We start from the raw sequence: 72,089 nt of genomic DNA, 5'->3' as shown, positions 1-72,089 counted from the left end.
TTTTAGGCTTTCTACTTTGGTACCTACTTAATTGAAAACATAAAAAAACATCGAATAAAATGCTTTTCAAATGAAGCGAATAAAAATCAATCTTCGGACACTACATCAAATTTCGGACAGATTGAATTCAAATTTCGGACGCTTTTGTTTTGTAATTTTTTGGACGAAAATTACATTACTTGATTATATTTTATAGTCAACTGCGAAACACTTGCCAAGCAATCACAGTAAACTGTTAACGATGATGAGAACTGATGAAATACGGGAGAAATTTAAATATTGATGAACGGGTAAATTCTACGTGCTCACGCAAAGTAAACGTCAAACACAAACGATAGTGAGAAGTGATGATAGATTTTTGCCGATTATGTTATAATTCAAATGTAGTTCTCATATGAAATGATAGTGAAACTAAGGGATTACTCTAAAGAAGCAATTGTGATATTAATTTTATAGTTATATCATCAGTGCATTAAGCATTTCAAGATATTAGAACAAAGTGTCCGAAATATGATTCAGAACGGTAATTTCTCTTCACTTTTTTTTAACATGTTCGTCGCTCCGTCACCCAGATATGAGTGACACTTTTCTCGTCCAATTTGAATAGGATTTTTGAAAGGAATTTGATGGAATAGGCTCTCAAATTTAGATATGTAGAAAAATAATAAAATTATAACCATACTAGCTGACCCGGCAAACGTTGTTCTGCCATATGAATTATTTCTAGTGAATATTTTGATTGTTGAATAAAAAAAATAATTAATGTATCAAAAGTGTGTTTGAATGTTTGAATAATGATTTATACAATTTATCGAATAGGATCGATAAAATAGAATGAATGTAACCATTTTAACGAAAGCGTGTTTGATGTTTATGCTGCCGAAAATAACGGTGCACATTGTCATTCCATTAACAAACGTGAAACGCTCGTTACTTTTGTATTTTATTAAGAAGAAAAATGTCGCACCGCTTTATCGTTGCGAAGCAATTCAGAATTATCTGTGCAATTAAGCATTTCATGTCGTACCTTTCCGAACTCGAGTATGGTGACGGCCTATTCTTTGATCGAGATCAAACGAATATTTGGGGATGGGATTTGTGACATACAGATAAATGGAGTGCTATATTCTTAATTCAATGTACCTAAAAAATGTAGAAATGTCAGATGTAAAAAAAAGAAAATTCTTACCCGAACGGATCGCAATTTTGCATTCGGAAATCCTTTTGACTCAAGTCCAATCACTCAGGTTTGTGCAAATATATTTCAAAGTATTCAAGTACAGTAAGTTATATTTAATTCGACATGTCGGTGCATTGGGGGTGATTTTCACCTGTAATTGGATATTCGCGATGACAGTGGTACAGTGTCGACGTCTGGTGACGACTTTCAATGTGGGGCAATAATTTGAGTTCCGAACTCTGTGTTTACAAAAATGTCCAATTAGCTAGATGTCGAATTAGATATAACTTACTGTACTTAGAAGACATAGTCCTGACCCTGACTCTACTATTTTTCTATAAATTTCCTTGCATTTCAGTCAAAACTTTATCCATAATTTAAAATCATTATCAGATACAATTTTCGTTCAAATTTTTTCCCATTGGACACATACGGGAGAGCTGATTTTCATTTATGATTTTTGTTATAAAAGCATGGCAGGGTTGCCATATTCGGGTAATTATCATATATCAGAATAGGGTGAGTAGTTGATCTGTAGTAGGATCAGGAGTCGAAAATATTACATTATCGATTTCTCATTAAAGCTCATTAAATACTTCATTTTTAGGATCAGGATCAGGAGTCGAAAATATTACATTATCGATTTCTCATTAAAGCTCATTAAATACTTCATTTTCCGTTTGAACATCGTGTTGTAATGTCATGTGTATTTCGTTTTGATCTGGCGATAGCAACGGCTGTGTCGGCATTGCTCATGATAGTGTCTCGCAAAGTAAATGTATTCTTCATCACGCCGTTCCTGTTTATTGTGTCGTAGGAATCACATTCGTTTACTCTCTATCTTTCCGTACATGTCGACCGTGAATTGTTGGCACTGCTCACGACAGTGTCCTGGCGCGTCGAATCATCATACGATACACATAAAAATGAATCAAGCTTGATTGTTTCGTCTCCTCTAACCGCATGTTCATTAATATGAATTCAAAATACGAAATAATGTTCATAATGAATGAAGTAAGAACGGCTGCGGAATTTTTCGTCAAGAAAACATATATTCTAAAGTCTGTCACTTAGAATATTTTCAAGGCGTGTTGTTAGGCATAATTTTTTTTTTTTCCAAAATATATATTTTTATAAAGGCTCATATGGCGTTAGCCTCACGGGGCCGGGAGTTCAATACAATTTTTCTTATTATCTATGTTAGTAATATGTAACCGATTACTCGCGGTTGGCTCGAGGTTAGTATTACAAGTGTTTTCGTAATTGGGATGTTGCTGTCTCCAATGCTCTGTACGTGTGCCCGACACGGGATACTTCCTATTGGGATGCAGCTGACCATTAATCAGCAACGCCCCCCTAGTCTGTACCTCATATCTAGCGTGGTGCGTCTTTCTCGACTCGAGGAATCCAGGATAGAATGGTCACTAGCCGGCGCAATCATCAGTTCGTGTAGAGTTGTCATGATCGGTACAACCTTTGGCTCTTGTTGAATGATCAGTGGACTGCACAACCTTTGGCCCGTGTGTCTGTAAAGAGTGTGTGTATGTATTGCCGCGACTAAGTAAAAGTTTATCGATCGGATAGGAGGGATATGAAACGGGGACACAACGAAGGAAACATCATTAAACGTTGACATCGGCGTTTCTGAGGAACAGGTATAGATGAAGCAGAAGATCAGGATCACGGCTACCTAAGATATCCCGGACGGGGATATCCGATTGTCTGCCTTGTGCTCTTAGTGCTCTAGAGAGCTGAGAGCGAGCAGCATGGAACCGGATACACGACCAGACAACATGCTCGATGTCGTGGTAGCCATCGCCACAATCACAAAGATTGTTTGCTGCGAGCCCAATGCGATAGAGATGCGCGTTTAGGTTGTAGTGATTGGACATAAGTCGAGATAACACGCGAATTAAATCACGACCTACATTCAATCCCTTGAACCATGCCCTCGTCGAGACCTTAGGGATAATCGTGTGTAACCAACGACCGAACTCATCTCCACTCCACATGCGCTGCCAACTTACGAGCGTATACTGACGAGGAATGTGGAAAAATTCATTATAAGCAATTTGCCTTTCAAAAAGAGTGCCTTCTAAAGCGCCCACCTTAGCTAGCGAGTCCGCTTACTCATTCCCCGGAATCGAGCAATGAGAGGGAACCCATGCTAAGGTAATCTTAAATAATTTTTCGACCAAAACACTCAATAGTTGTCTTATTCTTGTTAGGAAATAAGATGAGCGTTTATCAACCTTCATTGAGCGGATTGCCTCTAATGAGCTGAGACTGTCTGAAAAAATAAAATAGTGGTCGATGGGCAATGTTTCAATGATCCCCAGTGCGTAGTATATCGCACCCAGTTCAGCAACATACACGGAACAAGGATCTTTGAGTTTGAAAGAGGCACTGGAATTTTCATTGAAGATGCCAAAGCCAGTGGACCCGTTTATGAATAAACCGTCAGTAAAGAACATTTTATCAGATCTAACTATGCCCCCATATTCTGCCGAAAATATCGGCGGAATAGAATCTGAGCGTAGATGATCTGAATAAAAATCTCAAGTACTATTTAAAATGATGCGAGTAATACTACGTTGAGAAGGTGAACGTTTGTGCCATTGAAGAAGACGGTGAAGTGTTTCATATGAACGGTGTTTGTCGCCGATTAACTCCATATTATTGTTTATTCTTTGAACCACATTTTCTCGCGTCGCTGGGCAGTCGCCTACTATGATTCCAGTGTCTTCAAAAACATGTGCATTGGATCTGCACACATACTCTCCAGCTGATGTTTTATCAGGATTTGAACAATAGAGCGATTGTTATTTTGCAATTCGAGCATATGCGATTTAAAGAATTCGATAATTCATTGTGCGCATTCAATAAGATTCCCAGCTTGCCGGCAATACGCTTGGCTATAGGCATATTGATGTTACTTACGCATGCTCGGATGGAAGTTCGATGTTGCGAACAAAGCGCCATTTGTCATTGAACAACGTGAATAAATACGATCAATTTGAAAAACGAACTAAATTATTTGGATATTGTTTAAACAAAAATACTAAAATCACGATTGGGAATGGTGGTAAAAAAGGGAAAATTCGGGTTTTGATGTATATATTGAAGCCAAACTTTCAAAAAAAAAAAAAAAAAAAAAATTAAAAAAAAATTATTCAGAAAAATTGTTTTTTTTTCTTCATAGGGCCACGCTAATCGGTATTAAATATACAGTAAACGGTATCCTAGCCTAGGATACCTAGGTATCCTAGGTATCATATATAGTCTACGACCTATTCTCATGCCTACCAAGTTTTTTGAGTATAATTTCATTGAAATTGGTCGAGCCGTTTTGGAGGAGTTCGGCCACGAACATCGTGACACGAGTTTTTATATATATAGATTATTATAATGATTATTCTGTTTTTTTTATTAATTTATGGTACGGTTTGTACTGCAGTTTTTTGCGATTTTCATACATATAATATGACTTTGGCATGTGTTATTGTTTCCAATTCGTATTCAAATTAAAAAAAAAGATAGATCATGTAAAAGTTATCTAAAAACTAAGTTTGATCATCATTTAATAATTTATAAACTAAGAAACGTCGCGTTGGGCGACGAAGGTGTTAAATGGTATCTCTCAATGGTTTCAAGCCTGTCATATTGCAAATTTAATAAAATTCGTGTAGGCTTTGACTTGAAAATCAAATCAAAGAGATGAATTTTTTTCGGTACCAATCTCACTAGACTTGATTGAGGCCCAAGCTCTCATGCAAAATGGAGCGAATGCTGGAGACATAAAATATGCCTCCTGTGAGAATTGAACTCACGACCGCTGGTTTACAAGACCAGCGCTCTGCCAACTGAGCTAAAGAGGCGCGATAATTCAGGCATCGAACCGATACCGAGTCCGCGAATTCCGTGATCATAAATTATCCCGCATCCATGTGAGACAAATATGAAATACGACCTACCGCCAGCCAGGCCACGTTCCAATCGCATTTTCGGCGATCGCTTCGCGCGTCATCTCCGCCCGCATCCGACCAAAGGAACCGTGTCAGAATCCTCCGATGAAGGATAGCGCAGTGCGCAGATGAGCCGTGCGTTCGCTCACCTATGTAACCCCTCTCCAGGCGGAAGAAGGTATGTCGTGTGTGTCATCACCTTTCGCCCTCGCGTTCGAGTGTACACATTTCCCCTTGGTCCTGCCCCCTCGTCGTCCAGCATCCATGGAGGAAACATCATTAAAATGAATCGCATGACTAGAGCGCATCTCATTTACACCTTTATGACTCGGAGTCGTCGTCGTCGTTGTCGTCTTGGTTTTTGCCTGAATGGCGCGCGCGGAAGGCAACACTAAATTTAGCAAATGCGCGATCTTTCGTCATTAGTGTCACCTTTCTGGAGAGAGAGTGAGAGGAGGTCGCTTGGGCTGCCCCAAACGATCTTCATCGCCGCACTCGCAAATGCATTTAATAGCACCGGGAGCAGGAAGAAGGTGTGTCGAGGTGGTAGAGCAACTCATTTTGGACCATTAAAGATTTACAAGCGTGTGAAGTGATTTTTCGTTTCGCGTTTCGTTTTTGTGAATACGTCTCTTTTATTCTTGCGGAGGAGCTATTTCTGTTGTTCCTGTTCCCCGGAGGTAGGGGATGGGTGGGAATACAGAAACACTTAGGTAGGAACGATCCGTGGGCCCACTTTTGTGACCTAAGACTGTATACGATGCTTTCACATTAATGACGGAATGAGTACATGCAAGTGGGATGTTTAGCAGAACGTCCTATTGCTAAGATTAAGCTGTGTTATGTTCACATTCAATCAATCGATGATTGAATCTCGTTCAATGATGATTCCAGTTAAATACAGAAGTCGCGTTCAAATACAAAGTTCAAATTGTGAAATTTCAGGAAGAATGCGAACAATGCGAATGCGAATGTATACAACAAATCTATTTATACAAACGCTACGGCATAAGAACTCAGGAAGATCTACGTAGACATCCCCGAGATTTTTGGAAATTCGTGAATTCAAAACGGAAGTATAACAATGGATTACTCGCGGAGATGTTTCTGGGCAGTGAAGTAGCCAATTCCACCGCAACAAAATGTAACCTTTTCGCAACTCCCTTCAGAAGTGCGTTCAATGATTCGACTTTGTCGGGATGCCACATTTTAGACGCTTGTAGAGATACACCTAGAGATGTGTGTCATCTGAGAAACCTTGAGGTCTCACCGGACCAAGTGAAATTCGCCATAAACAAATTGAAGTGTTCAATGTCTAGTCCCGATGGCATTCCCTCCTTCATCCTTAAAAAATGTGGCGAGGAGTTGATTCGTCCACTCAGTGCACTCTTCAATCTCTCATTAAGACAACGTTGCTTTCCCACATGTTGGAAGACGTCCATCATGTTTCCTGTGTTCAAAAAAGGTGATCGACAGAACATCGAAAACTGCAGAGGCATAACTTCGCTTTGTGCATGTTCCAAGGTTTTCGAAATTTTATTGAATGTCTTGCTTTTTGACTCTTGCAAGAACTACATTGCCACCGATCAACATGGATTCTACTCCAAAAGATCGACTACCACGAACCTGGCTCAGTTTGCCTTGTTTTACATAAGCAACATTGATGCTGGTACTCAAGTTGACACCGTCTACACAGACTTGAAATCAACATTTGATAGAGTTGACCACGGAATACTACTGGATCGATTAGGACGAATCGGTGTCTCCGCGGATCTTGTCAGCTGGTTCGAATCATACCTTACGAATCGTATGCTCACCGTTAACATGCCACAAGGGAGTAATCTGGGCCCCTTGCTATTCTCAATTTTCATTAACGAGCTTTCTATCGTACTACCACCTGGCTGCCGATTGTTCTACGATGATGACGTCAAAATTTGCATGGTCATCCGAAGCTTTGAGGACTGCCACACTCTACAACAGCTGCTGGATCATTTCACCGAATGATGTACACGGAACATGCTAACGCTAAGCATTCACAAATGTAATGTCATTACGTATCACCGCAAGCTCAATCCGATATAATTTGATTATTCAATTGACGGACAGTCTCTCGATCATGTTCCTAAAGTTCGTGACCTTGGCGTCATCCTAGACTCATCATTCACCTTCAGATTGCACTACAACGACATGATCTCTAGAGCCAACCGGCAGCTGGGATTTATGTTTAAAATATCCCGAGAATTTAATTACCCGCTTTGCCTCCGATCTCTATACTGCACTTTGGTGAGATCGATTTCGGAACCGAACTCTCAAGTATGGTGCCCATATCAATCAACGTGGACTGCTAGGATCGAGTCAATACAACGAAAATTTGTAAGATATGCCCTTCGTCGTCTTCCGTGGCGGGATCCTACGAACCTTCCCCGATACGAAGATCGATGCAGATTCCTGGGATTGCAGACATTACAGCAGAGAAGGAGTATTGCTCAAGTTGTGTTTTTCGCAAAAATTTTAAACGGTGAAGTTGACGCACCTGAATTGCTAGGGCAACTAAACGCCCCTGAACGGTTGCTTCGCCAACGGAATTTCCTGCTGCTTAAGCCTCGGAACACTCAATACGGACTACATGACCCAGTGCGCTTCATGTTCGCTAGCTTCAATGAATTATTCGTCTATTTTGATTTTGCCTCTACTACGTCTGCATTTAACCACCGACTCCAGGAACTGAATAGGTACCACTGAAATCGAGGACTGCCATGGACAAGGGCCCAGTTCCCACTCAGTTAATTTGTTGTTTTATGACTTGACTTCAGTTGATGCTCACTGTTATTTCTTTTACTTTTAGTGGCTTTTATGTTGTGTTCAAAATGTACTGTTTGTTTATATATATATATATATATATATATATATATATATATATATATATATATATATATATATATATTCAATTTCCCAAAACATCCGCACCGGTGACCACCGAAGAATTCATCAACACAATTACTAATATGCAAACATAGGCGCATTCCGACAACACCACGGGTGACCAACGAGCCGACAGAGAACAACGCAACCGGACATTGGAATTGCCGACGACGCATCATCGACCGATCACAACGTGGACTTCGCACCTGACGATATATAATAAAAAAAATATTAAAAAAAATATTAATATATATATCTATATATATATATATATATATATATATATATATATATATATATATATATATATATATATATATATATATATAAATATATATATATATTTTAGGCTGTCAAAAAAGTCCTGCGGTATTTTTTTTTGAATTTTCATTTGTTTATAAAATTAGTTACAATCATCTGTTTTAAGTCAAATATGCGCCGTTTTGTTCGATGACTTGTTCCCAACGAGATGCCAACTTCATAATACCCCTGTTAAAGAAGCTCGCTTTCTTATTGGCAAAAAACTCGGATAGCCAATTTTCACAGGCCTCTTTTGTGGCTAACTTCTGACTACCTAGCTCGTTCGCCATGGACAAAAACAGGTGGTGGTAGTCACTTGGTGCAAGGTCCGGACTATACGGCGGATGCCAAAGAACCTCCCATCCGAGCTCCCGGATCTTCTGGCGCGTCACCAAAGAAGTGTGTGGCCTGGCGTTATCCTGATGGAAGACAATGCGGCCTTTGTTTATCAAAGATGGCCTCTTCTTCATGTGTGCTACCTTCAAGCGGTCCAGTTGTTGGCAGTACAGGTCCGAATTGAGCGTTTGGCCATAGGGAAGCAGCTCATAATAGATTATTCTTTGACAATCCCACCAAACACACAGCAGAACCTTCCTGGCCGTTAATGAGGGCTTGGCCACCGTCGATTTTGTTGCGATTCACATGCGTCGATACGGTCAAAGATGTTTTTTTACGTCAACATGTGTGGCACCCATACATCGAGCTTCTTTGTGAATCCAAGCTTCTTCAAATGGTTAATAACGGTTTGATGACTTATCCCCAGCTCTTGGCCGATGCTACGGCTGCTACAATGCCGGTTTTTCTCGGCTAATTCAGCGATTTTGTCTCAATTTTAGACGACAGGCCTTCCGGATCGTGGCGCATCTTCGACGACCTCTACACCAGAACGAAAACGTTGAAACCATCGTTGTGCGGTGGAAATGGAAACTGTATCGGGTCCATAAACTGCACAAATTTTATTGGCAGCTTGAGATGCATTTTTACCTTTGTCATAGTAGTACTGTAAAATATGTCGGATTTTCTCTTTATTTTGCTCCATATTTGCGACACTATAACTCACGAACGACTTAACCAAACAAAACACTGTCAAGGACTATATTATAGCGCGCAATACCTTTCCAACAAGCTATAGTATGACTCGATACAATGAATACAACTAGAACTACGCGCTTACAACGACACCTCGCGGAAATACCGCAGGACTTTTTTGACAGCCTAATATAAAAATGGATTTCTGTCTGTCTGTCTGATTCTTATAGGCTCCGAAACTACTGAACCGAACAACATGAAAATAGGTATGTAGGGGTTTTTGGGCCCGAGGAAGGTTTTCGTGATAGTTTGAAACCCCTCTCCCCTCTCTTAGGGGCGACTGCCATACAAATGAAACACAAATTTCTGCATTACTCGAGAATTAATCAAGCAAACGAAATCAAAGTTGGCATGTGAAGGTTTTAGGGTGCAATAAATGTTTTACGGTGGTTAGATACTCCTCCCCCCCTCTCTTAGAGGGGACTGCCATACAAATGAACACAAATTTCTGCGCTACTCGAGAATTATTCAAGCAAATAAAACCAAATAAGGCATATTGAGGTTTTAGGGTACAATAAATGTGTCTATGGTAGTTAGACTCTCCACCCCTTTCTCTAAGGGGGAGCTGCCATACAAATGAACATAAATTTCTGCATTACTCGAGAATTGTTCAAGCAAATGGAACCACATAAGGCATATGGAAGTTTTAGGATGCAATAAATGTTTTTACGGTAGTTAGATACTCCTCCCCTTCTCTTAGGGGGGGGGGGTCTGCCATACAAATGAAACACAAATTTCTGCATAACTCGAGAACTAATCAAGCAAACGAAACCAAATTTTGCATGTGGAGGTTTTAGGATGCAATAAATGTTTCTATGGTGGTTCGACACTCCTCCTCCTCTCTTAAGATAGGCTGTCATACAAATGACAAACACATTTTTGCATAACTCGAAAACTAATCAAGCTAATGGAGCCAAATTTTACATGTGAAGATTTTAGGGGGCACGTTTCTATGGTGAATATACACTCCTTCCCCCTCTCTAAGGGGAGAAGAGGGAGGGGTCTGTCTTTATTCTATCATATTTTCTGTATCAAACATTTATTCCATGTAACGGAGAAATATGTTATTTGCAAGTGATTAACAAATCTTGAACGGGAATCGTGTCTGAAAATAATCTGATATTATAATGATGAGTTTTGGTAGGAGTACTAGGAATTTTTTTAGTAAAAGGTAGATTCAACGGGGTCGATTAGAAGATCAATCAATGAACAGTTCTGAGATTGGACTCATGAACTTGGGCTTAGTAAGAAAAGGTGAATGTTTGGAGGTATTGATAACAAAAAACAAATTTTTGGCGGGACGAAGTTTGCCGGGTCAGCTATGTGATAAAAATGTAAGGGTCTGTGCCTAAGGGCACGGAAGGAAGCTTGACGTAGGACTGCGATCTAAACATTGTTTTAATTTATAAACGACCGGACAGATGATAGGCACTTCGAGAAAATCAAAAATCTGTATCTTCGAAAGAAGAACTTTTTGAACACATTTTTCAGCTTTGTTTTTCACCTTAATTGAATTGAAAAAATCAAACACCATATGTATGAGTTTTTAATAAAAAAAAAAGATACAATGAGGACATTATGTCTTGTTTTAATTATGAGAAGCATTCCTCACATTCGGCATTGAAAAAGTCTTCAGGAGAACCCCAAATTGGTTTTCATGTAGAATCTGGACTTCAAAAAACAAAAGCTTTCAGGTTCAAACCAAAAATGGACTTCTTTTTTCTACAGTTTGAAACGACGAAAGACATCGCCTAAAAATCGTCGATAAATGTCGCTTAGTAACACCCACTTAATTCTAGCAATAATACTAAAATATAATTGCAGACAACGTCTCAATTGCTTGACAGATCACAAATAGCGCGGAAAAAGTCCAGGTAGTCATCCACAAACGAACATATCGGAAAGTGGCAGGAAGAAACCAGCACCGAACAAATAGCTATAAATCACCCTAATTGCACTATTAACTTGATATTTTCCTACCAAGTGGTTGTATTTTCCATCACATCGAGAAGACTCAGGACTTCGAGTCCTTTCACTTATTTCCCATCGGCCACCGGTCTCCCGCACCGCTGTGGCCCACCCGCCTGCCTGCCAAGGTGGGGTAAATCCCCGAGAGCTGGGCCATGAAATGAGTCAACAAAGTGAAATTGCTGCCACTGCCGGAGTCGAGCGAAAAGCTAAGAAGTTGAGTAAATGTTTGAGCAAGGTAAATCTATCAAGGAATTGGAGGAATTTCTTTCTCTTGTCAGATCGGATCAAGTTGCTCGGACCGTTGCTGCAGCTGTAGGATAAAGCGAGAACGGAAATTCCTTCCACTTGTCAACGTTCCTGCCATCGACCAGAAGCTTCTCGGTTTGAAAAATGACTCCGCGTGCGCCAGGGAAAAAAAAAGTCCCCTTCGTCTTATTCAGTCTGTTCAGGTCCATCGGTCTCGGACTCGTCTATTCCGGGTGATGTTTTCCACCTTTTGCGAGATTTCAGCACGAGTTCCAATCTGCTGCTCTTTTTCCTCCCCCCTTTCTGTAGCAAGGCTCCGAAATCGTTGGTAAATGTAAACATTTATCATTTTCTCCCATTTCTTCCGCAATCCGCCTCCACGTAAGAAATATCTTCCTCACGTAAGAATATTTGCGGAGTTCATTTATTTCCCGTCCACAATTTGGGCTATTTCCCGAAAACAGTTTATTCGCCCTGTGCGCCTTTGCCTTCGGCAGTACCATCTCAGGACTTGTTTGCGGAACGGTATTTTTCCGCCAAATTAACCCCAAGACTGAAGTCGACTGTGTTCAATCGATTTTATCTGTTTTTTCTAGCAAAAACAATATTTGCTAAAATGCAACCGCAGAATTTCCCCTTCTGAAAACAGATACCCAATTCATTCTGAAGGGGTTTAATGATGTCGCTCCAACGCGACGCAGCGCCATTTCTGAGTTCTCATTTCACCCACAATTTAATTTGACAGTTATAGTCCGCAATGCGTATTTTCCTACGATCGAACTAATTCGTCACTCAGCCCGAACGCATGTCGTAACGTTGATGGAAAGGTAAACCAGCCGCCACGCGGTGTGACGATCAACTGAGCTCAACATGTTATTATTCCAATTTCCATATGCAATCTAACCTAAAAATAAACAAACATCTCAACGCCGTATTTCGCGTTGTGTGTTTTTTGGCGAAGCCGTCTGCTCCTCAACCTGTCGTGTGGGGGCCACCGGTCGCTGATGTGGACGGTCCACACCTTCCCTCCACCGACTGCTGATTGGAGGAGCGTAGGTAGGTGCCCGGCGTGAGTTATGGCCAACAGGTGCCCACCATCACCGGTTGGTTTCGATAAAGCATCACGTAAATAAGAGGAAAGACAAGCGCTCCCCTGTTGACAAACGCACGCACCTTCTGTCACCGCACCAGACTGGCAACCTCCGACAGGGAACGTGTGCCTGTGTCTCGTAGGTGCACGGATGATCGATACCGAATTAGGGAAGTGATTGCATTACATTACATTGCATGAGGTGAACGTTGTAATGATCTAAGTTAGACAACTTATGTAAGGTGATTATTGAGGAATGGGACACCGAACGTATGACACCAAACGATGTTCTTGAAGCATTGTTCACTTATAATCCGTACGAAATAACTCACTTGTATCTCGGACCTTTTTTTATCATTATTTCCCTGTTTGGTTACTACAATTATTTCTCATCACCAGTCTTCTTAAGTTTGAGATATAATATATTTGCCCAATATTGTTTTCTATTGGGCGGAGTTGGCCGTAATTGGAGTGATTAAGGCTCTCGTCAAAGAAAATCTGCCCGTTGTCACAATACCACTATGGCTTTCCGAAATCCTTTCTCACATAAGTTTCATCGTTAATGAAGAGTAGAAATGGCGATTGTCAATGGAAATGGTCATCGCAAATTTTCAAACGAGACTTCCTCCAAAATGTTGATTTTCACAAAACAATGGGTAGATAAGGTGGGTTATAATATAACCGCAAGGTTAGTATTCATTTGTTTGTATTGGTTTAACGAAATAATTTTCGAATTCAATTGAATTCAACATATTTGCTTTGTAAGTAAATAATTTGAACATATGCGATGTAACACCAAGTCATGCATAGTAATAGATCTGAAATGCCGATTTCCCCAGGCTTCTTGGTTTTGAAGTCAATGTTAGGGTGCACTTTTCGGTGTGAACAAAAGCTCCCTCTATTTTCATTTATTGCAAAGCCGATTTCCCCTAGGCAATTGATTTTAAAGCTAAAGGTTTTCTTAAAAACGTAACATGTTTCGTGATTTTGCACCTTAACTGAAATATGTTTTTTTTCCCCAAAATATATATTTTATTAAGGCACATGTGGCGTTAGCCTGACGGGGCCGTAACTTAAGTAAAAATAAAAACTGAAATATGTTGTCCTACGTCAAAACTGTGTGAGATACTAGTAATTTTTCAAATTTTCTAGAAATCTATACATTTATCGAATATTTTTGAGCACTGAATTATTTGACGCGTTACATATCCTTGATAGTATAGTGGTCAGTATCCCCGCCTGTCACGCGGGAGACCGAGGTTCAATTCCCCGTCGGGGAATCACCCCTCGCCCGAAAATCAATAATTTTGCGAAACAGTGTGAAGAAAATGATCGTTTTCGCACACTTCCCATCAAGCAATATCAACCAAACTCTAATCGATTACTCACAAGATATTAAATTTTCATCTGCTGTCGCACTGTATAGTGAAAAACGTCGGAAAACTCGAGCTAGTGCTCTGATAGTTAAATTCTCATTTTTCAATTTTCGGCAATGGTTTTGTGTTAGGGGGTCTTCGTAGCCACTTGGTTACGCGTTCGCTTACTAAGCGATCGATCGTGAGTTCAAACTCAGGGCCCTCAATTGACCATCTTTGTGTTGTTATAGAATAATTACGTCCACGCAACCATCATCAGCTATGGAGATCGATCCACGGTGGAACAAAGATCGATTCATCCATACAACTGCTCTGCTCTGCATGAAACATCGGGCTGCTGTTCTATAAATAACCCAACAATGATCAATATCAACTGTCTCCGCTGTCCGGTCTGCTGAACAATGGAAGAACAGATAGAATACCCTTACGCCGAAATGGCTACTAGAGTGTAATTTACCATAATGTAATGGAACAGAAAACCTAACGCCTAAATGGCTACTACTTCTACTGTGTAATTTACAATTTATAGAAACATAAACATATGTACATGTACACGATAAAAACCCGGCTCTGTTACAGATAAAATGCTAATGAGCCTGATAAATAAATAAATGCGATAAAAAAAATGGTTTTGTTTGTATTGGTGAAAGCATCGTTATTTTTTGAACACTGATACCAGACAACATCATCGAAACAGCTATCATAACCACTCAATAAAATGTTATTCCTGAGTCATAGCGATTCATGTCATGAATATCAATAGAATAAAATTGTGTTGATATCAATACAATCATTATTTTTACGTTTAATGGGTCTATAATGTAAGTTTTAGCATCTTTAACATTGGGTAAGAAAATTGTATTGCAGAGCTCGGAACACTGTCACGACTGCCTATGCTTTCAAAAACAATAAACGGAAAAGTATTACATTCAATCAAAATGTCTCCGCCAACGAAGAGAAGGGGGTCTCCGTAACCACATTGGTTGCGCGTTCGCTTAGTAAGCGATCGATCGTGAGTTCGAAACTCAGGGCCCTCATTGACCATCTTTGTGTTGTTACAGAATAGCTACGTCCACGCAACAATTATCAGCGATGGAGATCGATCCACGGTCGAAATAAGATCGATTCATCCATACAACTGCTCTGCTCTGCAAGACACATCGGGCTGCTGTTCTATAAATAACTCAACAATGATCAATCAACTGTCTCCGCTGTCCGGTGGTCCAACTGGATAATGGAAGAACAGAAAGAATACTCTTACGCCTAAATGGCTACTGTGTGAATGTACCATATGTAATGGTATAGAAGGAATACTGGCGAATGACAACTGTGTGCTAATTATATAGATATGATAACCATGTGACATGTACACGATTAAAATTCGGCTCTGTTACATCTAAAAATGCTAATGAGCCTTAAATAAATAAATGGGATAAAAAAAAACGAAGAGAAGGGTTAAGGCTCTCAAACGTGAATATGTGAAAACAATATGACCAACCAAGGAAACTATTAAGGAATTATCAGCATCGAGTTACTATGCGGAAGAACTTATTAATATCAAAAGAGCCCCAATTCGCATGTGTTATAAATTTGCTCATAAGCTCGCGTATAATCAGAATTTTAATTCCTATGCAAATGCACCTTCTATATATATCATATTTATGTTCGCAATTGTTCATCGGAATATATCGTTCATACATTTCACTTCAATATTGAATTGTTATTGTCTTCAAATGTATTCAAAGACTCGTGTCAATGAAGCGTCACACAGTCTGATAAGTGAATTGATCTATTTACATGTGCTTGCTCTTCTCTCACAAACACCACCCCCTCTCTAAGGGGGTGCTGCCATACAAATGAAGCAAATGAAATGGTATGACACTCCTCCCTCCTCTGGAATGGAGAGGGAGTCCCATAAAAATATTACACATATTTCAACCAAAAATATTCCAACCAAACATGACAATTGAAAATTTTCGAAAAACTCTGAAGGAAAAAGGGAAAATTTGGAAAATTGAATTTCCATATGTTCTACAATTAGGTAGTGACAATTGCTGTTAGTCCATTTGATGTTTCCGCTAGCGATATTGATCTTTGTTCGAAACTGGAAATGGATTTTAATGTGATGAAACGCACTCCTATATCTTCTTCTATCTATACCAAAAAAAAAAAGGATCGCAGGATGTGTAGATAAGAGCAGAACTCGAGGAAGGAATTTAACGATTTAGGCCTGTCTTTATTCTGTATAAAACTGTTATTCCATGTAACGGAGAAACATGTTATTTGCAAGTGGTTGAAAATCTTGAACGAGAATTATGTCTGAAAATAATCTGATATTATAATGATGAGTTTTGTTAGAAATTCTAGAAATTTTATAGTAATAGGTAAATTCAACGGGGTTGATTAGAAGATCAATCAATAAACAGTTCTGCGTTTGCATCCATAAACTTGCTCATAGTAAGAAAACACAAATTTTGGGCGGGACGAAGTTTGGCGGGTCAGCTAGTATGAATATATAAAGAATGTGTATTTTCATATGAAGTAGAATTCTGATCATACGCGAGCGTAACATGAGCAAATTTATAACACATGCGAATTGGGGCTCTCTTGGTATTAACAAGCTCCTTCGCACAGTGCACAGCACTCGATGTTGATAATTCTTTAATGTTTTTCTTCGTTGGTCGTATTTTTTCACATATTCACGTTGGAGAGCTTCAACCCTTCTCTTCGTTGGCTGAGGCATTTTGATTGGATGTAATACTTTTCCGTTTACTATTACTGATAACAGAGGCAGCCATGGCATAGATTTTCGATTTTCGCGATATTTTTTCAATGAGAAAATAAATTACTATGATTATTTTGATAACGAAGTTTTATTAGGTATATATTATTTAATAAACAAAAAATAAATTAGTGCCAATTGGACTGTCCCCTGAATAATTGCAACCGGTTTGTTGAACCCTTGCAGCCAAAACTTTGTAAACTGCAAGTTTTTGTAGTGAACCGATTTCAGCCAATTGTTTTTTTACGCGATCTTGTATATATTTGTCATCGTACGTAGTATTTTTTTAAATATTGATTTTTAACGAAATGAAAAACGAAAAAAAAAATTTTTAAACATAAAAAAATCCTACATACGATGACAGGAAATTTAGTGAAGAATCCGGGAAAAACTATATCATAAAAATCGGACGAACGATTCCGGAGGAAGAACTCCCACCAGTTTGCAAAACATGGTTTCAAGAAAAACGCGTTTTAAATTTTAGATACATTTATTTCGTTTATTTTACATCGTATCCTCAGTCTGCAATCCCTGGACCATAAAACTATCCTTCAACGTTTAAAAGGTGATCTTCCTGTCACATTTTTGTTGACAAATTAGACTTACGGGCTTCTTTAGCTGCTTCTGACATCAGCACATCTACTCGTTCGTTTTGTTCCTCATTCGATTTTCCGCAGAAATTGTTGCACTCCGGTCCAATTTCAAGCTTAATTTCTTCCATTATCTCCAAAACGGCTGTGTCCCATTCACCCGAATTTCATTCACCCGAAACACGTTTACCCGAAGCACATTTACCCGAATGTAACGCATACTCGAATGACATTCACCCGAATGTAACAAATACCCGAATGCAACATATACCCGAATGGACATTTACCCGAACGAACATTTACCCGAATGCAACGTTTATCCGAATGCGACATTTACCCGAATGGGATGTTTACCCGAATGAAGAAGGAAAAATTCCGACAAATCAGTTTATGAGTTTTGTCGAATCAGCTGTTTGGAAGTTACGAAGTAAACTGAGAAATTGTAATGAGGAAATTCGAAAAAGATGTTGAAGACTTCGCTGTGTCATTTTTAGAAATTAGTGTAGGCACAATTGACATGCTGTCTTCTTTCCTTTCCGTATTGCTCTTTAAGACCAAGAGATCAATCAGAAATGAGCATGGGTTATGAAATATTCCGAAAACTAAACAGGTAACTTTAACATAATTTTTTTTAATGAAAATGTGAAAAGAATAGATAAGAAAAAATGGTACTTAAGTATTGGCCGCCGCAGCGCAATTTTTATCATGAGTTTATTATTTCGTGATGAAATTTATTTTGATATCAAAGTAATGGGGGCGAAGTCCCCATTTAACGAAGGCGGCACCAAGCCGCCGAGGTTACGCAATCCGAGTAGACCGCCGACCTGCCGTCGGAAGCGACGGCCTCTCACAAGCAAACCTGTGTTCCACCGATTGCCCGGTTTGTTTGGATAGGAGATAGGAGACGATCCTTTAGTCAGGTCTGCATACGTTTACCTGGTGCATTACGTTTGCCCGGTTAATTATGCATGTCATGCATTTTGATTGCCTGGTTGCAAACGTGATGCACCAGATAAACGTATGGCGTCCGACGGTCGTAAACGGGCTGCGTGATCCATAAGAATGGATGGACTTAATAATACGTTATAAAACTGCATTCTTTCACTTTTCATTATTTTGAAAAGGATTTTATTCAGTGCCAGTATTTCTCGAATTGTACTTCCCACGACAAAAAACTTTTTGAATGGAAATGAAAGTATGAGACAAATATGATCTTTATATAACACTGATCAGAATTAAATATACAAATACAAATACAAATATAGTAAAATTTGTGTATTATTTGAATATATCCTTCTTTTGGGTAATTGTTACATTAGGGTAACTTTCGCATTCGGGTAAATGTTACATTCGGGTAAATGTTACATTCGGGTAATTGTTGCATTCGGGTAAATGTAGCATTCGGGTAAGTGTCAATTCGGGTAGCTGTTGCTTTCGGGTATTTGTTACATTCGGGTGAGTGGAATTCGGGTGAATGTCTTTCGGGTAACTGTCATTCGGGTGAGTGGGTTTCGGGTAAATGTGACACAATCCTCCAAAACGCCTTGTGTACCATCCTGGAATTTACAGGTTGCTATATTTACTGCAATTTCCAGAACTTTTGACTTTTGATTTCTTGCATCAATATTGCAAATCCGGTCTGGTCGTGGTAGAAAGCGAATCAAGTTGTTCGAATCTTTGATCGACAAATGCACATAAGACCAATTCGAAAATCAATCAAGATATATCCAATCATTATATTGTTTGATAGTATTGGTAGCCGAGAGGATATCCATTCCCGTAAGCAACTGATGTTCGCGTTGTATGCTGTCACGCGGGAGAGCGGGGTTCAATTCCCCGTCGAGGTGAAGTTGTATTTCTAGCTATCTCTAATGAATTGGACAGTTAAAAGGCCTGCAACCAGTCTTCAGAATGTAACGCGGTGATGATGTGCAACACGGTTTCTGCACTCAAATGAATCGTTACTCTTTATGTTCACATATGCGCTCTGGCGAATGAACACGCATCGAATTGTTTTGTTGTCAACTGCACCGTGAGGGGGTCTTCGTAGCCACTTGGTTACGCGTTCGCTTACCAAGCGATCGATCGTGAGTTCAAACTCAGGGCCCTCAATTGACCATCTTTGTGTTTTTATAGAATAACTACGTCCACGCAACCATCATCAGCGATGGAAATCGATCCACGGTGGAACAAAGATCGATTCATCCATACAACTGCTCTGCTCTGCAAGAAACATCGGGCTGCTGTTCTATAAATAACCCAACAATGATCAATATCAACTGTCTCCGCTGTCCGGTCTGCTGAACAATGGATGAACAGAAAGAATACCCTTACGCCTAAATGGCTACTACTGTGTAGTTTACCATAATGTAATGGAACAGAAAACTTAACGCCTAAATGGCTACTACTAACTACTGTGTAATTCACAATTCATAGAAACATAAACATATGTACATGTACACGATTAAACCCGGCTCTGTTACAGCTAAATGCTAATGAGCCTAATAAATAAATGGGATAAAAAAAACTGCACCGTGTTCATAAAAACCATGTTTATACACCTCGTTTTTAAACCACGCTCGAATCTACGGGGTAGCGCATAAGTCACGCAACCGATTTGCACAAAAAAAAATGCCTCACGATACAAAATCTTTATTCTCAAATAAAAAACGATACAAAGTCGACAATTGAACCGCTTAGGAACCAAGACGCTCGATAGTTGCAGCGCGATCGTTATTTTGCATTGTGTGACTTATGCCCCACCCTGTAGTTGTCTCGTTTGCTTTCTCTGTTGATTTATTTTTCTTCGCCCAAACGCATACGGTTGGTATTACGGGCGCTAGAATTCGATGTGTGTGTGCAAAATGAGACACACATGAGTCATGCAGGGAACAGGGGTTCAATGCCCCGTTGGAAAGTTACATTTATCAGCTATCTCAGTTTATGAACTGAACGATTTAGAATTAATGAAAACCTCTTGATACGGGAGAAAATCGACGACTGATGGATAGGAACTGGGTTTGAATACTTCCCGACAGTTTTGGTACTTCGACCGTCCAAACACTTCACTTCACTATGTTAATTTCAGAACACTAGGTAGTTTCACAATTTCACTATTTTAATTCGATAGTTTATTTGCTACAGAACATTTGATGGATTATTTACTACTGAACAATTTCACTACGATGGTCGATTTGAAACTGAACGATGTACTGAACATTTCGTGCCCTATTTATACGGTAAACGCTACAGTAAATTCTATTGTTGCATTATTGCTCGGGTATTGTAGAATATTCGCTATAAACAATGGGGCTTTGTTTCATAGCAGGTTCGCTTCCATACGTTCCTATCCTATGACAATTAGATTGTTATTGTTTTGATTATACAATGTTATTGTTGTGCTGAGTGTTTGTGTTTTCTGTGAATGCTCGTTGTGAGCATTATGTGCAATATCGAATGTTCCCGACGGAACGAGTAAGTACCTATTGTTGCTCGCTTCCTTATTGGCAAAAAACTCGGATAGCCAATTTTCACAGGCCTCTTTTGTGGCTAACTTCTGACTACCTAGCTCGTTCGTCATGGACAAAAACAGGTGGTAGTCACTTGGTGCAAGGTCCGGACTATACGGCGGATGCAAAAGAACCTCCCATCCGAGCTCCCGGAGCTTCTGGCGCGTCACCAAAGAAGTGTGTGGCCTGGCGTTGTCCTGATGGAAGACAATGCGGCCTCTGTTTATCAAAGATGGCCTCTTCTTCATGAGTGATACCTTCAAGCAGTCCAGTTGTTGGCAGTACATGTCCGAATTGAGCGTTTGGCCATAGGGAAGCAGCTCAGAATAGATTATTCCTTGACAATCTCACCAAACACACAACAGAACCTTCCTGGCCGTTAATGAGGTCTGAGCCGCTTCAGCGGGCTTCGACCACGACCGTTTGCGCTTCACGTTGTCGTAAGTGACCCACTTTTCATCGCCAGTCACCATCCGCTTCAGACCGGGTCGATTTTGTTGCGATTCAGCAGCAATTCACATGCGTCGATACGGTCAAAGATGTTTTTTTTTGCGTCAACGTGTGTGCGCCCATACATCGAGCTTCTTTGTGAATCCAAGCTTCTTCAAATGGTTAATAACGGTTTGATGACTTATCCCCAGCTCTTGGCCGATGCTACGGCTGCTACTATGCCGGTCTTTCTCGGCTAATTCAGCGATTTTGTCGCAATTTTCGACGACAGGCCTTCCGGAGCGTGGCGCATCTTCAACGACCTCTACACCAGAACGAAAACGTAGAAACCATCGTTGTGCGGTGGAAATGAAAACTGTATCGGGTCCATAAACTGCAGCTTGAGACGCATTTTTGCCTTTGTCATAGTAGTACTGTAAAATATGTCGGATTTTCTCTTTATTTTGCTCCACATTTGCGACTCTATAACTCACGAACGACTTAACCAAACAAAACACTGTCAAGGAGCGCGCAAAAATACCTTTCCAACAAGCTATAGTATGACTCGATACAATGAATACAACTAGAACTACGCGCTTACAACGACACCTCGCGGAAATACCGCAGGACTTTTTTGACAGCCTAATATAATTATGTTTGTATTCTTGCAGGTAAATATTCCTGGTGAAAAGCGATGAATATTATTGTGTATATAATGTACGTTTCAATCCTATTTCTTCCAGGTGCGGATGCAGGATTTTCGTTGCGCAGTTTTTATGTGTTTCAATGAATGTTTTTGGTATGAGAAATAAAGTGTTAAAAATGCATTGTGTGACCCTTTCCTTTTGCTGAGAAACACACCGTCCAATTTTCTATCACATGCGGAATTTGGAAACGATAAAGTAAAAATATGTTCGCTATTTGGGTTTCAAAAATCATTTTTTTATATACAACACAATATTTATTAAATTTTTATTTTTGAGAGTCGGGAATTTCGTGAAATCCGGCCTCGAAAAAAGCCAATTTGGAAAATTGAATTAAACACTCGTCTTTGGGGAAGGTGGCATCAAATTGCAGCCCATTTCAAACCGGATGTAAAGAACGTATTTTTTAGTGCTGAGAGCTATGTTCTTCGCTGGAAAACAATGTGATATTTATTCCGCAGCGGTTGTTGTCGCCATTACCACCACTACACAACCGACTCGGTTCGGATTTTCCGTTACCGTTTTCGGTGTTCTTGGGGGCGTTGTTTTTGGAAGCGTTGAAAATGTAATTTTGCTAAAATATACTAAGAAACTACTTGGATGTTCAATAAGTTCAGTGTTTCAATGCCGCTCTAGACAGCGAGCTATCAGTAGTTCATGTTAATGTTGTATGACAGTAGTATTATCTGCTAAAATTTGCGTTTTATTGCTTCGTGAAGCGTTCGCGACCCCCACTCAGTCGAAGCATTCATTCATCGGTCCTTACCAAATGTTTGTAATAACGAACTTCGTTGTTAAATTTCTATGTTTGTTCTCGCCGAAAATAATTTCGTAGTCCAACGTTAACAATGCCGTCGTATCTTGGACACCATCCTTCTTCATTTAATTTTTTTTGCGGCCCGCGACACCATGATTAACGTGTGAATGCAAACATAACATATCCAAAAATCAGCTTCTTTGATTTTTGCCTACGTTACGTAAAAAAAACTCAGCTTTCAAGAAAAAATGTTTAAAAAAAATAGCACTCGGACTTTATTTATTATTTTTCGGACCACCCGAAAATGGAAACGGGCACCCTAATGAAAAAAATAAAAAATACGGGTCTAATATTTTGTAATGTGGAACAATACTACCACTTTTCACGAGAATCCGAAAACCACTATATCGGTATGGCATGAAATGGCAGAATTTTTATATTAATGTCAAAAGTATTTATTATGTTTAAACTTTCCAGAAAAATCAACATGTTTGCTGTGAAAACTATGTGAAAATATGATAAAAACTTTAGGAAATTTCAAGAAACAAAATATTTCAAAAAAGTTTCATTTGTGGGCTGCTTCCTCTGCATACATCTGGTATTCTGCCAACGTTCGTCCGAATCAGGGAAAACATCTGAATGAATCACACGCGAGGTACACAAAAAACCAAGTGCGCCAAGTCCAGTTTAATTATTACCTTTTCGATATTTTCATTTTTTTAAGCATGGAACAGAACAGCTGATGTGGGAGGAGAGATATTCATCTTCGTGCTTGTTCACATTTTTTTGCTCACCGCCACTCTCGAGGGCTGATCTTTTGGCCGGATGCTGGTTTGTTTGTCCCTCGTACGTGTGTTCGCCAGAAGAGGTTTTAGTTTCAGCGGCCAAATGCCAGGTTAAAAAAGTGCGGAACTGAAGGGAGTATATTTGTGTGAAGGAATGATGAATGAAACGGCTTTTGCCGCCGGTTTGGCATTCATCTCATCAGCTTCAGCAGGATCGGGACTGGGGCTGAGTCGAAAGGTATTAATAACGTTTCGTACATCGACGTCGTTATTACTGTTTGCCCAAGGCTAATGTACGGTCAGTGATTTCCAGTGGCCAAATGGTCGCATGATTTTGATTAAGGTTTTTTTTCCTGTGAAACCATGAAAATAGGAATCAGTGAAACCCTGGAAAAAGTACAGCTATGATTGAACTTGTTTTTCGCTTTTCGAAAACAAATTTCCATCACACCTTGATGGGAAAGAGAAACGCCTCATTCCGAAAATCGTTTCCTTCATTCATAACATCGACCCTCATCGGAACAAGTTTATGCCTCCAATCTCATCTTCGGTCCTTCGGTGTTTTCCCCCGAAAGGCCTCGGGGGCTTACCCGTGCCACGACCAACAATGGCTTTCATAAAAATATTAAAACACGCTCACCTCCTCCCGGTTGATGGAGAATCACCTTACCATCCGACATGAGATGAAGGTATAAAAATGTAATAATAAAGATTATGACAGGCAAAATGTCGGCACTTGAAGCGAACGGTTGAAGCTTTGGGAGCCAAATCAGAATTCAGAATCTGGAAGCGGGGGAGCAAAGACAGGGCAAAAAGATTGTTATAACTTTTACTCATTTGCTTTCGGCTAGTGTAAACAACGTTGCGTCTACTTCCAGAAAAAAAAACCAGGAAGATGCCCTTCGGCTGCATGTTTAATATGCGGAGTTCTGCTCGATTTTACTTTATCGGATTTGGATTACTTTATGGTTGCTCATCGGGTATGGTAGATCAATTTTCAGACTTTTATGTGTGATTGAATTTGTTCTTTCTCATATCTTGTACTTTGGATCGATTCTTTTGTAGACACAGTGGAAGATGAAGTGAAATATGAAAGTCAGTGTTGTGCATTATTTATTACAAGATTATGAATTATGAAAAATACATGGAAAATGGAAATACATAACTAACGACAGAATATTCATCGAATCACCATCATGTGTCAAACATATTTGACAAGTGCATCAATTTTTCCTATCCTTTTAACAGTAGATTAAGTGAAATGTGAACATGCAATAGAATTTAGAATAGAATCCAGAATTTTGCTCTTTTAAGCCTAACCCTTCACCCTCCTATACTCGCGTGCAAAATCAAAACTCGTATACTTGTGCACGGTTTCACAGATCGAAAGTTGAACTTTTCTGTAATATTGTTATTTTTTATTTTTTTCTTTATTGGTATTGATATTGAGAAGAGGGTATACCTGAATGAAAAAACTTCAGAAAATATGTTTTCTCCGTCTTCATTCAGTTTTAATAGTCATCTAATTCAGCCTCCTCAAAACAGAGTAATTTTTGATACTTGAACACTAATAACGACACAAATTTCCTGTTATTAATTGAAAATAAGCAACTGAATCAAATTCATGAAAGTATAAAGAGGTAAAAAAAAATGGGTGGGTTATATCTATGATATAACCGCAAGGTTCACGTGGGACTACCTTATCATACCAATCATTTGTTTGTATTGATTGAATTTTTGATTGAATGAAACAATTATCGAATTCAATTGAATTCAATATATTTGCTTTATGAGTAAAAAAATTGTATAATTCCATCTAAAGTCAATTCATCCATTGAGATAGATTATGTTCTTCGTTACAAGTTGACAGTCCTTTAGCAGTAATGACAGTCCTTTTACGTTTGGTATGATGCCTAGGACAAAATCTGTGAACGGAAGAATTATCAAACGATTACTTCATTTTACGTTTTCTTCTGAAGTTTGCATCTCTCAAGTGTACGTACTTCTCGAACCGCGAATTTGCTTGATTTGATGAACTTCAGGCACTCAGTTTCGATTTTGACATATACATCGAACGCATATTGTTTAATCAATAGGCGCATCGCAGCAATTGGTTATCAACATCTTGCCTAATCATCAAATGGTATGCGTAGGAATTCAGTGAGCAGAAGATATGAAGGCATATCCTTCAATGCAATCTTGAATAACCGAGCCAAAGCGTGGTGTTCGTACCCGCTTTTGTAATCCATGTTAGGAGAACACTTTTCGGAGTGCAAAAAAAAACATGCGAGTGCAGAAGTACCTCCGGAAGACCGTGTTAAGGAAACATATTCTAATTTGCACAAAGGCAAGCGAGTATGAAAGTACTCGCAGTTTGCATTTATTTGCAGAGCCGATTTCCCCAGACATCTTGGTTTTGAAGTCTGTGTTAGGAAAACACATTTCAGTCGGAACAAAAATGCCCCCAACTTGCATGAATTTGCGATGTCAATTTCCTCAGACACCTTAGTTCTAACGTCTGTGTTGGGGAAACACATTTCGGTCGGAACAAAAATACCTCCGACTTTCATGTATTTGCAATACCGATTTCCTCAAGGCTGCTTGGTTTTGATGGCTGTGTTAGGGAAACCGTAGATCGGGCCAATCAAAATGAGGCAGTTAAGGCGTTTAGAAAACGCTTAACATTTTACAGTTATTCAATGCTCAATGCTTTAAGCGTTTCCATTTTCCCATACATTTGTTCTGTCCATTTGTATGCTTCCCCGAACAGAGTTGTCAATAAGGAGCAACTCATCGACGACCAACGGAGGGGAAATCGTAGGATCTAAAGTCTCCGTGAACAAAGGAAAAGTAAAAGAATGAAGGGGAATACTTGCCTAGAGTATATACAGTGGATCTCGCTGAGGCAAGCTTTCATTCGGCATCGGACTGTTGAGCAATCCAGTTCACTTTGCTTTCGCTGCGCTTCGATCTAAGATTGGACCCCACCAGTGGTAATCCAACTTGGATATCGTCGTTTGGTTTTTCGCGTTATTCGTATCGTGTGTTTTTCTTTCCGCGTCATAAATTGGACGCTTCGCGTAGTGTGGCATGAGCAAGAAGAAGAGGAAGGCAGGCTCGAGCCCTGCAAAAACGAACGCATTGCCAGTGGCAATAAAATTTCGAGGAAAGCGTCATCTAATGATGCACGCGATGTTGGTGCAGTGAAAAGCGCTCGCACTGAACCGAACCTTCGCAGGTGTGACACTGAACCGAGCCTTCGTGAGTGTAACATCGCATCGAACAACAGCGAAGTAGGCGATTTCGGCGAGTCGGTCGAAAATGTAAACGCCGTTACGCTGGCAGTTACGCAATCAAGCTCCCCCCGCTGGTGGTGAAGGCGGTGACTCTTGACAAACTCATCAGCGAATTCGCATCGATGGGAGTTGCAGCAGAGTACAAGCTGTGTGGCATAATTCAGTCTTTTTCCAAGCAGTTAAGATTGTTTGTTTTCCGTCATCATAAGGGCATCGTTGGTGCCTTTGAGAATGCATAAATGCATTAAACTGACGTTATAGCGAAGCAGACGTTAAGGTTGTGCGCAAAAAAATATTTTGTGAATACCAAGCATCTTGAATGTCTTACTGGAATGTTATAAGTAATTTGGGTTCGCGTGCCAGTCGTAAAACTGCCTCCAACTAGGATTGCATTTACTTTAATATGGATCATAATGAAGCATTGATACTGTTTTCGAGGTTGTTATTAACAAGAAGTGTTTATTTTGCTTGTATAGTCACGAAGAAAGTAATTGTTCTGGAATTTTGTATGTGATTAGGTTTCGCTTGCCAGTAGCAAAACTTCCTCCACTAAGGGTGACAGCTGCGCTTCTCTCGAGCATGAGAAACTTATGCAACTCTTTTCGAGGCCAGTAATATTAACAGAAGCGTTTCTTTTGAGAATAGCGCAAAATGCTAGAAATGTTTATATTCCTAGTAGTTTGGGCCTCCAATGTAAACCAAGAAATAAATTGCGACATACGATCAGCTAGTGTATTGTTTTGCGAGGGCAAGAATGAATCATAAATCATTTATCGTCAACTGATTCTACAATGAAAAAACCATTTCAGAGATTATTCCACTAAGCAGTTGTTTCTAAAGTTTCACAGCATTATAGAATAATATCCGAAGGTATGAACAAGCGACTTATATAAAATAACAGCGTAGTTCTACGTCAACAATGCGGTCGTATCTTGGACACACCCTCCTATAATTTTTTCGAGAAGAAGAATGTATAACGACCTTCTAGATAATTACCAGATGATAAAGGTTCTGCAATATAAAGTTTGCATATTTCTAACATCCTTTGTCTCTATTTTCTTGGTAAACTAAGAAATGATGTCTTTTTTTTGGATGGGGCATAAAAAGATGATATAAAAGGATTTATAAGAACTTCCTGCGACTTGTTTTCTTGTCATTATTGTTGAGCCCATATACAAAAAAAAAAGAATATTCCCGAAACTGTAACTTTGAAACATAATCATAAGTCACCAATTAGTTTAAAGGTTGCAGTTTACAATTCTTTTACAAGTGTGTATATGTGTGGCCATTGTATTTAGCGAATAACTATACGAATGTCGAACATTTGTATTTTTCTTTTGCATTTATGAATCTAACGACGAATAATATATGAATACGGTAAATCCGTTGACAAAAAATTGTAATGGGTTGTATCTAGGACACAACCGCTGTTTTTGACGTAGAACTACGGAATTATATCATTCAATCCACTTGTTTATCACTTCGGATATTATTTTGGAATGCATCGAATTTTTTGTAATATCGTTTTAGCTATTTATTTTTTATTACTTCAGCAGACTCGAAAGAGGCGAGTAGAGTTGGAAGCTATCAGCACTTTGGCTCAACTCGCATCAGACTTTCTCCTTCCCAGATATCAGATATCGATCACAAGCTATGAACCCTTTTGCTCCTATTTTCGGCTTGAGATGTGATCGAACCCCACAACATGCAACAGTAAGGTTACACTGCTGGAATTTGAAAGCATACATTCATGAAATATATGTTTATCTAAATAAATGCAGTGTATATCTATATTCCAAAATTCGGGATACTCTTCCATATCCGCACTAGCACAAAAAAAAAATCTCGTATGCTGCTCTTTTTTGTCGTAGCACACCTCGATACAGAGGGCTTCTTCTCCTTGTATCGAGCTGTGTGTGCATAGGGGAACTTTGGGTAAGACGCACCGTGTCGGTAAAACGCACCACCATGAAAAATCATGGAAAACGCAGTAATTGGCAGGATTTTCCTGTGCTTATAACTTCTTTTTTTCATTATAAATGCAATTAAATATATTGTAACACCAAAAACCACGTCTATCTTCATAAAATAATAATATATTAAAAACTGCATGATTTCATGTAACTTTGAACGCTTCTGTCATGACTTTTGAAGCAATAAAAAACTTATTTCAATTTTCCAAACTCCAATACATTCTCAAATGTTACCAGAGCTATCAATTGAATTTGAATAAAAAAATGCAATTTTATAATCCATCTCATAATGGGGCACATCGCTCCAGTGTGGAAATTAATAAAGAGAGTTAGTCAGTTCCAGTGTTACCAATTCACTCAGATGTTTTCTGCAATCGTTTTATACCCACATGGTTTCTGAAAAGCATGAAACCATTTTAAATATCTTTTCGTGTATTATGCGATAAGAATCAGAACGAACAGAATCATTTCAATGTTTCTGACTACTAAAATCCATCCATGGTTGAGAATAATGCAAACTTTAAAAACAAAATAAAAACTCATAAATACAAAGGCCAAAATTCTGGCAGCACATTTGTGAACAGCGGCACGTAGAAATATATTTATAACCAGCGGCACATATTGATACGCTTGTAAACAAAAATATTGGATTAAAAATTCTTTAGCGTTTTCGGCGTTTCATAACAAAAATGCCTCGAAAATTCCAGATCATATGATGATTCTAACTGGTAGAAACGTAACGGAAGCGGAGGGTATAAGCAGCGAATCAAGAGTTATTTTTGGACATTTTGGACACAGCATTAGGCATGAATGATATCCGCTCGTTGTGTTATGCTAGCTCACTCGCATATGTGTTTTTTTTCTTCATTCTATTCAATTTTTGGTTTTCGCCTCTAGCCCTGAGAAAGGGCCTTTGTGGGAAGAAACTCTATTCCATACTCCTCCTTCACCCGACAAGAAAACAATCCTCTCCTGCTCGACGCTCTGCGGCAAACATGTTGCTTCGATGACCACCAAACGAGATGTGGTGTGGCTTCAGGTTAGGTTAGGTTTTGTATCATAGAGACTTTAAACTTTTTCATTTCATTCGTCTCTGGAGAAAGGCCCTTGGAAAACTTTACTCTACTCCTGCACTACAGCTCCACCCTCATTGCCTTAAGAAAGGCACTCGATCCCTCGATCCAGCTCGTCCAGCAACGATGTTGTCCATTCGATGTCCACGCAAATGTGACTTAAAATCGCGGATGGCTTATTTAAACCAACTATGTTGAAAACGGGCAGAAAAGCATGTATCAGTTGCTCGTTATTGACAGCTCTGTTCGGGAATGCACACAAATCGGCAGAACAAATGTATGGGAAAATGAGAATGCTTCCAGTTTTCATTAATTTAAACTGCTTAGGCATTAGTGGATTGTACTGTATAGTATATCAAACGAATCTTAGAGAATTTCCGATTCCATTGGTGTGCAAAGTATCAGAATATGTTCGCTGTGAAAATAGTTATTAACGTTAACTTTAGTTCACAAAAACGTGACCTGTTTTCTGATTTGGCACCCTTCCTGAAAAACGTAGATCTTCGCCAAAAGGACTAAAATCAAATGAGAATAGTCCGGTAATGAACTTATGCATCATATTCAATAAATATTCCACGCCACTGACATTAATTTATAGATTTCATTGAACAATAATCTAAAATAGGAAAAAAGCTACTTGTCCAAAAAAGTTTCTCCTATACTCGCGTCGGTGTCTCAGACCGAAAGTGTTAAAAAAAAGTGACACAAGTCCCCTTCGTACCAACAAAGTAGTTGTTCAATACTTACATAAAAAACCTGGAATGAAATTAAATGAAATATGTAAATATGAAAATACTCACCTACACGATGCACTCACCATACACATAGAAAATAAGAACACATAATTAATACTTACCATTTTTACACACCGTACCCACTGTGCGAGACCATAGACAGGAGATGAAACACGCCTTGTTGACAATACACAGACACAACAAAACACATTGTAAATAGAACACAAGAGAAAACAGTATACAAATAGAGACGAAATAAACAAGTTGGATTGATTTACGAGCGGAAAGTGCTGAGTATTTGTTAAATCGCAAAAGAAAGATTTTTGGAGATTTTGTGAAGTATTTCAAGTCGTTTTGAATAATCTACAAGTGGTGATGAAAGTTATCCATTATTCTCTTGATAGCTGGCTCGACACAATTCCAAGAAAATGTTTGGGATGATTTAAAGGATGCATTATATAGTCCAGACCTGGAACCAAACGATTACCACCTTTTTCTCGCATTGCAAAATTTCCAGAGTGATTCGAAATTGGGATCAAGAGAATTATGTAAAAATCTTTGCCTTTGAGTTTTTTGCCAATAAAAAACAAAACCTCTATGATAGAGACATATTTTTGGAATGACAACAAATTCTACAGCAAAACGGTGCATATTTCACCAAAATCGGACAATCTGAAGTATATTAAAAATAGTTTTGAATTTCACCCAAAAATAATGGATTCCTTTTTCCCCAACCTGATATTTTTTGTGTAAGTAAAGAATTTGAACAAACGCCGTGTTATGTAATGCACCTTGGTTTTGATGGCTGTGTTGGGTAAATCCGTAATCCGTAAATTTGGCCAATCAAAACGAGACAGTTAGGGTGTTTAGATAACCCTTGACATATTACAGTTATTCAATTGCTTATCTCAGGAAAAACAACATTTTATTAATTGTGATAGATGCGTAGAAATATTTCCTGTCAATTGATGCAAACCACTTTTCGATCTATTGAGAAATGTTTGAGTTGAGCATTCGAAATATTTCATTTTTTCCTGCATTTTCTGTGTTTAGGTTTTCATTTTATCCTGCGGTCGTTACTCGTATTATTATTTCATTTTTTCACATCTTTCCCTCAAGTAAACTTTTATTGAGTTTCCACTTTCTTTTCTTTTTTGCTCTGTTGTTCTCTTCTTTATAATTGTGTTGACCTCTTACGATATAACAATCCAACAAATTTATTATATCTGATAGCCGTGATAATGTGGTTCCTATTGATGTCTTGTACCGTTTCATTGTTTACTAATAGTTTGAATAGTGTCGATCGTTTCGATGAGGCACGAGGACTGAGGGGGTCGTGACTCTCCCGTTAGTTGCCTTCTTTCGCCTTCTGTTTCCACCTGTCCGGAAAAGTTCTACCTTCTGTCTGAAAGTTTCCTGATATCACCTATCTATCTTATCATTGGCTTACACTGATTATCCTTCGTTTAAGTCGGGGCAACTCCGGATCGAGTGTTCAATCGTAATTATTGACTGCAATAGATTCGAATGTGTTGTGAATCATTTGGATCTTCCCGTGAGGCCCGGATGTCTATGAGTTTGGAAAGCGGAAGCTTTCATTGATGATTGAAACTGCTTGAATGGGTTATATTCATTGTCATCGTCAAAATATTTTATTTTGCATGAAAAATGACACTCGCAGACATTGAACTAGAAGTTCTATCCGTTTCATTTCATCAGACTGGATTGTTTTGGGCCGTCTCCAAAAAAATAAAATGTATTAAAAGAGACATAGAGGAGAATAGCAGTCACGCTTACCACTTGTAAGTTTCGGCTAGCTCAGTGTCGGACAAAACATTAAGACCACTGCTCAAGCAAAAAAAAAGAAAATGACAAAACTTCGATGCAAAAATAATACAATCCTGTGCTAATTTATTTGCATTGTCCGAACAAATTTATAACATCTGTTGTTAAAACAATAGTCATTCATTAAAAATAGCGTTTTAAGCATACTTAACAACTGAAATGACGGTCTTTGGCGGTGTGCAACAACTGACTTTTTGACGGTCTTGGCGGTGTGCTTCGGATCGTTATCCTTCATGAACTGCCATTTCAGAGGCATGTCCCACTCGGCGTGTGGCATAACATCCCTTAGGATTTGGGCGTAGAGGTACTGATCCATGATCTTATCCACCCAGTACAGGGGGCCAACTCCGTACCAGAACCCCCACACTCTTTTCCTCTTCCATGCTTTCGTTTCCTCTTCCATGCTTGAATGTCTTCGTGACGTGTTATTGTGGCATTGTGGTTGAATGTTACTGTGGCATGTAAGCGCAGCCTATTGGGCGATGGACCCAAGTTTTGTCGTCCGAGCTGATGATGTTTACCTTCGTCTCTTCTGACCACAGTACATTTCGAATCAGCTTTTCCTTTTCCGGACCGATCCAATCGAAGTGGTCTTTCGCGAACTTCAGCTGTACCTTCAGATGCTGCGGCGTCAGAATCTGGGCCTTTTATCGCTCAGCCCTGATCTACCAGGCGCCGCTGAATTGTCGAGGAACTCACGGACAAGTTCAGTTCCGGATTTTCTTTCGAGGCCTTGAACGGATCTTTCTTAAAGGCTTGCTTTATGACAGAGTCATACTTTTCGGTCGTTTTCCTTAGGCGCCCATTCGTTTCGGATTTTTTTTTTGCGGTCGTGGAGGGCATTAAACACGAAAGTTTTGGATCGTCTCAAGTACTCTGCGATTTCGCGTTAGCTGCTGCCTGCCTTGGACATTTTGCGGATAAACATCAGTTTTGCGGATGAATGTGCAATTCTGCGCGCGACCCGTTTTTCGTTGAATTAAAATTCGAGAATTGAAACTTTGCATACATCTTGTTTTCATGACATATACTTACCAGGATCCGAAAAACACAAAATACCACCGAAAAACAATCAATTTCTTCAAAAACCGGTCGAAACAACACTCGAAACAGCCGAAACGAGGAGCTGGTTCTAAATTTTGTCGTGTCATTTTAGTTGTAAAATATGCTTAAAATGCCTTTTTCAATGAATGACTACTTAAACTACAGATGTTTTACATTCCTTCGAACAATGCAAATAAATTATTATAAATGGATTGAAGCACTGGATTGGATTATTTTGACATAGGACTATATCTTTGATTTCTATATAGGGGGGTAACTCTACGAAAAATGTAACGATTCATTAAGAGTTTTCAAACGCATATTACTCAAATCTCCAGCTTTTTTTTTTTGCTTAAGACATGAACAGTGAATATAGTAAAAAAGTTAACAATTTGACGATTGAAATGGGAATGTTTTTTCGATTTTTTGATTTCGATTCGCATTCTTTTTGCCTACAATTCGGCGTTAGCTCACAATGTGATTAGATGCGTATCAATGAGGTACACATGAGGTGAAGCAGTAGGCAGAGTATATTTGGATTGGTAAACAAAATATGGTGTCGTCATTATTTGCATTCAATATGGAATAAATAATAAAATGTTTAAATAACTCACAATTTGATGATGTCATGAGCCAAAATGCTCATGAAATCTTGTAAGGGGCTGTCGACATACCACGTGGACAGAAAAAAGTACGATTTCAGACACCCTCCTCCCCCTCCGTGGACAAGCATGGACATTTTGTATACCGCTCCCACTGCTGCAATTTTTCCCATTTCTTTAACCCTCCTGTACTCGCGTACAAAATCATAACACGTATACTCGCGCACGGTGTCACAGACCGAAAATTGAACTTCTCTGTAATGTTGCCATTGTGTATATTTCAGGCTTTATTGGCATTTATTTTAAGAAGAGGGTATGATTAAATAAAAAAAACTCCAAAAAATATGTTCTCTTCGTCTTTATTGTGTTTTAATAGTCATCTAATTCAGCCTCCTCAAAACAGAGTAATTTTTGATACTCCAACACAAATAACGGAATTTGAATTTTTCACTGTCATTAATTGAAAGTAAGCAACTGAATATAATTCATGGAAGTATAAAGAGCTACAAAATAATATAAAAATGTATTAATCGATTGTGCTTTCATTGGAGTAAGAATCAGAACATAGCATAACTGCATGCTCGAAACAAGCATTTTTTTGCATGTCATGCAGTTGTTGCGTGTTTTTCGGGTCTTTTATCGAAGAGAAGAATGTATACCGACCTTCTAGATAATCACCAGATGATAAAGGTTCTCGAATAAAAAGTTCCCATATTTCTAATATTCTTTGTCTCTGTATTCTTGGTAGACTAAGAATTAATGCCTTTTTATAGATAGGGCATAAAAAGATGATATAAAAGGATTTCTAGGAACTTCCTTTTCTTTATCTTGTTTTTTTTTTTGTTGATATTGCTCATTATAAAAAAATATCCCAGAAACTGTAACTGTTAAAAATTACCATAAGCCACCGATTAGTTATAGTTTACTGTTTACAATTCTTCCACGAGTGTAATTTTTTCACAAGTGTGTATATGTATGACCATTATATTTAGCGAATAACTATACGAAAGTCAAACATTAGTATTTTGCTTTTTAACGTATGAATCTAACGACGAATATATCGACGAATAGTTAATATATGGATCCGTTTAATGCAGTTACAAAAAGGGGCTGAAATCAAATAAAAATAGTCCGGTAATGATCTTATGCATTATATTCAATAAAAATTCCACGCCACTAACATTAATTTGTACATTTCATTCAACAATATTCTAGAATATGAAAAAAGGCACTTGTCCAAAAAAAATTACTCCTATACTCGCGTCGGTGTGTCAGACCGAAAGTGTTTAAAAAGTGGCACACATCCCCTTTGTACCAACACATGCGATGACGAACGACGAATAACGAAGCTAGAGAGGAGCGTAAAGTCGTAGTGTTGATATTTTCTGAGAAATGAACGTATTATTGATTTCTCGGTCTGACAGACCAATGCGCGAGTATAGGAATGTTAATAGATGATCATTGTATTGCGACTTACTTCCATCATTTAAGGAGCATAAACGTCCAGAGAACAGTCGTATTCTTAGTCATCGGAAATAGCCGAATTTTCAATGAAATGTTACTTAATTGTAAACTATTTTTCTCAAATCACATGCACCGGTACTGGGAGCCTTCAAATTATCATATCATCGCGAAAATAGCGAAAATTTGTTTGTTTCTATGGAGTCATCTTTTCTGACACTATTTCACGAATATCTACTGCACACTGTCACATTATACGCATATTCAAGAAAAGATCTGTTTTTAAGGTGAAGGTGGAAGCTAGCCAAAAATGGCTGCCATAATGGCGCTCATTTCTTTCATCTCTCTCCCTTACCCCTCGCCCGAAAATCAATAATTTTGCAATCAAAATCAATAAAATAAAATTGTGTTGATATCAATACAACTATTATTTTTTAATGGGTTTATAATGTAAGTTTTAGCAAAACAAATATTGACCTCACAATGTGAGAAGTAGCTATGGCAGCGCATGCTATCACGCACACTACGCTCACAAATTCTGCCATCTTTTTTTGTTCTTTTTCTTTCTTTATTAAAGAGATTTTCAGCCAAAATTCTGCCATCTGCTCCACCTAATAATCCTGGTCATGGGATGCGTATTATGAATTATTCTCGATTTGCCGATAATAGGCATTTATCAGCTGTTAGATTCAATGGAGGAATGATCTAGGAATGATCTTGAAGATAATATTGGATGATTTCACTCTATAGTCCCCAAAGATTTGACGAGAGTCTGGCTCAAAATGTTAAACGTTGATAGAGATTTTATTAGATTGTTGTTATCCAATCAATTCGTGCTCAATTCACGTTTCATCGTGTAGGTCTTGCTACTAACAATTTATGTAATTGTGGCCCAGGATGTCTTTATATCGAGCATGTTGTTTGTGTTACGATCGAGGTTTTACTAAGTTACTTCGGATCACTACACGAAACGCAACTTGCTGGTTACGTTAGTAACTTTACACTAAGCTTTATTTCAGCTTTCAGCTTTATTTCATGTACGTACAAGCCTTGAGTGAGCTGAGAGGTATCTCACATGCTCCTCTCAGTTTGGTTATGTAAAAAATGTAATTAATAAACTTAACTGGCTGCTTATTTAGAAGTTCGAAAGAATATACTCAGGCATATTTTTCAGGGCTTCAAATTGATGCATAAAAAAAATTAAATACAGATTATGAACAATGAAAAAACGCGATTCAAATGCAATTATCACAGTCCTATGTCAAGATCCCGTCTGTGCCCCTAGGCCCAGACATATCAACTTTTTTCTGAAAGTTTTGTCACTTTCTTTTTTTGCTTGGGCAGCGGTCTTAATGTTTTGTCCGACACTGTATGGGTGACTGGACTCCAAGAAAGGACACTCGTCACTCGTATTTAACGATGTAATCAGTGCTAAAGGGCGAACACGAAATTATTGCGACACATTGAACAGGGCATAACTTTTTCACCATTGGATAAAAATCAACCAAATTTTGCACACTTTCTCATTGATGTGTATTGTCTACATGCTGTCAAACTCGAAGTCGTGTTTTTCGATTCAACGAAAATGGAGGTGAACCAACGCGAGTCGAGAGAACAAATTCTTTCCAAACACCTGGAATTTCCTGACCTGTCGCAACGGAAGTTGGGAAAAATGTTGAACATTCACCATTCAACCGTCTCCAGGGTGTTGAAGCGGTTCCAGGAGCGGTTGACGTTGGACCACGGCAAAGGAGCTGGAAGAAAACCGGGACCAGAGAACAAAAAGACGGAGGGAAAGGTGAAGCGGATGATTAAAGCAAATCCCAACGTCTCAAGCCGTGATTTGGCTAAAAACATCGGCATGTCGCAGAGCTACGTCCAGAATGCAAAGAAGAGAGCTTGTACATACAAGGTATAGAAATTCCCAAACCGCGATGAGCGGCAACAATCGACGGCTAAAACTCGGGCACGGAAGCTCTACGAGAAGATGCTGACAAAATATGGCTGCTGTGTGATGGACGACGAAACGTATATAAAAGCCGATTTTAAGCAAATTCCGTGGAGTTTTTCACCGGCAAGAGCAAGTTCGATGTGGACGACAAATTTAAGAAAAAGAAAATGTTGAAGTTCGCCTCCAAATATTTCGTTTGGCAGGCCATCCGCTCTTGCGGACTGAGGAGTAAGCCTTTCGTGACAAAGGGCACAGTAAATGGCGAGATCTACAAATATGAGTGCCTCGAGAAGCGCCTTTTGCCGTTCTCGCAGCAGCACGACGAAGCTCCGCTATTTTGGCCAGATTTGGCATCATGCCACTATTCTAAAAGTGTCCAGGAGTGGTATGAGTGGTAAAGACATGAACCCGCCAAACTGTCCGGAGCTGCGCCCGGTAGAGCAGTACTGGGCAATAATGAAGCGGGAACTTCGGAAGAGCAAGAAGACAGTCAAAGACGAGAAGGACATGTTAAGAAAATGAAAAAAAAAACTGAGAAACTGGTACCGGATGACACTGTAGAGACTTTGATGGAGGGCATCAAGCGAAAATGCGTTCAATTTTACACTCAAGGCTCCATCGATACACTTTTCTTTTGATTTTTGAAGTAAATATATGTATAAAACCACCCTAAAATTTTGGTTTGATTCTAAACATTATAAGGGAATTGGCATGACATTTTCGGTGTTGCAATAATTTCGTGTTCGCCCTTTAGGAAACTTGTATGTGTGTGTAACGATAAATTCATGTGAACAGTTGCAAACATAATAAAAAAAATAAATCGTATTGAAGGAAGAAGGGTTTTCTGGACCGATAAAATCACTGATAGAACTAAAAAAAAAAGAAATTGTATCAAATTTAACAATCGACGATGAAAATGACAGTGCGATTTAAAATAAAAAACTTACAAGTCCACAAGTATCGAATTCTGCGTAACATTTGTGCTTTCTATCAGAATTAAGAACACACAACACGAATTCACCCATATTAGATGCGTAGAGATAGACTCGGAAGAAAAATCATTCAACACCGGTAATCCCCACTCGGACAGATAATAATTTAATCCCCTCGAGGCGACACCTCGTCGTTCATCATTTTCTTCCGGTTCCCGTGGTGGCGTTGGCTGGTTGTCACACGTAAACTGTGTGGGTGGACACCTTTGCACACTGGCTGTGGATCTGATGCCGAATTCCCCCCAAAGCCATATGTTCCGCAAGCCGTCACGTGTGTGTCAAGAAGCATATGTGTGTGACCAAAGCCGGGCGATAAAGGTAATAAATTTCCCTGCTAAAGTACGCTGTCCTTCGAAGAGTGGATTTTTTTTTCGCTGTGTGTTACTGCTACCACCGGAACTCCTTCCCATCCAGACTGCCAGACTGGCAGCGATGACTTTCATCTTGAACTGACTTCACTCGAAAAATGGGACTGCGCAGTGCCTTTTTTCTCGCTTGCTTGCCACAAAATGCACTTTTCATCTCATTGAATGCACTTTTTAACTCAAACCCCGGGCAGCAGAAGTAAAAAGATTAAAACCCTTCCCCACTTCGAGCTGTCAGCACCAGGCAGCAATGCATTCTTCGTTCGGTTGCCCCTTAAAAAAGTCACCAGAAGATTTATGCATGCTATGCAACCTTACCCGTGTCATCGTAATACAGCGGTAAGTCTTTGTAGTCAGTTGCAGTTTGCAATCGGAAATGCAATGGTAATGAAAGTACGTCTACCTTGAGATGATGCCATTTGCTGTCAGTTGCAATTATTTGCATTTTTTCTAAAGTACAATAAATAATAAATTGTGGTACAACTTCAAACAGTCTCGTTAACCTAACCGTCTCCAAGCAAACATTCAACCTGCCTAACTTAGCTGATTCTGCAACCTGGTGGCACATTTTGTACCACAACGCAATGTGTTTCCCACCCGAAAAACCCAAGCATCCATAGCCTCCGTGAGCTGCTGGGATTGGGCACCGATACGGGGGAGAGGAATTTGATCTATCATGTACCGTATCTAATCAAACTGACAGGAACAGTTGTGCTGACATAAATCAAATTTCAGGATTATCTCCTGAGAAGAGTTGCTGCCTCTGCCTAGATGCTGCCAATTTTGCTACTCTGTTTCAGTCTCATGCACCGGTGATATCGAATCCGCCCCCTCCCTTTCCGTTCCCGTTCGGAGTTTGTCGAAGGGAGCGCGGCGGGTCCCTGACAGCAGGATTAACCGTACGCGCCTAGCAAACGAAGGTACAGGAATGCAGAGCAGAAACACACGTGGCAGGCGATAGACAAGTCTGTTTTGTCTGTCACGGATTTTGGAATTAGAGGTGTGTCATTGTCGTTAGCAGCATATATACATTTGAGTAGATGGCGGTGGAATGACCGGATGGAATTGTGCAAATGCCGGACCAAGCGGTGTAATCGGTTGGAAATGTCATTTTGTCATGCGGAATTTGGACGATTGCATTTTGATCGACCCTCACTGAAATTGAATATCAAAATACAAATGAGAATGGATGTTTTTGGATAAAGAAACATTTGAAGCTACTACTATAAATTCATTGTAGTAGGAACATTCCCGAAAATGAAGCATGAAAACGAGCAATGATTGGAAAAAGTTATATGGAAAAAGTAAAGGAAATCAGGGTGAAATCGACACCCTGATGATTTCCCCGTATTTCCAAAACCTCCCATGTTCCTTCGACTTCAAACCGTTACAAAACTTCTCCTACACTCTACATGAACCATTCTACAGTGTCTGTCGATCATTTTGACGTGGGACTACGTCTAACCGGAATATATGGGTGGTAAAATGGAAACCTAAACACAGAACATGCAGGAAAAAGACGGGTGGGTAATGTCGGGGACATAACCGGGATGACGTAGGACTATACAAAGGGGACAGCTTTTGCTAAATATATATTTCAAATATATTGTTTTATTTTCTTCTCCTTCGTGAATACCTACCTATCTACCTGAAAAATGGATTAGTTTACTGTTTACTCTTTATGAACATGTTGGGGGTTCTGAAAAGAAACTTTGGTGTTGTGTTTTTGCGTTTTTTTATTACAAACTTGATTCTTGATTTTTTTCTGAAGGCTTTGTACTTATTAAATGTTCAACGCCGGGCATCTTTCGGCGTATGCACATATCGTACAATCAAAATGATGGCTGTGATAGAGAATACATTGGTGGTCATCAGCTCATTCACTATCATATATTTCACTATTGAGCATATTATCGTACCTTAAACTGTGGTTTCGGAGACGAATGAATTGTAAGATTTGTAGTCTCCGCAAACAAAATAAATAAAAATGAAACAGAACTGAGGTTTTGGAGACGAACTCTACGATCTGTCGAGAAATAAACGAGCTATAAGCGTTCTGAAAAACCAACAGTAAATACAGGGACGGATGACCTTCGGATTAAAGTCCTTTAAAATAAGAACAGAGTAGCAGGAAATACATAGCTCATCATGTTGCTCCTTAGTTATTTTTCTATACAATGCAGATGTAACGTCCGTCAATTTTCAACATCAGTTATCAACCAAAGAAAGCAGTTCTTGCTACCGAGAAATTTCGTTAATGCCATCCTGCATACAATGTGTTGTAATTTGAAGCCACTTTTAATTCGGAAACCATGTATGGGTTTGTGAAAACTGAATGATCAATTTAAAAGACCTCAGCCTCCAATAAGCTCTAGAACGAGCATAAACAAAATAAATCGGTTTATATTATATGTCATATTATGTCACTTTAGAATGCATTGTGAAATGTATTATGAAAAACTTTTAATAACTCTTCTTTGAAAGGTTTAATGGCCCTGAAAAGCACCGTGTTTTACGGTGGCTGGTTTTGCCACCAAAGCAGTTTGTATAAACAAACTTTTTCCTTCTTCTACCTGCTGCGATTGCGTTTGCCACTCGCTGAAACTAGTTGTTGCCACCGAACCGAATGTGCTCTGTTCTGTAGGCGGGTTTTCTTATTGTCGTGAGCAGCTTTGCAAGCCAACTCGAGCACTCCGGCGGCCGCAATTCTATAACCGCTATTAGGTATACTGGTGCTCCGGCACCAATCCGTTGATGCGATGTGATGTGCGTTAAAAGGCAGCGATGGCAAAAAATACATTCATTACGATTTGTTCGCTCGTTGGATTCACATGCAGTTGTTTCTAACAAACACGAATGTACCGAAGACTAGTGGAATAATGGAAAAGCCGCCAAAAAGTTCGGCACGGCGAAGAAGAATATCTCGGAAACCGACAATAGGGAGGAGAATGAATCATATGCTATCTACATTATAAGGTGCTGAATCAGGATCATTCCGACACCGGTATCGTAGCGGAAGCCCCGGGTCTGACCCACTACAATAAGCGGTCAACCATTACGGCGTAGGAAATTCAGATCACAATCAGTCTGTTGCTGCCTGGTGAACTTGCATGCGGTTTCCGAAGGTACCAAAGCGGTGAAGAAGTATACCAGCTCCAAATAAATAGCGTTTTCCGACTGCTGATTCGGAAGCAAACACTAAAAAGAGTCCTTTTCAGGACCACAAAATCATCTTTAATCTAAAGAGTTTATTGTTTTGTTATCACTCGATATACCCATCTTGTTCGGCTAAACCTTCCTGTTTAGCGATTGCGTTTGTCTCTCGCCACAGGATTCACAGTTGGAAAATTTCTTCCCATCCAGCTTGGGACATGTTGTACTGTAAATTACATTTAATGCGATATGCCGAAGCACCACTCAGTATCGCATTGGATGCGATTTCAACCTGTAATTAAACATTTGCGATGACAGTGGTACAGCTTTCACAGTTGAAAAATTTCTTCCCATCCAGCTTGGGACATGTTGGGTCATAACTTGGACCCCGAACTCCATGTTTACAAAAATGTCCAACTAAATATGTCGCATTACAGGTCCGTCCAATTAGCTAAATGTCGAACTAAATGTAAATTAATGTAGTTTCAATCTAGAAGCAATTTAAGAATTGGTGAAAATTGAATAATCGAGAAAGTCTCCAACCATCAATAAGCTCAGCACAACTGCCAAATTCTCAAACTCATCATATTCTGGCAAACAAATTATGAAAAAATCAATTTGTGTCTAATTATTATTTTGGATAATATTTTAGAATGCATTGAACTATATTTCGGAAACTCTTTTTTGAAAGGTTTAATGGCCCTGATAAGCACCGTGTTTTATGGAATGGTTCCAATTTAGAAAACTTAGTACTCGTGGTTTTGAATAAAAAACCATTTCGAACGCCCTCGATGCCGCCTTGTTCTGGATTTGCCACCAAAGCAGTTTGCATAAAGAACAAACTTTTTTCTTCCGCTACCTGCTGTCGTTATGCGATTGCGTTTGCCACTCGCCACTCGCTGCAACTGCCTGTTTTCTTGATGTCCACCGAACCGAATGTGGTCTGTTCCTAATGCGGGTTTTCTTATCGTCGCGAGCAGCTTTGCCAGCCAACTCGATCACTTCGGCGGCCGAAACTATATAACGCCGGCTAGGTGGACTGGTGCACTGGTACTAACGCGCTCGGCCTAGCTACCCTTGCGGAGCAATTGGCGGATACATATACGGGAAACTGGAGACCAACACTGTTCGAGCGGGATTTTGCCTTTCCCTTCACTTTTCCTCCTTTGCCATGTCCAGACATGGCTGCTTGTGTTGGTTTGTTGATGTGATGTGATGCGAAACGATGTGGTGTAGGGTTTGGATGAGAACGATCGTTACGGAAGGTAGGAAGGTATTGTATTATAGAGACTTTAAACTTTTTCAGTTCATTCGTCTCTAGCCTTGAGAAAGGCCCTTTGAAAACTCTACTCTACTCTACTCCAGCGCTACCACCTCCACCCTCTTGCCTTGAAAAAGGCACTCGATCCCTCGCCGTCCAGCTCGTCCAGCAACGATGTTGTCCAGTCGGTGTCCACACAAAGAATGATCGTTACGGCAGCGGAGCGGGGATTTTTAAGCTGACTGGCTGGCTCGAGAATTACGCATGTGTGAGACTGCGACCAATGTTTCGTTCATTTTTTTTTTCTTTTTCCTTTCCAATCGCGCTTCGTTCTATTTCGCTGCTGCTCTGGTTGCCCGTTTTGGTCGGTACGATTTGAGGACCAAATGGACCAATCAAAAATGGGCACATAGTGCATTTGGACAATGCTTGTTATTTCACAATTATTCATTTATTTATCTCAAGAAAAATGAAATGTTATTCGTTATGATAGATGCGTAGATATATTTCCTATCAATTGATGCAAAACCCTTTGCGATCTATTGAGAAATGCTCGAGTTATAAGCGTTCCAAATCTTGCATTTTTTCCTACTTGTTCAGTGCCTAGATTTTCATTTCACACCCTATATCTTCCGGTTAGACGTAGTCCTACGTCAAAAAATGAAAGATTTCGAATGCTTATAACTCGACCATTTCTGACTGGATCGGAAAGTTGTTTGCATCAATTGATAGGGAATATTACTACGCGTTTTTTGCAATTAATAAAATGTTATTTTTCATTAGATAAACAATTGAATAACTGTAAAATGTTATGCGTTATCTAAACGTCTTAACTGCCTCGTTTCGATACAGCCATCAAAACTAAGCAGTCTTGGAAAAATCGACATTGCAAATACATGAAAGTAGGGGGACTTTTGTTTTAACCGAAATGTGTTCCTTAACACGGATTTCAAAACCAAGCAGCGTTGGAGAAATCGGCATCGCAAACACATGAAAGTAGGGGGAGTTTTTGGTTCCACCGAAATGTGTTCCCTAACAGAGATTTCTAAACCAAGGTGCCTGAAGGAAATTGGCACTGCAAATTCATGCAAGTCGGCAGCATTTTTGTTTCGACTGAAATGTGTTTGCCTAACACAGATTTCAAATCCAAGGTTTCGGTGGAAATCGGCTTTGCAAATAAATGCAAACTGCAAGTACTTTTGTACTCGCTTGCCTATGTGCAGACTACAATATGTTTCCCTAACACGGTCGTCTAAACTTAGGAACCTGTAAAAATCGTGCAGACACTAGAAGCGAATGAACTTTCAGGTTTGAAGCAAATTCGCGGTTTGATAGATGCAAACTTCAGAGGGAAAATTAAAATAAAATAATCGTTTGATTATTCTTCCGTTCACATATTTCGTCCTAGGCATCATACCAAACGTAAAAGGACTGTCATTTAATTTACTTGTAACGAATAACGTAATCTATCAAAATGCATGAATTGACCTTACATGTTCAATCTTTTTACTTACAAAGCAAATAAATTGAATTCAATTGAATCAATACAAACAAGTGATTGCTAAGCTAAGGTAGTCCCACGTCAACCTTGCGGTTATATCATAGATATAACCCACCCATTTTTTAGAGTAGGACTCGAATTTTGATAGAATACAAAAATTGAGGTTTTTATGCGAAATGCCTTTATGGAATCGAATGAAAACTTGGTACAAGAATTCCAAAGTACCAAGAGGCTATCCGTATACTCTTAAAGAGGGAAGGGGGAATAGTTGCAAATGATACGTAATAGGAGTGCAAAGATTTTGAATGATAAAAATCCGAAACAAATTCATGCGTTTCGAATGTAACCAAAAGCTGGTCACTGTTGGCTTATTGAACCCCATAACTCTCGGACCCGTTCAGACCGGGAGATTTTTCGTCAAAGAAAGTTCTTCCAATCTGCAGAGATACACGCATATTCTAGAACTTGCCAATCAGAATACATTCAAGGCGTGTTATTAGACATAGAAATCTCAACTAAGCACTAATTAAAATGACGCAAGTAATACTTCGTTGAGACGGTGAAGTTCGTCTAGGAACGTTAGTGCCATTGAAGAAGAAGAAGCTGTCGCTGCTGATATAGTCCCAGGTTTGTGGAACGATTCCGGATTCCGGTCTAGAAATATCAGCTCGCAATTATATTATGCTTATTGAAAAGCTTGTTTAGCTCTGCCGTTTTGTCTTCTAAACATAAACACGAGGCATCTACTAAAAATAAGGACGCAATTGCCTGCCAGTGAAACACAAACCAGGTGCCTGTTTTATCTACACCTAAAGTATTGGTTTTACCCGTCTATCGCTCTCGCATAACCTGTGTCTGCTTCTGTGTCTCGCTGTGTCTCAAATGAAACACAAATTTCTGCATTACTCGAGAATCAATCAAGCAAATGGAACCAAATTTGGCAAGTGGAGGTTTTAGGGCGCAATAAATGTTTTTATGACGGTTTGACACCAGTAGTGAGGAATTAGGGATATTCCTGCCGTGAAGCACGTGACCGACTGTTGCTTATCGGTCCTCCCCCACGAGCTCCCGCAGGTGAGTGTGGACACGATTCGGCCGACAGTGGCCTGACTGACACAATGTAGTTATGAAGAAATCAAATTATCTAAAATCTGTCAGTGTCCATGTGCTATATGAAGAGTCACAGAAGAAAAAACGAAGCAGTCGACCAAAATAGAAAGAATAAATATGAAAAAAAAACTAACATTTAGTTCAGCGAATATGCTTAAAGTGCGTAATAAGATAATGAAAAATATCTATCAGTGTTTTAAAAAAACATGACAACTGAAAATTTTCGGAAAACTCTGAAGAAAAATGGGAAATTCGGAAAATTAAATTCCCATATGTTCTACAATTACATACACCCATACCTCGCTATACGGCCGCTCTATATACAGCATTTCGTTATAACGGCCCTCTTCAATTGAGGCACGTTTTCGATTTACGGCCTAAATTGTTTCGCTATAGCGGCAAAAAATTTTTTTTTCGATGTCGATACATGCAAACTCTTTTATATTTCTTCTTGTTTACAAGTTTAATTCAGTGTGTGGTTTAGACTTGTCTGTAAGTGGAAAAATTGGAAACAATCAGAGACATTTTAGGTTTGTAAGTACATTTGTATGTATGTACAAATTTAAATTTAAGTACTTGTTATGTAGGTATTTTTTATTTAAAGGAAAATATTTTTTAAAAATGCAATTTGAATGATAAACCATGTTACATATTTAACAAATTTGGAACCGATTCAATTGAATTTGTATGAATTTTTATTATAATAATTGATTCCTTCTACGGCTTTTCGCTTTGCGGCCAAGTTTCGTGGAACCTATCTAGGCCGTAAAGCGAGGTATGGGTGTATATAAATTGTGTATGTAAATCCATTTAGGAAGATAGGGACAGTACAGAGGAGACAAATTTCAATGAACATTACACCTATGGCTGAGAGATAGTGAGGCCGGAAAAGCACTCGCCGTACTTCCTTGAGAGAATACGAGAAATTTTGAGTGCTTTATCCAGACGCTGCTATGTCATTACCTTTGTCTGGGTCCCTTCACATTGCTCAATTCCGGGTAATGAGAGGGCTGACTCATTAGCAAAGGTAGGTGCAATTGAAGTCGATATTTATCAGCGTCAAATCGCCTTCAATGAATTTTATTCTTTAGTCCGTAAAGATACCATCGCTAACTGGTAACGCAAATGGAACGAAGATGAATTGGGTCGGTAGCTCCACTATATTATACCTAAGGTTAGCCTCAAACCATAGTCCAAAAGTCTGGACTTGAGTCGGGACTTTATTCGCACCTTCTCCCGAATCATGTCCAATCACTGTTCGTTAGACGCGCTACTCTTTCGTATGATTCTTGCCGACAACAATCATTGTGTGTTGTGACCAAGGTTACCACGAGATCGAGCACGTTGTTTGGTCGTGCGAGGTGTATCGAATTTAGAAAACTCCCTTCGGACCCGAGGAAGGCAGCCCAATGTGCCGGTGAGAGATGTATTGGCTCGGTTAGATCTTGATTACATGTCCCAAATCTATGTTTTCCTTAAAGATATGTTCATGTGTGATTATCCTTATATCCTTATACCCTTGTTTTCTTTCTTTGCGAGCAATTGGTCCCCTTGCTATAAACAGTAGAATAAGTGGAAATGTAAATACACAATAGATATACGAATAGAATTAAGAATTGAGTGTGTGTGTGTGATTATCATTATTATAACAATTTCCTTATAGCCCATCCTTTTCCTGAAAAAAATATTTCACCCTTCTAAACTCGAGTAGACCGCGAGTAATTGGTTTTCTACCTTACTAACCTTAGATTTAAGAAAATGTTTATATATAGTTATAAAAATATAATTAAGAATTCGGCTCCTTTAAAGTTATGTAACTGAGTCTGTAAAAATAAACGAATTTAATAAAAAAAAAACAGTTTGATAAAACAATGCACAGAAATCGTATCAAATACACTATTTAAACTTAATAATATGTGATATTTGAAGCTTATTTTAACAAATCCCTCCATTAGACATTGAGCCATTGGATTTTCGCAAAATACGCGCAAGTTATATTATTCTCTCGATGATTCAAAAGTTTAAAAAATAAGTCGAAAATTTGAAAGAGAGTTGTGATTCGGGAATTTTCATTCAAACGAATTCAGCTGAAAGAGATAAAAACAATTTGTCTATCTCCCTCTCCCCGACGGGGAATTGAACCTCGATCACCCGCGTGACAGGCGGGGATGCTGACCACTATACTATCGAGGATGTGTTCTTTTAGTGGGCTTCGATACAATCCCGTTTATTCCGCGCGGCGAGTGAGGTGAGATGGATCAGGTCACTGCATTCCCGTAGGCGAATGGCGTGTCTATAGTTTGTCACGAAGTGAGATTTGAAGTCGTGTTCTCATATGTTATCGATTTGGGTATCAAAAATAAGTTGAAAAGTAATGAAGCTTCCACAATGAAGCGAGAAACTTTGCTATCTCACGTCACTCGCCGCGTAGAATAAGGGGGAATAGCTTGGTTTACTTGGAATATCATATAGGGTTCTCGAATATTTCCTGGTTTGCTGGTTTTTCCTGAAAGCTTATAAAAAGTAGTAGAAAAGGTGTCACGAGAAATATGCACCGCAGTTTGAGCAGTTTACAATGAATCCCTCCCATCTGATCCCACAAAATGCAGAGAAGATGTTTGCATAGCCGTACTTACCCCAAGATCTTTTTCACACATGTTAATATGCTGTTCTACGCCTTTCTGTTTTATTAGATAAAATACATCTAAATTTTATTTAATTATAATTTTTAAAATAATAATTCGTTTCATATTCTTGAAACTATTCATATAGTTCATTTGTGTTTGTATTTTCGTTTAAATTTTTAAAAATCCGATTTGTAGCTCTGTCTTTCGGAAAGGTCGTAGCGGAAGTTGCCCGACTTGAGGCTCCTATTGTAATGGTTTGAAATGAGAAAGAACAGGTGGGAATGTCGAGTTTCTAACCGGAGAGACGAAAGACTACATAAGACGTGGTCAATTAAAATAACTTATAAAATATCCAAATAGTTTTCCACCGAAGCTCACACGACTGGAAAGTACCTTCTCTACATGCGGCTTGAAATGCGCTACACTTTTAGGCTCTGATCGATCGGAAAAGATCACCAATAAGCCCGAAAATACTCCTCAATTCACATAAGCTCTCTTCCGGTAACAAAAATATAAAAATCAATTAATAATATATTACAAATTAACTCTCAACTTTAACCGATAGTGTTGACTGTCGAGATTTATGAAAAAAAACATATCATGTAAGCTAGCACCCGCATTGAGTACAAGAATGTTACTTGTTGCACTGTAGAAGAATATGAGCGGCGAGTAAAATTGGAAAAACCTACCTAGGTTAGTCGTGCCTTATTGCCTTATTGTTTACCACTATTACTATTACCACCACTTCATTTGGCTTAGTCAAAAAATGCTTGAAATATTTCCTAATACATAATTGATATTTTATCAATCAAAATCGTTCCATTTATTAAAGAGATTTCAAGATATGAAATTTATTAGCCTAATTATCCTCATTTTTGCTCAGAAGTTCCTCTGGGCATGCTTGACTTGACTTGCTCTTCTTAGCCCTAACTTGATATGCTTTATTTGCATTATTCATAAAATCTTACATTGTTGTGTAATCCATTCTAACAAATCTGCAATTGCCGCTAGCATCTGATATGAGTCTTCGTGAGATAACGCCTTCAATTTCTGCAAAAAACAATTTGATCTTCGAAATTGCTATTTCCAATACACTAAAATGGTATTTGACATAGAAATTTCAACCAATCAAATTAATAAATAAATAAAATTATGTCCAGTCGAAAATCTGATCTTGGTTTGTCTACATATTTAAATGTTCTAGTTCAGCGCACCTGTGTCAAATCAAGTATTCAAAAGTTTCCAAACATGTAAATAAAATTGTCTTTTTCAAGTTTACAGAAGTTTTACAGGATATTTTTACGAATTCACATGTTTTAAAGTTTTATAAAGTCCATCTTCTATTGGTGTCAATGCTCATTAGCTCATTCGTTAAAAACATAAAAAATGAACAACTAGAACGCCTTATGGTATTATTAGCAACTAGAAACTCAAACTTGTCTTGATGACATGTGATTTTCATGAAGAGAAATCGATTTGCATTTACTAGTTGCGTGAAAACACCAAAAATCGGACAAACCAACAGCAGGATTTACCTTAATAATTCTACATTGAGAAAACAAAATTCCTCTAGGACCTTAAAAATTCTCTAAGAAAAAGATGGAGTCGAACCATAGCCATTTGTGAAAATATAACAAGCAGTCGTGGCCGAGCGGTTAAGGCGTCTGACTAGAAATCAGATTCCCTCTGGGAGCGTAGGTTCGAATCCTACCGACTGCGGATTAAGTTGCATTTTTCCCAAGCTCATAGTCATTTGCGCGAATGAAATTTTAGATATTCTTGGAGGATTCTGGCTCTATTCACTCTCTTTCTATCTCTCAATTTCTCTCTCTCTCTATCGTTCTTTTTCCTTTTCTTCTTTTCTCTCTCTCTCTCTCTCTCTCGATTCTCCGGTTCATAAATAATTTAAGCGAATTAAAATTGGAAGCATTTTTTTAATACATTTCTCGCGTAACTTTCGAAAAGGACCTATCTACAAATGATCGATTCTCTTCATTGACAAATGAAACAATCATCCAAATAAAACAAATGTCTGAATGCAAGATTTACCCAAGAGTCACACTTACCCGAACTATTTACCAAAAGTAACATTTGCCCGAATGCAACGTTTGGCCGAATGCAACATCTGCCCGAATTTTGAAAATAAATAAGCAACAAAACCACCGACCGTCTCGCAAAATGCACTGAACAATCATCTAAGATGAATTAGACTCATAAACAGTGTTGGCAAAAATCATCTTCGCTAAGATCAAATCCATAGATTTTCGGGCTAGGTTGCATCGAAAACCTATATATTCCAAACGAAAATTAAAATGACAGATCGAGGCAACCATTGAATATAAGCAAATGAACTTTTATCCTTCGATATGTTTTGATGTTTATTTTTTCCACCCAGTGTCATTTTCATCTTGATTATCGGAAACGTCAGAACTGAATTTCATTTCAGCCAACTGAATATCAGCTGTTGTTAACTTCTAACCTGAGGCTGCTGTGTGCGGTTGGGTTTTGCAGTTGCCGGATGCCGTAATCGGAAATACCTTATGAAATTCCCGATGTCGCAAATGACTTGACGGTAGCTAAAACCACTCGTTGTATCCATTCTGCATATGCCGTTGCTACCGTCTCGCCAAATAAAATTTATTTTGAACTTAAATTCACTGCCAGAACGAATATCGTTTCGGATGTGATGAATATCAATTTGTTGCTTTTGATATCCAAAGTATAAATAACAGCGAAGTTATGAACCCTACTCAATGTCGCATTCATTCATTATAGCAAATTTGTTGATGCAACAGCGATATGAACAAAATGAACTCGTTTGTTATTGTCATCAATATAATGAGGGCAGTGTGTTTCAAGCTGAAAAAAAGTCAAAGTCACACTGGAACAAAACCATATTCGTTTCTCGTGAATATTTGTTGATATTCTAAGACACTGCTCATAAAAAGTATGGAATTTTCCAGAAATTTAAGACTATAACACTGAAATTTCACCAACAACATTTTACACAGATTGTCTCCTGACAGGGTTTGATTTGGTGATAGTTTTGACATCAAAACAAGTTCCGTGGATGTGTAGTGACCAGGGATGCCAGGTGATTATTTCAAATGTCTTCACAATCATATTAAAGGAAATTAAAATTCATAACATAATTTTAAATAACGTTTGATAGCATATTCAATGTTTATTTTAATAGGCATTGTTGTATAGCGTATTTCAGGTTTTGAAGTTTATTTCAATAAATACGAAGAAAGAATAAACTTTTCTGAATTTTAAAATGATAATTGGATTGATATACCGTTGATTGAGTAAATATCGCTCCAGTTCTTCCACAAAAACGGAACTGTGATAACTAAATTTGTTTATTTCAGCTTTGACGTTTTGGTTGTAACTCAAACCTCATCCATAAATCTAATTATTGAAACAGTATGAAAACTGACTTGTGAAGAGGTCGTTTGAAAGATCTAGATTAATCTATTCTATAGTTGGGCCTGAAATAACAAAAATACAATGTCACAATGATTCGAATTTTCGAGTGTAAATCATCTAATGTCTTCTAGAGACACTATGTATTCAAACCGCTTTAAGTTCCACAGAATTTGAAATCAAATTCACTTTGTTGTTGAATTCCTTCTATATACTTGTGGATTTTCTGCTTGGAAAAGTTTGAAAAAAGCGAGTGAATGACCACGAGTAAAAAGTCTCCGTTGATTACTAAGAACAAAATTAAACAAGTGACACTGAGACAAAAGCCGTACTTCATTCGGTGATATTTTCGTCCAATAGTTAAAATTTTATAGAAATAATATCTCTCAAAAATTAGAATTCGAATACGCTATCATACTGAAATGTCTTCACGTGTTACGGCCCGGTCCGTAAAATCGGATATGTGATGAAGAAGAGACACATAAAGGGTGTGTCACATCAAATTGCATCACGGAAAAAACGCTGTAGAAATTCGCCCAGTAGACCGATCCTTTTGAAAATTTTAGACAGTAAAATAAAAACTATGAAACAACTTTTGGCATTTTCTTTTTATTCATACTTCGAGCCCAAGCCCGTATGCTCGCACCTTCCTCTTTACCCCGTCCATAAGGTTCTGTACAACGTCAGGTTGTAGTTTTTTTTTAACAGAAATCCATTTAATCTTGAAGTCCGCCTCCGATTTGACAACTTTTGGGTTCTTCCGGAGGGCCTGCTTCTTAATCGCCCAATATTTCTCTATTGGGCGAAGCTCCGGCGCGTTGGGCGGGTTCATTTCCTTTGGCACGAAGGTGACCCCGTTGGCTTCGTACCACTCCAACACGTCCTTTGAATAGTGGCACGAAGCGAGATCCTGCCAGAAGATGGTCGGGCCCTCGTGCTGCTTCAATAGTGGTAGTAAGCGCTTCTGTAGGCACTCCTTAAGGTAAACCTGCCCGTTTACCGTGCCGGTCATCACGAAGGGGGCGCTCCGCTTTTCGCAAGAGCAGATCGCTTGCCACACCATGTACTTTTTGGCAAACTTGGATAGTTTCTGCTTGCGAATCTCCTCCGGAACGCTGAATTTGTCCTCTGCGGAGAAGAACAACAGGCCCGGCAGCTGACGAAAGTCCGCTTTGACGTAGGTTTCGTCGTCCATTACCAGGAAATGCGGCTTCGTCAGCATTTCGGTGTACAGCTTCCGGGCTCGCGTCTTCCCCACCATGTTTTGCCTTTCGTCGCGGTTAGGAGCTTTCTGAACCTTGTATGTACGCAGGCCCTCTCGCTGCTTGGTCCGCTGGACGAATGAACTTGACAAATTCAGCTTATTGGCGACATCCCGGACCGAACTTCTCGGATCACGTCTAAACTGCTTAACTACGCGCTTGTGATCTTTTTCACTGACGGAGCATCCATTTTTGCCGTTCTTCACCTTCCGGTCGATAGTTAGGTTCTCGAAGTATCGTTTTAGTACTCTGCTGACCGTGGATTGGACGATTCCCAGCATCTTACCGATGTCCCGATGTGACAACTCCGGATTCTCGAAATGAGTGCACAGGATTAATTCACGACGCTCTTTTTCGTTCGACGACATTTTTCCAAATTTACGAAAAATTGACAGTAAAGCATGGCCAACGTGATCTATACACTCTTATCTGATTATAAGCGAAAGCTGAAGATATATTTCCTAAAAATTAAATTTCTACAGCGTTTTTTCCGTGATGCAATTTGATGTGACACACCCTTTATTTATATCTTCAAATCACTTTATAACCACTTTATCTACAAAACATACACGTAAAACACTTAAAATTCTACAGTGCAATCCTGAATCCGTACCTGGAAAAACAAGAATCATGAATGCTTATACAGAACAATAAGTACTCACCCGTTTCTTCTGGAATAATCATGATTCTTCAGGCAAACATTCCACATAATACTTGAAGAGACACAAAACAGTCATTACAATATAAACAAAAACATTGCAGAATCAAAACAGTAACAATAGACAAGACGTTTCGAGAAGGGTATTGAATATTTACCGAGAATTTCTATTGCTATAAAACAATTGTTTGTAGTGAACATTTCAGAATACCCGAGCAAAGATACGACAATAGAACTAACCATAGCTTGACCATATAAATAGGGCAAGAAATGTTCAGTTCTCGGTTCAGTCGCAAAGTGTACAAAGTAGTGATATGGTTCAGTTGCAAATAAATCATCCGATGTGAAATAGTGAAAAGGTGAAACTGTCTCTTCTCGCATCGAGAAGTAAAATCCCGCACAGTGAAAAGTCCAGGCGGAATGATCAACCACGCGTCAATATAGACCAACCAGCCTTGGCTATATTTGCACCTATTTCTACATCACAAAGTGTGGCAAGTCCAATCATCTCTGGAATTCTGCTCAGAAAACCATCTGGGCGGAAACGTATTTCAAAATGTCTTCACAAAATCAAATGTTATCACAGTAAGGGGCTGTCCACATACCACATGGACAACTCTAGGGGGGGTAGGGGGTGAGAAACTGTCCACGCTTGTCCATGGAGAGGGGGGAGGGGGTATAAACCGAGTCCACGTGGACATGAAGAACATTTTTTAGATACAATCACCTATACATTCAAAAAAATTAAATTAAATTAAATTACACATATTCTAGAATTTCAAACTTAACCGTATTTATCAATAAACCGCCTGAGAGTACTGCCCAGTCAAACATTCATATTCTTTTTCTCATATCATTGATCTTCTTCAGTGAAATCTGTATTATAAAACTATCTCATGTAAACTGTGAATGAACAAGCTGTTCCCTATGATCGAACTTTTATATTTACCGGGTATGCATAGACCTTCATAGCACAAAACTATAAAAATTTAACGATTCCATAATGGTTGAGATTTCATTATACACGTACATGGTTTTTTCATCAAATACAATTTTCTATAGATTTTGCTATATCTCGAGAACAGTTAGTATTAAGATACTAATATCTGTACAGGCATTTTCATACAAAATTGCGTGTGAAATCATTTTTCCAAAGTATTTTAATTTCGACAATTTCTGATAATGAATATTTACATTTGCATGAGATTTTCCTTGCACCGCTCGTCGTCAAACTTAACATAATTGAGCCAGAATTCTAGTAAAAAAAAGACGGGTGGGTAATGTCGGGGACATAACCGGAGTGACGTAGGACTATACAAAGGGGACAGCTTTTGTTAAATATATATTTTAAATATATTGTTTTATTTTCTTCTCTTACGTGAATACTTACCTATCTACCTGAAAATGGATTAGTTTACTGTTTACTCTTTATGAATATGTTGATGGTTCTGAAAAGAACCTTTGGTGTTGTGTTTTTGTTATCCCTCGATATTCCCATCTTGTTCGGTTAAACCTTCCTGTTTAGCTATTGCGTTTGCCACTCGCCACAGCTTACACAGTTGGAAAATTTCTTCCCATCCAGCTTGTGACATGTTGTTCAGTAAATTACATTTAATGCGACGTGCCGGAGAAACACTTTGCCACTCACAGAAACTAATTGTTGCCTTGATGAGCGCCGAACCGAAGCTGCTCTGTTCTTGATGCTTTGCAAGCCAACTCGAGCACTCCGACGGCCGTAACTCTATAATCGCTGTTAGGTATACTGGTGCTCCGGCACCAATCCGTTCGGCCTAGTTACCCTTGCGGAGCAATCAGTGAATGCGACCAACAGGGAACTGGAGACCTGCACGGTTCGAGTGAGACTTTGCCTTTCCCTTAACTTGTCCTCCTTTATTACGTCCACGATGCCGATGCCGTACAACCACACGGGTTTACGGTTTGAAAGAAAATAAGATATTATTTTTTTGGGGTCCGCGTGTTTTATACTCTAGCGGTACACACTCACAGGATAGAGACAAATCGGCAGACTCAGCCAGAGGGGCGAGTCCAACGAAACGAACGAATGAGCGTTAAAAGGGAGCGATGGCAAAAAAATACATTCATTACGATTTGTTCGCTCGTTGGATTCACATGCAGGCTAAAAAGGGTCCTTTTCAGGATCACACAATAATCTTCAATCTAAAGAGTTTATTGTTTTGTTATCACTCGATATCCCCATCTTGTTCGGCTAAACCTTTCTGTTTAGCGATTGCATTTGCCACTCGCCACAGCTTTCACAGTTGGAAAATTTCTTCCCATCCAGCTTGTGACATATTTTACAGTAAATAACATTCAATGGCACGTCGCATTACCACCACTCAGTATCGGATTGGAGGTAATTTTAACCTGTAATTGAACATTTGCGATGACAGTGGTACAGTGTCGATTTTCAATGTGGGGTCATAATTTGGACCCCGAACTCTTTCCCTTACTTTCATTTTGCCTTTCCCTTCACTTTTCCTCCTTTACCATGTTCAGACATGGCTGCTTGGGTTGGTTTGTTGATGTGTTGTGATGCGAACCGATGTGGTGTACGGTTTGAATGAGAATGATCGTTACGGTGGTGGTTTTGTATTATAGAGACTTTTTAGTTCATTCGTCTCTAGCCTTGAGAAAGGCCCTTTGAAAACTCTACTCTAACTCCTGCATTACACCTCCGCCCCCATTGCCTTGAGAAAGGCACTCGATCCCTCGCCGTCCAGCTCGTCCAGCAACGACGTTGTCCAGTCGGTGTCCACACAAAGAATGATCGTTACGGAAGGAAGGAAGGTCTTGTATTATAGAGACTTTAAACTTTTGCAGTTCATTCGTCTCTAGCCTTGAGAAAGGCCCTTTGAAAACTCTACTCTATTTACTCCAGCACTACCACCTCCACCCTCTTGCCTTGAGAAAGGCACTCGATCCCTCGCCGTCCAGCTCGTCCAGCAACGATGTTGTCCAGTCGGTGTCCACACAAAGAATGATCGTTACGGCAGCGGAGCGGGGATTTTTAAGCTGACTGGCTGGCTCGAGTATTATGCATGTGTGAGACTGCGACCAATGTTTCGTTCATTTTTTTCTTTTTCCTTTCCAATCGTGCTTCATTCTATTTCGCTGCTGCTCTGGTTGCCCGTTTTGGTCGGTACGATTTAAGGAGCACAAAATGGACCAATCAAAAATGGGCACATAGTGCATTTTGACAATGCTGGATATTTCACAATTATTCAATTATTTATCTCAAGAAAAATGAAATGTTATTCGTTATGATAGATGCGTAGATATATTTCCTATCAATTGATGCAAAAACCTTTGCGATCTATTGAGAAATGCTCGAGCTATAAGCGTTCCAAATCTTGCATTTTTTCCTACTTGTTCAGTGCCTAGATTTCCATTTCACCCCCTATAGTCCTACGTCAAAAATACGAGGAATTAGGTAGCTGATTCGGAATATTTCAGGAGGTGATAGAGGATCATATTTGATGAAAAATCCTGCTACGAATATGGTCAATTCTCAGCTAGGACAGAGTAATTGAACTTTTCTTAAGCCTAATTTTATGTCTTGAACTGACTCTAAATTAGAAAGTACGCTACTTAGAGTGATTATGCTGCTCATTTGAACTATTTTTTTTTTGCGTAGAATGTACAACTGCATTCAAATGAATGGAACCAAGTAACTTTCAGAGGTAAAAAAGAACTAAAAATGTTGTATTTTTTATGGGTTTTCATTAGTTCTCCAAAAATGCATGATAAACTGGATTGTTTCTATCAACCAACTTGAAGCTCTCCAACCACTCAACAATTCCTTCCTTGACACCAAACTGTTATCCTTATTGTTATCTTTCGCTTATCTAGATGTTTCCCAACAAAATTCGATACAAAACTTGAATCGTAAAGTTAGTTTAAGGTAAAAAAAAACCGGTCTCAAGGAAAGTTCAATTATTTCGTAGTTGAGATTTGACCATAAGCGTTGAACATTTTTTCATCGAATATGATCCTCTATCACCTAAAACATTCCGGATCAGTTAACTAACAACATAGTTTTCAACATTTTTTTTCTTTTTATGAGGAAGTTTTCTCAACAGAGTTTAAACATTTCTTTTAATTTGTTTCTTCAGCAGGTTTCTATGATCTTTTTTGGGAAAAATGAACAAATTTAAAAAAAAAATTGGGATGATCGTGGCAGCGGCTGATTAATTTGGCGTTGACTCTCTAGTGAACTGTTCGAATTTTATAAGCGATGTTTTGATACGAATTGAAGCGGAGGAAAACTAACACCCCTATTCCGTATTTCGATCGATTCAAAATATTTCGAACTACTTGATAAAATTCCATTCTGTATTCTGTTCGAGTTGTTGCATTTCGTTTGATCTCCTACTTTTCGAACATTAAATGGGCAAAACGTTCGAAATAGTGAATACGAAATTATAACTCGAATGAAATGATGGTTTCGATCGAAATGCAAATCCGGCGGAATGTAGAATAGGGGTGTAAAGAGCAATACAAATAACTGTTCGGGCAAGGTAAGCAGAAAAATCGATGAGTAGTGATGTAATTTTCCCCGTGAGCATTTTGGAAGTCATCTAGACACTCAATACAGAATGATCAATAAGCTGTTGAAAGATAGAAAATAAATATATATTGATAATACTTTGAATACGCTATTAGCATCCTCTGAAAATTCCCCGAACTATGGCGGTAAAGGTTTCGTATTGTGCTGACGATTAAAAATGAAACGAGTATGTAAATGAACCGACATTTTCTGTGACCAATGGTATTCCGGAGTAGAAAAACTACACTCTACACTCGACAAAAAATACAGGAGCAAAATGCGTCATCGGAAAATATGAGTGATTTTTAAAACATGTAATTCTGTTATAAAATAATGTATTCGCCAAAACAATTGCACTTTGTATAGAATATTTTCAAGTTTGCAGTGGGCAGTTTTGAAGCGGCCCTAATCGCTTCAGACATCATTATAGAGACGCTTGGAGAATGCTTCGCTCCATTTTTCCATATTTCATTGAAGCACACTTGCGCTTTGTCGTCAAGATCCAAAAGTGCATCACCCTTGTCGAAAATCGAACACTTCTCTAATTACATTAGGTTGTTACCGAGTCTACATTTTTTTTACGTACATCAACTTTGTTATTTTTGTGCGAGTGAAACAAATCTCAAGTTTCCATTCGGTTCGTGGCAGTTCAACACACACGGGACATTTTTTGATTACTCGGCGCATAATTATTTATCGGCAGATATAGCGGGGTAACTCCAAGCGCCTCCCCAGAAATTCGAAGGTAGAAGAATTAGTTTGTAGAATTAATCTGAAAAAAATAAAAGAGTCGAGAGTTGCACGCTAAAACGATTGGTCGAGTTTTAGTTGTATGAAAGAAAGCCAAGACCGTTCAGGCAACGCTACAGTTTTAACCATCGATTTGCTGTGCGTTCATTATTTCATGAAATATTCTTAATTCAAACTTAAAGGATAATTTTGCATTCGATAGAGAATACCACTGTAGAAAATAGTTCTACTGAAACTTTCTATGCAACAAATAGAAGCGAAATAATCAGGTTGATTGGATTGTTAGTGGGAATATATTTTTAAACTCTATAGAAACTTTGAAAGCAATCCAAAACCGATTTATCTTTTCTAGCAATGTCTCTTGTCGACAACGCATATAGACATGAAACTAAAAATAAGTACGTACGATATCCCTAAATTAGAAAATTGTAGCTTGAAAATGTTGTATTTTTTATCTTCATGTCATCATTATTTGTATAGCGTGCTTCCTACTTTATCTTTTATTTTCTTGATTTTTTTTATGATTGATAAAAATAATTTATGCATATAAAATTGTTCTGTTCGTTTTTGTGCGCTTCAAAAACTCAAAAAGTTCGACACTGATGAAACTCATATTATGACACAATATACAATCCACTTCAAGGACAGTTGTTGCTCAGGGAGCTTTAAGATTTCTAGATGAAATAAGCACACTTCTGGAATAAAGCTGTATAAATTAAATGTTTAGTATTGAATATGTATTTAATGTGATAGCAATACATTTCCTTGCAAGTGCTCGAACTAAAATTGTAACTGATAATGATTTTAAATCCATCTATTTTTATTCGATTGGCGTTGCTCAAGATCAATTGGAATTGTGTGATTTATATTTGAATGCGGATTGTTCAACTGTATATTGCGCGTTTCCGTGTTGGCAAACCAGGTAGCCTTTATATCTTCGCAGATAATAAAAAAAAAGTATTACAAGTATTTCAGAATTAAACTCATATGAAACATATGCTTTGTACCCCCAACGGTAGTGATCACTTGTCAATAAAAATTTCCATCACCATTGGGTCGAATTCTTCTGAATCTATAAACATGGCATATGACCTCACAAGACACATTGACTGGAAAAAATATGCGGACGCGATTGCTCTAGCCATCAATTCCAGAGATGGTTTACCTCCATTGGAGGAGTATAACTTCCTTTCTCGTTTGATCTATGACAGCGCGGTTCGCGCTCAAACGAAACCCATCCCAGGTTCCACTATTCGTCGAAGGCCTCCCAATCCATGATGGGATAGTATATGTTCCAAGCTTTATGTAGAAAAATCGAATGCATTTAAAGCTTTTCGGAAACGTGGAACCCCTGAAAATTTTCAAACGTATTTAGCCCTTGAAGATCAAGTTAAAAACTTAATCAAAGGGAAAAAACGTGCTCATTGGCGAAAAGTCACGAGAAACGTCAATGAAAAATTTATGGAAAGTGGCTCGAAACATGAGAAATCGCTCTTCAACGAATGAAAGCGAAGAATATTCACATCGATGGATTTTTAATTTTGCACGGAAGGTTTGTCCTGATTCCGCTCTTGTGCAAAAAATTGTTCGAGATATACCACAAGATAGGTGCGATCTTGATTCCGAGTTTTCGATGGTAGAATTCTCTCTTGCTCTGCTTTCATGTAACAATTCTGCTCCGGGATCGGATAGAATTAAGTTCAACTTGCTGAAAAACCTCCCTGATGTGGCGAAACATCGCTTGTTGAATTTATTCAATCGGTTTCTGGAGAATAATATTGTTCCAGATGATTGGAGACAAGTACGAGTGATAGCTATTCAAAAACCCGGAAAACCCGCGTCCGACTTCAATTCGTACCGCCCAATAGCAATGCTGTCTTGTATACGGAAATTGTTGGAGAAAATGATCTTGTTTCGCCTTGATCGATGGGTTGAAACGAATGGCCTGCTCTCAGATACACAATATGGGTTCCGCAGGGGCAAGGGGACGAATGATTGTCTTGCGTTGCTTTATTCAGAAATTCAAATGGCTTACGCCGGAAAAAAACAAATGGCTTCAGTATTCTTGGACATAAAGGGGGCTTTTGATTCTGTTTCAATAGAGGTTTTGACAGACAAATTACACTCTCGGGGTCTGCCGCCTCTATTGAATAATATGTTATACAACTTGCTTTGTGAGAAACAGTTGAACTTTTCTCACGGAGATTCGGCAGTAAGTCGGGTCTCTTACATGGGCCTCCCCCAGGGCTCATGTTTGAGCCCCCTTTTGTACAACTTTTATGTAAGCGACATCGACAATTGTCTTACACAAAATTGCAGCCTAAGACAACTTGCAGATGATGGAGTGGTGTCTGTCGTAGGATCAAACGAATCCGACCTGCAAGAACCCTTACAAGATACTTTGAACAATTTTTCAACCTGGGCCATTGGGCTAGGGATCGAATTCTCCACGGAGAAAACAGAGATGGTGGTTTTTTCTAGGAAGCATAGACCAGCAAAACCAAAGCTTCAACTTTTGGGTAAACCGATCACTCATGCTATGTCATTCAAGTATCTTGGGGTCTGGTTCGACTCCAAATGTACTTGGGGGGCCCATATTAGGTATCTTAGTAAAAAATGCCAACAAAGAATAAACCGGCACCTGGTGGGGAGCCCATCCCGAAGATCTTATAATGTTGTATCGAACAACTATTCTCTCAGTGATGGAGTATGGCTGTTTCTGTTTTCAATCAGCTGCCAAAACACACCTCATTAAACTCGAGCGAATTCAGTATCTTTGTCTCCGTATTGCGTTGGGATGTATGCCCTCAACGCATACCATGAGCCTCGAGGTTTTGGCAGGCGTACTCCCACTAAAAGATCGCTTCAATTTATTATCTCTTCGGTTCTTCATCCGGTGTAAGGTCATGAACCCATTGGTGATCGGAAAATTTGAGCAGCTGATCGAGCTAAATTTTCACTCCGGATTCATGAGTTCATATCATGAATTCATCTCCATGCAGGTTGATCCTTCTTCGTATATTCCCAACCGTGTTTGTTTCCCTGACTACATCAATTCCTCTGTGCATTTTGATCTGTCCATGAAGCAAGATATCCATGGATATTCAGATTACCAACGATCGAGGATCACTCCAACGATCTTCGATGAAAAGTATGGGGGTATCAATTGTGATAATATGTACTTTACTGATGGGTCCACTATAAACGAGTCCACAGGATTCGGAGTGTTCAACGAATCTTTTAGCACCTCACACAGTCTTCAGAATCCTTGCTCAGTGTATATTGCTGAATTGGCAGCAATTCAATGGGCGCTGAACAGCGTCGCCTCACGACCTGTTGAACATTGTAACGGATAGTCTTAGCTCTGTCGAAGCTATCCTGTTCAGTGAGGCCGGAAAAGCACTCGCCGTACTTCCTTGAGAGAATACGAGAAAATTTGAGTGCTTTAACCAGACGCTGTTATGTCATTACCTTTGTCTGGGTCCCTTCACATTGCTCAATTCTGGGTAATGAGAGGGCTGACTCATTAGCAAAGGTAGGTGCAATTGAAGGCGATATTTATCAGCGTCAAATCGCCTTCAATGAATTTTATTCTTTAGTCCGCAAAAATACCATCACTAACTGGCAACGCAAGTGGAATGAAGATGAATTGGGCCGGTGGTTTCACTCGATTATCCCTAAGGTTAGCCTCAAACCGTGGTTCAAAAGTCTAGACTTGAGTCGGGACTTTATTCGCACCTTCTCCCGACTCATGTCCAATCACTGTTCGTTAGATGCACTACTCTTTCGTTTCAATCTTGCCAGCAGCAATCTCTGTGTTTGTGGCCAAGGTTATCACGACATCGAGCACATTGTTTGGTCGTGCGAGGTGTATCTGGTCGCCAGATCGAATTTAGAACACTCCCTTCGGGCCCGAGGAAGACAGCCCAATGTGCCGGTGAGAGATGTGTTGGCTCGGTTAGACCTTGATTACATGTCCCATATATATGTTTTCCTTAAAGCTATAGATCTTCGTGTGTGATTGTCCCTACATCCTTATACCCTCCTTTCCTTCCTTTGCGGGTAATTCGTCCCCTTGCTATAAATAGTAGAATAAGTTGAAATGTAAATACACTATAGATATACGAATAGATTTATGAAATGAGTGTTCATCAACATTGTTACAATTTCCTTATATCCCATCCTTCTCCTAAAAATATGTCACCCTCCTAAACTCGAGTACACCGCGAGTAATCGGTTTTCCACCTTACTAACCATAGATGTAAGAAAATTGTTTATATATATATAGTTTTAAAATTATATTTAAGAATTCGGCTCCTTTAAACTTAAGTAACTGAGCCTGTAAAAATAAACGAATTAATAAAAAAAAATATGCTTTGTATTGCCACTCTATGCACAGCAAAACGTGGCAGGCATGGAAATAAAATTTAATTCATGTGTAATTTAGTTAGTTCCTCAATTATTCTAATAAAATAAGGAAAAATGCCCACGTGGACAACCGGTGGAGGGGTATGTAAATGTCCACGCTTGTCCACGGAGGAGGAGGGGGGAGTCTAAAATCATGCTTTTTTTGTCCACGTAGTATGTGGACAGCCCCTAAGCTGAATGTCTTAAAAATGAAGATATGTCTTCAAACCTGGCATCTCTGACAGTGACACGAAGCGTAAAAAATGACAAGTATGTACATGTCCCCTGTACATACTTGTCAAAAAATTGCTTCTAACTGAAAATGTCAGGGAGTGTCCCACAGAATCGGGTTCGCCCTAATTTCCCCAACCTATCCTCGATAGTATAGTGGTCAGTATCCCCGCCAGTCACGCTGGAGACCGGGGTTCAATTCCCCGTCGGGGAGAAATATACTTTCAGTTATCTCAACTGATGAATCGCGAATAGTTAAAAGATTCTGCAACATTTACATAATTGCGTCACGATATTTCTTTGATCTTTTCAAAAACAAATACAGGGGTGGCATTGCGCATTTCGAAACAAGTAACTCGTTTCGAGAAAATTCGAGCTCAAATCGAAATGGTTTTAGCATTATATATATTTTTCAAGTTCATATTTTCGGTGTACTAGATTTAGAGCAAAATTTGTCTCGTAGAGAAATGTAAAATTTTTGGGTTTCGTAAACAAAGCTGGTCAAAGGCATGTCAAAATGGTCGAAACGAACAAAAATCACCCGTTTCGAAATGCGCAATGTCACCCCAGGTCGGACTCGATTATCCGGGATTCGATTAACCGGTGTTTTGGACTCGATTATCCGGAGTATTTTATTTTTGATTTTCGGAAATTTTAAATAATTTCTATAATAATTCCATTTTCAATAGCTAATATGGGTATCAAAAGAAAGGGCTTGACTAGTAGAACACAGTTATTAATGAATCCAAGATGGCGGCCACTACAAAATGTCGGATTACATATTTTATTGGAACCCCATCAATATGGGTATCAAATGAAAGGGCTGGACTTGTAGAACACAGTAGCTCATGAAAAATCAAAATCCAAGATGACCGCAGTTCCCAAATAAACAATTACTTTCTAATGGTTCCATTCAGCTTGCTCTGTTTGTATGTATGTTTGAGTGTTTGTAGGGTTGTCCCACATTAATAGAAAATTGACCCCGTTCCTGCTGACTGATTGATTTAAAATTTGGAACATACCTTTAATTCTACTGTCGTTATAAAATTGCGTTTTCCATGACCCTGAAAAATTCAGTTTGGCCGTCGCTAAAAAATGGGTGAATGGCTTGATTTGGAGAATACACTACACTATGAACAACATAAATCCGAAAAGGTCGCCGCCACAAAATGATCGACTATGTATTTTTTTGCAATCCCCTCAATATTGGTATCAAATGAAATGATTTCACTAATAGAATACAGTACAGGTCGGACTCGATTAAATACAGACTTGATCGTATGTGATTCGATTATATACAATTTTGGACTCGATTATATTCAGTTTGGAAAAAAACATATTTTTTATATTTCAAATATGGCTTATTTCATGAAGAAATGTAACCTTTCAACGTTAAGGTGAAGTTTAGGTGGCTATTACATGTACAATGGGGTAAAAATCGTGATTTTTGGAGACTTTGCTTGAATTTTCACCAGCAATTGTTGATGTCGATATTGCAGCCAAATTAAGGAAGATAGAAGTTATGCGTCAAAGAACAAATTGTGGAGCGGTTAAAGAACTTCATTTTACTTGATAGAAACAATCTAGTTTAATATCAATTTTTAGGATAAAATTAATAATAACACATAACAAATTATTAACTTTTAAGACTTCCAAAATGTTATTAAAATTCACTAATTTAGTTGTTCCACTACTATATCCTGTACTAAATTTTCTCATCTTTCAAATGAAAGCATCAGAATCGTCTTCTGTAGCGTACTTTTTGATGTAGAGCCAGTTTGAAGCAACATAGTCCGAAACAAAAAAAAAAGTTCTGTAACTCTGTCATTGTTGAAATTCGACCATATGCGTAGGAGGATTTTTTTCATCAAATATGATCGTCCATCACCTCCTGAGAGAATCTGGATAAATTATTTTTTTTCATGTGTGAAAAGTGTTTTCTGACTTTAAGGGGATGAATCAAAAATCAACTTCCTCTTTTATTTTCAAAAAACGAAAAATACATGCAAAAAAAAAAACAAATAAAGGAAATGGTTCTCAAATGGGGATCAACACTAGGGTAGGAGCCTACCTGTTGGTCTCAAATGTTCCTATCTCACGCCTCCACGAAGATCATATGACGACATTTTTAGATCGGGCGTGAACTGGAAACACACACCTGGTCTTGGCTCCGAGAACGGGTGTCGAAAGTGGCTAAGTGAGGGGGTGCGAGCGAGTCAGAGCGCTATATCTCTCCCGGGGAAGGCCTCCCGGGTCATGGAGGCCTTGCCAACCCGCTGTCTCCCGGGCAAAGGAGATACACCCAGACAATGGAGCTAAGGTCAAGACGAATACTACGAATGCGATCACCCGAGGAGGGTCCCCGAACTGGAGCTGGTCCTGGAACGGGCGTAAGAGCGAGCGGCCAGCGGCTGGAGGGCGATGTGCAAGAGCGGGCCACCAGCCGGGTTCAACCCGAAGAGCTACCGCCACACGGAAACAGCAGCCATCGACATCACCAACGAAACGCTGCGCCTACGAGGCGTGTTGCGACTGTCAGACGACAGTCGTCCACACTTGTGGGTACTACTAGGCGACGGATCATGTGGACACACGAAATGAACGAATTCGTGATCCGCGCCTATTACATCTGCACTGCTTTGGAGACGGACATGAGCGGTCGCCCTCGAATACTCGCAATGTTCGAGGAAGCGTATCCAGAGTTCGTCGGGAGGCTTGACCAAAACGCGATGAACGCGAGGCGTAGAGCGATTGTACGCAACAATATGCTCTCCCAAACGCAAGTCGACGAGATCAAGCAGCAGGTGCAGAGAGAACTAAGCTCCAGAACAAGCAGAGCAAGCGATGTGTCGAGACGAAGTTCAGTACGGCTGAGCAATTCATTCGCGAGTGGGGCACGCGAATCAGCACCAGTGGAGGCCACAGTACAACAACCCTCTGAGCCGGAAGATCCACAGCCAGATCAACAACTACTACGCGATCTGGTCTTCCATTACGACGAGGCGATCTCACAGTTCCGCGACACGGACCCTTTGTCGCGCCCCAGGATCCCGAAGTTGCAGCATTCCCGCAGGCTGACAAGTGCAGTAAAGCTCATGAACGAGCACGTTCTTCCGATGCACTTGGTTGATGCTGAGAACATGGAGGAGCTGCAACTGAAAGTTTACTGTGCTGCTGTGGCGACCGCCAAAAGTTTAGGATACCGTATTAGGCCAAGAGGCGGACTGCTCCAACATCTCCGTGAAAGGCGTGAGCCTCCATGGCGAAGGAGATTGGAGCAACGGATCCTAAACAAGCGCGCCGCAATTGGAAGACTGATGGCGTACAAAAGAGGCAGCAGATCGGTGAAATTATGTCGCCAAGTTGCTGTGATCGTGCGGCCTACTGAACTTCGCCAGCTGGAAGCTCACCAGCTGACGGAAAAACTCGACACACTGGTACAGCAATTGAGCGTCCTTACAAAACGGCTGAAACGTTACTCTGACTCTGCAAAGCGCCAGGAACAAAATCGGATGTTCAGAGATAACGAGAAAGCGTTCTACGACCACATTAGCGACGAGAAGCCCGACTACCGCGAAGGTTTGCCAGATATTAGCGATGTGACGAACTTCTGGGCTGGTATTTGGGAGACCCCAGTAGAACATCGCGACGGGCAAATGTGGTTAAGACGGGAGGAGGAGAGTTGTGGTGAAATTGGAGAGATGCCAGCTATCATCGTCGGAGAGAACGATGTCCGCGAAGCCTCGCGGTACCTGAGGAACTGGGCAGCACCGGGCCCCGATGGTGTCCAGAACTTTTGGCACAAGAAGCTGACCGTCGCACATCCAAAGATAGCTGAGTGCTTCAACAAGGTGCTACGTGACCCACACAACCTTCCTGAATTCGCCACCCGTGGCGTCACCTACCTCCTCCCGAAAGACAGCAACACATTGAACCCATCAAAGTACAGACCGATAACGTGCCTATCGAGTCTGTACAAAATACTGAGCAGCATAATTACCGCCAAAGTTTCTGCTCACTGCGAACAGCATCACATCATCGCAGAAAAGCAGAAAGGATGCAGGAAAAATACGCATGGCTGCAAAGACCAGGCCATCATCGACGCAGCCATAGTCGGCCAGGCGGTATATAACCAGCGGAACCTAAGTATGGCCTACATCGATTACAGGAAGGCTTATGACTCCATACCTCACTCGTTTCTCGTCCGGGTATTGGAGCTCTACAAAATTGATCCCGTCGTCGTTAGGTTCCTGCAGCATGCGATGAGGCAGTGGAGTACGTCTCTGCACCTCAGTGATGGGGAAAATGTGTTGCAGTCTAGAACGCTGCAGATAAAGAGGGGGATATTCCAAGGCGACTCTTTCAGCCCGCTTTGGTTTTGTCTGGCACTGAACCCCCTCAGTAGGACGCTCAATAGGAACGGTCATGGCTATAAATTAAGGTATGGCGACGGCGCCAACGAAGAAGTGACCCATACCTTTTACATGGATGATCTCAAGGTCTACGCTGATTCACGTCAGCGTCTAGGTGTAGCTATCCGGGTTGTCGAAGATATAAGCAGGGACATCTGCATGGAGTTCGGCCTCGACAAGTGCCGCTGTGTCCACATGCTGAAGAGACAACTTACCGAATCCGGAGGCTACGAGGTCTATGACGGCGAGTTTATACAAGACATGGTTCGTGGCGAATCCTACAAATACCTTGGATTCCGACAGCTCACCGGGATTCGCCACTCCGACATCAAGACGGAGCTGCGAGACAAGTTCTTGAGTCGAGTGAACTGTGTCCTGAGGACTTTCCTCAACGCGGGGAACAAGGTACGCGCGATCAACACATTCGCGGTTCCCCTGCTGACCTTCAGTTTTGGTGTAGTCAAATGGAGCAAAACTGACCTAGAGGACCTTGAGAGGAGGATGAGGAAAGCATTTAAAGAGGCCGGAATGCACCATCCTCAATCGGCACTGGAGAGAGTTTCACTGCCACGCAAAGAAGGGGGACTTGGAATAGTCGACATATCTGCACTGTGTGTTGCCCAGGTACGACAACTGCGCGAGTACTTCGCAGAACGCGCCAACCAAAACGCGCTATACCGGGCTGTCTGCGCCGCCGACAGAGGATACAGCGCTCTGCACTTGGCGCAAGCGGAGTACCAACTCAACTGCAATCTGCAGACAGTGGAGGAGAAGATTGCAGCTTGGAAGCAGAAGGCAGTGCATGGTGCCCACCCCCATCAACTGGATCGGCCACACGTCGACAAGGCCGCATCTAATCTGTGGCTAACGCGTGGTGAACTCTCTTCAGTAGTAGAAGCCGACATGATAGCCATCCAGGACAGGATAATGCCGACGAGAAACTGCAGGCGGTACGTCTGGCATCAAGACGTTGATGACATTTGCCGGATGTGCCATCAACCAGGTGAAAACATAGAGCACATTATGGGAGGCTGTCCCGTTTTGGCCAACGCAGCCTACACCGAGCGCCACAACAACGTGGCCCGTATTGTTCATCGACAACTGGCGCTCCAATGTGCTCTACTGGAAGACAACGTACCAAACTACCGGTACCTGCCTGCACCTGTCCTGGAAAATGACCGTTTCAAGCTGTACTGGGATCGCACTGTTCTGACCGACCTCTCGATCCACCACAACCGGCCAGATATAATGGTTTACGACAAGAGCGACCGCAAAGTCACCATCATCGATGTCGCTATTCCACTGAACCAGAATCTGGAGGAGACTCATGGTCGCAAAATCTGCAAGTACCGACCATTGGCCGTGGAGCTCAAGGAACTGTGGGGGCTAAGGGAGGTCCCAAGAATTGTTCCAGTCGTTCTCTCTGGAACTGGAATTGTCCCGAAGACACTTCTGGAAGCGCTAAAGGTGTTGAATATGGAGAAGGAATTGGCCGGCATCCAAAAGTCGGTCATCCTTAGCACCTGCGCGATTGTCCGACAATTTCTCGGTCAGGACTGAAACAGCACGAGCATGCAGATACGTGCATTCCGCAGAGCCTAGTCCCCCTTTGGCATTCAGAAGCCCGGGGGCAGGTGAAAATTCTGGCTAGGTTCGCCTAGTTAAGAAGTGAGATAAGTCTGCCGAAAAAAAATTGTTTTGACTCGATTATCCGGAGGATTCGATTATCCGGAGTGAAAAAAAAACCAATACTCCGGATAATCGAGTCCGACCTGTAGTCCTGTGTTTTGGCATGGAAAAGGGGTCCTCCAGCCCTTTAGTGCAGGCGAGTACAATTCCTTATACTTCAATTTCGTACCTGATACTCGTTACGATACCAGTCACATCTGGTTACCAAGAATGACAACGTCGTATAGTTACCATCCATCCGGTCGCCCATGGTTACTCCCAACGGAATGCACACAAAACAGCATGATGGAAGCTCCCAAGCCGCCCGACACAGTCGAGCGCCGGTGTCGTCTATCCGCCGACTGTTCCTGCCATCCAAGACATTTCGTTCCTGTGTCTGGAGCTGGCGAGGGAGTCTTCCATCTTGCTACCTCAGGCAAGTACGGCTTCTTTTTTTTTTTTTTTTTTTTCGCTTCTTCGCTTCCTGAAATTGGTCCCATTAACAGTGACACGAACCCTGAAGCATCCGTCGATTCTGCTGCTTGTCGGTCACCAATCATCGAAACAGAACGTCTTTCATCACCGTCTCCGCTGATTGTTTCTGGGGAATTAACGGTTTATTACCAGAATGTTCGGGGAATGCGAACAAAAATTGACGACGTTTTCTTGGCCATTTCATCCTGCCATTATGATGTAATTGTGCTGACGGAAACTTGGCTCGACGATAAAATTTTTTCATCATAAGTTTTTGGAGATTCGTACACAGTTCTTAGAACAGATCGCAGCAAAGTCAACAGTCGCAAATCAACTGGCGGTGGAGTGTTGATTGCTATTTCAAATAACCTCAACGGATACATCGATCCCACATCTGTAAATGTTACACTCGAACAGGTTTGGGTCAAGGTGAAGCTGCAATATTGCTCAATGAGTATCGGTGCTATTTATCTACCACCTGACCGCAAAAATGATTTAGCAAGCGTTAGTGATCATATTGAGTCAATTGCAGCGGTATATTCCCGCCTTGGGGATAACGATCTTGCAATTTTGCTTGGTGACTACAATCAGTCGGGACTTGTCTGGAACACTCCAAGAAACGATCGTCCTTCCGTTGATGCCTTGCAATCTAGCATTTCTGTCGCTTGTGCTTCGTTACTAGACGGTTTCAGTTTGCACGGTTTATCTCAAATCAACCATATTACCAATCAGAATGCACGAATTTTGGATTTTGCCCTGGTGAATGAAGCTACGCTCTCACGATGCCTTCTCGAAGAAGCAGCCGAACCGCTCTCCGTTCTTGACTCCAACCATCCTGCTTTGGAGTTGACAGTTAGTCTCTCACAGTCCATCGTACTTGTAAACATTCCGGATGAAATGCTGGGGAAATGCACACCTAAGACATCTAAAATGTCTAAGATCGAAGGCGCTTCGAGATTATTGCCGATCCCGGTGCTTATATACCAAGCAACATTTCGCGCGGGCTAGTGACAGTTACCGAATATATAACCGCTATTTATACAAACGCTACAGCATACGGACTCAAGAAGATTTACGTAGACACCCTGCACATTTTTGGAAATTCGTGAAGTCAAAACGGAAGGATAACAATGGGTTGCCCGCGGAAATGTTTCTGGGCAACGAGGTTGTTCATTCAACTGCAGAAAAATGTAGATTGTTTGCAACTCACTTCAAAAGCGCATTCAACGACACGATTTCGTCAAGAATCTTGGACGCTTGTAGAGATACACCAAGAGATGTGTGCCATCTGGGAAACCTCGAGATCACACTGAATCAAGTGAAATTCGCCATAAACAAATTGAGATGTTCAATATCCAGTCCTGATGGAATACCTACCTACATCCTTAAAAAATGTTGTGACGAGTTGGTTTCTCTACTCACGTCCATCTTTAATCTGTCATTAAGGCAACGCTGCTTTCCCACAAGCTGGAAGACGTCTATCATGTTTCCTGTGTTTAAAAAAGGGGATCGGCAGAATGTTGAGAACTACAGAGGAATAACTTCGCTTTG

General features: G+C 39.8%; 2 non-coding genes across 2 annotated transcripts; one reads left to right on the top strand and one right to left on the bottom strand.

The window, feature by feature from the left end:
* Nucleotides 1-4,985: 4,985 nt before the first annotated feature.
* Trnat-ugu (transfer RNA threonine (anticodon UGU)) lies at nt 4,986-5,058 on the bottom strand. Its single transcript has one exon. It is a non-coding gene; the product is annotated as a tRNA-Thr (tRNA).
* A 45,262-nt stretch (nt 5,059-50,320) lies between these two features.
* On the top strand, nt 50,321-50,402 carry Trnas-aga (transfer RNA serine (anticodon AGA)). Its single transcript has one exon. It is a non-coding gene; the product is annotated as a tRNA-Ser (tRNA).
* The last annotated feature ends 21,687 nt before the right edge of the window (nt 50,403-72,089 follow it).

Source organism: Toxorhynchites rutilus, chromosome 1 (genome assembly GCF_029784135.1).
Source record: "Toxorhynchites rutilus septentrionalis strain SRP chromosome 1, ASM2978413v1, whole genome shotgun sequence".
NCBI lineage: Eukaryota > Metazoa > Arthropoda > Insecta > Diptera > Culicidae > Toxorhynchites > Toxorhynchites rutilus.
The sequence above is the reverse complement of the archived record's forward strand: the minus strand, read 5'-3'. Positions and strand labels throughout refer to the sequence as shown.